This window comes from Haliotis rubra, unplaced genomic scaffold (assembly GCF_003918875.1).
Source record: "Haliotis rubra isolate DU_JTF1 unplaced genomic scaffold, ASM391887v1 Scf644, whole genome shotgun sequence".
Taxonomy (NCBI): domain Eukaryota; kingdom Metazoa; phylum Mollusca; class Gastropoda; order Lepetellida; family Haliotidae; genus Haliotis; species Haliotis rubra.
This window is the reverse complement of record NW_025767351.1, coordinates 82,865-154,953: the sequence shown is the minus strand read 5'-3', so window position 1 is coordinate 154,953 and position 72,089 is coordinate 82,865. Positions and strand designations below refer to the sequence as shown.

General features: G+C 39.7%; 2 protein-coding genes across 2 annotated transcripts; both read left to right on the top strand.

Moving 5' to 3' along the window:
• The first annotated feature begins 20,444 nt into the window (after positions 1-20,444).
• On the top strand, positions 20,445-27,904 carry LOC124256942 (excitatory amino acid transporter 3-like). Its single transcript, XM_046690904.1, has 3 exons — positions 20,445-20,466; positions 27,155-27,352; positions 27,687-27,904. The coding sequence occupies exons 1-3, from the start codon at positions 20,445-20,447 to the stop codon at positions 27,902-27,904; spliced, it is 438 nt and encodes a 145-aa protein (XP_046546860.1).
• Positions 27,905-54,430: 26,526 nt separating this feature from the next.
• Positions 54,431-71,768, top strand: LOC124256941 (excitatory amino acid transporter-like). The gene is made up of 8 exons (XM_046690903.1): positions 54,431-54,549; positions 56,918-57,151; positions 57,959-58,153; positions 59,330-59,477; positions 63,422-63,626; positions 67,351-67,477; positions 68,410-68,604; positions 71,615-71,768. The coding sequence occupies exons 1-8, from the start codon at positions 54,431-54,433 to the stop codon at positions 71,766-71,768; spliced, it is 1,377 nt and encodes a 458-aa protein (XP_046546859.1).
• Positions 71,769-72,089: the final 321 nt, after the last annotated feature.

Genomic DNA, 72,089 nt, shown 5'->3' with positions numbered 1-72,089 from the left:
ATAACACCAGGTGTTCGCAAAAAGAGCAAACATGTCATACAGGTAGCACCAGTCACTAAACTTACTTTGCCTAATATGTTGATGAAACATCTTTCCTTCAGACCCATACAGACCTACCCAATCTGGAATAGACTACGGTTGGTTTTGTTGATGTCAGTGATCATATCGTAGACTACTCAGACCAACAAGCAAATCCAACAGAATGAATTGGTATAACAGAAACCATTGGGGATTATTTTCGAAAGAATGCTATTAGAATTGTAGACATTTTCTATATACAATCACTCGACATTGGAACGTTTAGATTCAGCACTCAATCAGTCTGGAAGTTTGGGAATGAGCAGTAACTGCATTTTGGAAATTAACCAATGTTTGGCAGAAGGTGTTAATACACATTGGAATGTCTGGAAAATAGTAATCTTTCAATTAGGTTGGAGTCAGTGGCCACAGCACATGGGAATGTTTAGAGTTAGCGGCACTTCACATAGGAATGTTTGGAGTACGCGCTCACTCTACATGGGAATGTTTGGAGTACGCGCTCACTCTACATGGGAATGTTTGGAGTAAGTGGTCACTTCACACAGGAATGTTTGGAGTAAGCGGTCACTTCACACAGGAATGTTTGGAGTAAGTGGTCACTTCACACAGGAATGTTTGGAGTAAGCGGTCACTTCACATAGGAATGTTTGGAGTAAGCGGTCACTTCACATAGGAATGTTTGAAATACGCGGTCACTCCACACAGGAATGTTTGGAATACGTCGGCAGGCCACTTAGAATACGTTGTCCTTCCCCATAGGAATGTGTGGAGTAAGCGGTACTCCACATGGGAATGTTTGGAATACGCGGCCACTCCTCAAAGACATGTTTGGAGTAAGCGACACTCCACAGGAATGTTTGGAATAAGTGGTCACTCCACCTAGGATTGTTTGGTGTCAGCATTAATGGATTACGCATCCATTCCACATAGGAATGTTTGGAGTAAGTTGCTCTCCACAAAGGAATGTTTGGATTAAGCATCCACTCCAAGTTCTTGTAATGGGGAGTCTAACTTCTGAATTCTGACACGGGGCACCTCGACATCCCGAATCACTGTCACATGAGACTACACTTGGGATTGTATACAGGACCATTTCCGTGGTTATATCTGCCTACCGCTTAACACGATATCGACAGGGACGCTGTATCGTCTACGTCGATATCTGCTTGTCCCTTACCTCGAAATAGAAGGTAATTTGATCTGGCTGTGTACGTTTAATGTGGCAATATCCTCATACTGTTAGAGACGCTGATTAGCTCACCTGGTACACAGGTCCCTCTTAGTGGCTAGAGTTACAAGAACGAGATATCGATAATTAGAACAGAGTGAGATGGACGTACTACTTCTTGACATGGAGAACCAGCTGTGGGTTGGACAATTGCTGAAGTCGTATATGTAATATGTCCTTCAGTGAGCGATGGTTGGTTGGTTGGTTGGTTGGTTGGTTAGGTGAGTGAGTGAGTGAGTGAGTGAGTGAGTGAGTGAGTGAGTGAGTGAGTGAGTGAGTGAGTGAGTGAGTGAGTGAGTGAGTGAGTGAGTGAGTGAGTGAGTGAGTGAGTGACTTTTACGACGTAGTAAGCAATGGTAATCGGCGGTCACATACGACAAATATGGCGTCTGTCAACTTACTCTGCACGGGTATTACCACACTGGACACAAATGGCGTCTGAAAACATACTCTGGACCGAAAATACCCAGCATAAAATCTGCTACGTCTTAGGCCTTCCCCGTACCGGTAACACCACATGTGACAAGTATTGGATCCAAGAACGTACTCAGTGCCGCAATCACCATGCAGAGCATATATTGGCTCTGAAGACTTTCTCGATGTCACCACATAGGACCAGTATTAGGTCTGAGTACTTAGTACTGGAATCACTACGGAGAACAAGTATTGTTCACCATGGAATCACCATCGAGGACAACAGGGGATCTGCGAACCCACTCTGACCCTGAATCACCACATGGTAATCAACCTGACTTAATCGAGCTCACGGAGCTTTATTGAGAAGACATCAACTTCTTATCTGCCTCTATGGGTCGAAGATGAAAGTGTTATTACCCGAGCTTTGCGATCTCCAGATCGCTAGGTTATCATCTACTCAGCGGTTTAGCTGACCAGAATACCACCGCTAATTGGCGACTTAATGATAAAGTAGAGGGTGTTAAGAAGGGCGCTATGTTTGATATTTATATCCCTATTCTAAGGAATCAAATGTTCATCCAATAAGAAAATACAATTTTGTAAGGTTTCAAAATCTAATCTTGTTCTTGATGAATGTGTAATAGGAACAAACTCATAGATATTAAATGGGAGGGTTCCAATGTATGATGGATTATCAATATTACAGATATATATCAGAAAATGCTTTCAAAGGTTGGAATCCTTCTCCACAGAATAGCATGAAATGTATATGAGAAATTAACTAGATTAAAACAACGCCGCTGACCTGATCATTAACGAAGTAAAACTCTAGAAGCGGGCACGAGGCCACAGAATCAAAGCAAGATCGCAAGACCTGGAATCAAAGGTTCCTGAACCATACCAGTCTATTGCAGCTAATGGATTGGTAGTAGGTGACGTGAATACACGCGTTGTTGTGGCTGGGGATCTGTTAATGGCCTGGCTAACTCTATGGCGGACGTTTAATAAATAACATGACGTTTTATTTCCGATAAGAACTCAGAATGCACAAAATGACAATAACCAGCAACCGCTTCTGTAACGTAACGCTGTAGCTTAAGGGGTCGTAATGTGCAGCAGTATTATACAGAATAGTGTCTGCACCAGCTGGTATGATATTAGGTCAATGGTCCGCGTGCACAAAGCGGTCGTAACTTTACCACTAAGTCAGTGTGTTGAGTGAGTGAGTTTGGTTTTACGCCGCTCTTAGCAATATTCCAGCAATATCACGGCAGGGGACACCAGAAATGGGCTTCACACATTGTAACCATGTGGGGAATCGAACCCGGGTCTTCGGCGTGACGAGCGAACGCTTTAACCACTCGGCTACTCCACCGCCCCAAGTCAGTGTTGAAGCATTAGCGATCTGTGCAACTGATCTTATGTTTTGAAGATACAATCTCTGCAGAGATGTTCAAAATAAAACCCACCCATGCCTGAGTATACCTTTATCTCACAAAAACATCAACAATACACGGACACTCCATCACCGTAGGCTACAGAGTTATGACCTCACCCACGCCTGGATGCACTGCTTGCGGTTGGTTTAACCTGATAGTTGACACTGACTTTGGCACTGGTTTCGTAATAATGTTCAGTGGTAGTTAATCAGATAATGACTCTGATGGTTATGATCCTATGCACTCAAGAAAATGGGAACATATTAAAAATTACACATCGCTCGAACATTACACGGCATTGCATTTGAGTTATAGGGAAAACAAGTAAGTAACACATGGTTCTTTTTGAAACACTTCAGGCTAAAAAGTAACCAGACATGTGACTAAAAAATCCCTGTAAAGGTTACAAAAACTCTTTCACACTTTTTGAACTTGAAATTACTTAAATCAAATTTTCCCAAACAAAAATCTTTGGAAGAGCCCGAGGGACTTCATCTTCGGCCAATTCACCACCATGACATTACAAGTCTTCAAAGAAGAAGTTAAATGCTTTTAAATGTGATTAATAAGTGGTTTAAGAACATAATCACACTTACATTTACCGTTGGGTATACACGTATATGTTCTGATTCCATGTAACGTTTAAGCAAGTCTCATCGCTTCAAGCCCACATTTCACATTAGCTCCACCAAACAGTTTTGTCTGCCCAGGAGATATTACTCCGCATTAAATTCAGTTTGGGAATCAGTCGCCTCCGACGAACCGACAGCTACAGGAGAGTGTTCTTGATATGCTTTACGGGAGAAATGCTGCAATGAATTATATACCACTCAACTTTTTATAGGGATAATCCGAGATGTGCTTCTATTCACACAGACATCTGACCTGATTAAGAGACTCAGTTTTATGGGTTATGGAAAGATCATTAATTTTAGTATCAAAAGTTGGGTAGTATATTTATCAGTTTCGTGAGACAGAACTTCCGCGTGTCGTGACAATGAGCCACGAATCGAATTAAACGTTGCTTGGTCACCCAGATATTTTTATACCCCGGTTATAAAGTGGCAGTCACACACGACATCAGAATGTAAACACCCTTGCTGATTTCTATAGTACTACATAAACCTTGATAAGAGTTACTATACCTCCCTCGGTAGCTGTACCCGTGGAAACAAAAAAACAAAACAAAACCCCAGCACTATTCGTAATTTGATTAATCATATGGGTCTCGAGTGAAGTGCTATGGCTGTCGATACGTTCTTTGGGAGAACATAAATAGTTTCATTTGTTCAGGCTGTTTCCAGGAAGAAAACCGTAGTTTTGTGTATATCTACTCCATAGGACGGAGTTAGCTGGATCTTCTAATTAGTACTGCACGGTATTACCGGTATACCGGTATATCGCTTTTCAAACGATAAGGTATTGCAATATTTTTTCTGAGACAGACTGACTGACTGACTGAGTTTGGTTTTACGCCGCTTTTAGCAATATTCCAGCAACATCACGGCGGGGGACACCAGAAATGGGCTTCACACATTGTACCCATGTGGGGATTCGAACCCGGGTCTTCGGCGTGACGAGCGAACACTTTAACCATTAGGCTACCCCACCGCCCCTTTTTCTGAGAACCGGTATATTAGGTAAAGAACACGTATGAAGTTTTTGTGATTATCTTTATGGTTTAAATTAAGATCTACACAGACTTTCATTCATTCACTCAAACAAATGTTTTCCGTCGTTATTCAATGGTAAAACGGCATACCGAAATACTATTAATTGTATAAAAAGGAAAATAGAATCCCTGACTATGCAACCTAATTTTGAGATTGCTGTTTTCAGAACCACAACATGTATGTTTAGGGACTTATAATGTAGAAAACAGGATTGACATGCACAATTAGTGTCACTCACTGTCAAACACTTAAGTTCCCAATATATCGCAATACGTATTGCAATACGGGTACCTGAACGCAATCTATTGCAATACAATTTATTTGCCAATACACAGCCCTACTTCTTAAACTCTCGTCGTCTCTATGCATCATCCTGAAGAGATTTTTTACCTCAGTGCGTTATATATACATGTACTTACTTATAATTAATGTCACCGTGTCTTTATCAAAGACATATTACTTAATGGCTATCATTGTTTTCTCTGTATCTCATAAGACGCTAAGTTACTCGTCGTTCCTGATAGCTTTACATAATATGCATGACATTGTCACTATAGACAACCCACCTGTACCTACACTACTTTACAGTCACAATATAGACAATCCTTCTGCACCTCCGTCACACTATAGACAATCCTTCTGCACCTCCGTCACACTATAGACAATCCACCTGTACCTACACTACAGCACACTATAGATAACCCACCTGTACCTACACTACAGTCACACTATAGACAATCCTTCTGCACCTCTGTCACACTATATACAATCCTTCTGCACATCTGTCACACTATAGACAATCCTTCTGCACATCCGTCACACTATAGACAATCCTTCTGCACATCCGTCACACCACAGACAATCCTTCTGCACATCAGTCACACTATAGACAATCCTTCTGCACATCAGTCACACTATAGACAATCCTTCTGCACATTAGTCAAACCATAGACAATCCTTCTGCATCTCCGTCCCACTGTAGACAATCCTTCTGCATCTCCGTCACACTGTAGACAATCCTTCTGCATATCAGTCTCACCACAGACAATTCGTCTGCACATCAGCTACACCACAGAGAATTCGCCTGCACATCACTCACAGTATAGACAAGCCATCTGCACATCAGACACACTATATAGAATCATTCTGCACATCAGTCACACGACAGACAATCCTTATGCACATCAGTCACACCATAGACAACCCTTCTGCACCTCCGTTCCACTATAGACACATTATGGACAATCCTTTCTGCACCTCCGTCACACTGTAGACAATCCTGCTCTGCACATCGGTCACACTGTAGACAATCCTTCTGCACATCAGTCACACTACAGACAATCCTTCTGCACATCAGTCACACTATAGACAATCCTTCTAGACATCAGTCCTATCAGCACACCTTCTGCACATCAGTCACACCATAGACAATCCTTCTGCACATCAGTCACACTATAGACAATCCTTCTGCACATCAGTCACACCATAGACAATCCTTCAGCACATCAGTCACACTGTAGACACAACCTCTTCACGCACCTCCGTCACACTATGGACAATCCTTCTGCTCCACTTTAGTCACACCATAGAGAATCCTTCTGCACCAGTCCCACAATAGAAAATCCTTCTGCACATCAGTCACACCATAGACAAACCTTTTGCGTATTAGTCACACCATAGACGATCCTGCAGATTAGTCACACAATGAACAATCCTTCTGCACCTCCGTCACACTGTAGACAATCCTTCTGCACATCGGTCACACTGTAGACAATCATTCTGCACATTAGTCACACTATAGACAATCCTTCTGCACATGAGTCACACTATAGACAATCCTTCTGCACATCAGTCACACTATAGACAATCCTTCTGCACATCAGTCACACTATACACAATCCTTCTGCACCTGAATCACACTACGGACATCTTTCTCCACTTTAGTCACAATGTAGACAGTGCTTCTGCGCACCAGTCCCACAATAGAAAATCCTTCTGCACATCAGTCACACCATAGACAAACCTTTTGCGTATTAGTCACACCATAGGCAATCCTGCACATCAGTCACACAATGGACAATCCTTCTGCACCTCCGTCACACTGTAGACAATCCTTCTGCACATCGGTCACACTGTAGACAATCATTCTGCACATTAGTCACACTATAGACAATCCTTCTGCATATCAGTCACACTATAGACAAACCTTCTGCACTTTAGGCACACTGTAGACAATGCTTCTGCACATCAGTCACAGTAGAGACAATCCTTCTGCACATCAGACGCACTATACAGAATCCATCTGCACATCAGTCACACCACAAACAACCCTTCTGCACATCAGTCACACTATAGACAATCTTTCTGCACATCAATCACACTATAGACCATCCTTCTGCACATTAGTCAAACCATAGACAATCCTTCTGCATCTCCGTCCCACTGTAGACAATCCTTCTGCAGATCAGTCTCACCATAGACAATCCTGCACATCAGTCACACAATGGACATTTTTTCTGGATATAACTCACACCACAGACAATCCTTCTGCACATCAGCTACACCACAGAGAATTCATCTGCACATCAGTCACAGTATAGACAATCTATGTGCACATCAGACACACTATATACAATCCTTCTGCACATCCGTTAGACCATAGACAATCCTTATGCACATCAGTCACACGACAGACAATCCTTCTGCACATCAGTCACACGACAGACAATCCTTATGCACATCAGTCACACCATAGACAACGACCGCCTTCGTGGTGTAGTGGTTAGAGCGTCCGCCCGGAGTGCGGAAGGTCGCGGGTTCGATCCCCGACCGCGTCATACCAAAAGACGTTAAAATATGGTACTTGTTGGTCCCTGTCTGGCGCTCGGCATTAATGGGTACAATAAGGACTGGTCGGCTTGGAGTCAGTATAATGTGTCTGAGTGGGGTATTTCATGCTTCACTGCGGTATGGTATCTCAGTGGGCTAGCACTATAAAACGAGCTTCAGTCTGGGCTACAAGCAGCCGCACATACACATACACACGCATGCACATCGTCATATGAGCGAAATATTCTCAAGCACGACGTTAACCCCAACCCCACCACCACCACCACCATAGAGAACCCTTCCGCACCCCCGTCCCACTATAGACAATCCTCCTGGATATTAGTCACACCATAGACAATCCTTCTGCACCTCCGTCACACTGTAGACAGTCCTTCTTCACATCGGTCACACTGTAGAAAATCCTTCTGCTCATCAGTCAAACCATAGAAAATCCTTCTGCACGCCCGTCACACATAGAAAATCCTTCTGCACATCAGCCACACTGTAGAAAAGGTTATGCACATCACTCACACCACTGTAGACAATCCTTATGCACATCAGTCACACTATAGACAATCATTATGTACATCAGTCACACTATAGACAATCATATTCACATCAGTCACACTATAGACAAACCTTGTGCACATTAGTCACACTATAGACAATCCTTCTGCACATCAGTCACACTATAGACAATCCTTCTGCACATCAGTCATACTAATCAGTCACACTATAGGCAAACCTTCTCCACATCAGTCACACTATAGACAATCCTTCTGCACATCAGGCACACTATAGACAAACCTTCTGCACTTTAGTCATACTGTAGACAATGCTTCTGCACTTTAGCCACACTGTAGACAATCCATCTGCACATCAGTCACACTATAGACAATCCTTCTGCACGTCCGTCACACCATAGACAGTCCTTCTGCACGTCCGCCACACTATAGACAATCCTTCTGCACATCAGTCACACTGTAGACAATCCTTCTGCACATCAGTCACACCATAGGAAATCCTTCTGCACCTCTGTCACACAATAGACAATCCTTCTGCACCGGAGTCACACTATAGACAATCCTTCTGCACTTTAGTCACACAGTAGACAATCCTTATGCACCTCAACAAGACTATTGACAACCTTTCTGCACCGGAGTCACACCATAGACAATCCTTATGCACATCAGTCACACTATAGACAATGCTTCTGCACCTGAGTCACACTATAAACAATCCTTCTGCACAGGAGTCATTCTATGGACAATGCTTCTGCAGATTAGTCACACTGTAGAGAATTCTTCTGCACTTCAGTCACACCATAGACAATCCTTCTGCACCGGAGTCACACTATAGTCAATCCTTCTGCACTTTATTCACACTGTAGAAATCCTTCTGCACTGTAGTCACACTGTAGACAATCCTTCTGCTCCTCAGTTACAGTATAGACAATCTTTCTTCACCGGAGTCACGCCATAGACAATCCTTATGCACATCAATCACACTGTACGAGACAATATCCTTCTGCACCCGAGACAATCTTTCTTCACTGTAGTCACAGTCAATCTTTTACACCGAGTCACACCTTCTACACCGGAGTCAATCCAATTTCTGCACATTTGTCACACTGTAGGCAATCTTTATACACTTCAGTCACCCTATGCACTTTAGTCTGTAGACAGAGTCCTCATGTACTGTTGTGTTCACTATACAGTCACATAGACATCCCTAGAATCCTGTAGCACCACCAGAGTCTCACTAACCGGAGTCACACTATAGACAATCAATCTGTAATACAATCTTGAAGACAAGTCCCTATGACTTCAGTCACACTGTAGACAATCCTTCTGCACCAGAGTCTCACTACAGACAATCCTTCTGCACCGGAGTCACACTATAGACAATCCTTCTACACATTAGTCACACTATAGACAATCCTTATACACTTCAGTCCTGTAGACAACTCATGTACTGATGGAGAATTCAGCACCATAAAAATCAAAACACTTGAAGACAAGGCTTGTACGAGGGTCGGTCAAAAGGTGTAGTCGGCCTCACCTAGAAAATGGTACAAATGCAGCTGTTTTTATGTTCTATGTTTCTACATATTATCTGTCAACCTCAAGCAAGTTGGGTTTGCTACGTTCCAGCCTCATAATCCCCATTTTGTTTGACTTTTTAGCTTGGTGCCCCCAAAACACGCAAAATCTGCAATAAATTCATCACAAACTTCAGGAAACAAAATATGCAAGAAACATTTTGTGTGTTTGGAATTGGTAGAAGTCCGCTAGAATCAAGCTTAGATAATAAGGTGCTCAAAAAAGCTATTTCAACCTACAATCGCTTGTTTAAGTGACAACACCCCCCCACCCACCCCTCTTTCATGTTTACTGAAAGTGCTTGTTTTGGGGACACTACCCATCCCTCTTTCAGATGACGTAATCATAAAGACATAACTTAGTCTAATGTTTTCACTTATTCATACATGATGCCAAGGGTTTAAATTCAATACTGAATGGTCACAAAGTGTCAGCTCTCAGTATATTGTAAACAGTACCAGCTTGAATATCTGGACACAATGTTTTTAAAAGACTAAACTAGGGGTGTCCTTAAAAAACAGCCCCCGTCTAAATCTATATCAAGCAATTCAAATCTTTGACTGTTGATTATGACGGGAAGTCAACCGATACTATATGAACATATTTCATATGATATTATCTGAGGGCATACCATTATCCAAGAGGTACCAAATGACAGATCGTTTTTTATTTTCTGCAATTTAAAAAATTTATTATATCCCAATGTGTTGGGATGACTAATATCTCGTTAACCACATTACCCACATATGTAAAATTTGGTATATGACTTTGCTAATGATTCCTTCAAAATAAAATGGAAGCTTTACACACATTGGACATCGAGAATATAGTTAGGCCGACTATTTTTTGACCGACCCTCGTACCACATTCACACTTGAGACAATCCATGTGCACCACATTCATTCGTTTGACAATAATATATATGTACCACATTTGCACCTCTTACAATCCATCTGTACTGCATTCTATAGATAATACATTTGTACCACATTCACAAAATACATAATGAATCTACCACATTCACAGAATAAGACACTCAATCTGTACCACATTTACAGTACAGACGGTCCATCTTCGCCCGAAACTACACTGTATCATAAACCCTTCCATCAATCAATACCATCTTGATTCCGTGTGTATTCCTTAAAAAACAGCTTCGTGGTGAGAAACCATAAAAATACCTTTGAACTGTTACCACGTTGAAGAACGTGCCTCATGGACTGAGTGGGTGGGTGGTCGTTTATTTTCTCTTCTTTAAGCGATCTTCAAGCAATATCATGACGGATAAAACCACGTTCCAACGGGATTGAATATATGACTTATATCCAAGTCATGATGATATTATAATATATGATATTATAATGACATTACATTATATCATTGAGGAGAAATCGTAAACAGAGAAACATTCTGCATATTGTTATGTGGTAGAGGAGATTGTTGTATATATGTCAGGGTAGAGATTGCGATCGGAGTCTCTACCAGTAGAGAATGCGATCGTAGTCTCTACTGGTAGAATCGGAGATTCTATCAGTACAATTTCCAATTAAATCTCTACTCGGATCAGATTTGAGCTTCTTCTGGTGGAGATTGCGATTGTATAGGTTATTCTATATAATCAGAGTCTCTACCAGTAGAGAATCCGATTGCAGTCTCTGCTAGTAGGATCGAAGATTCTACTAGTAGAGACTCCGATCGCAATCTCCACCAATAGAGACTCCGATCGCAATCTCTGATTCTACAAGATCGCAATCTCTACCCTGACATATAAATTTGCCGTAATTATCAGTGGCAGAAATGAAGCGACAGTTAAATGTTGAGTGTTGCTGGCAATAATTAACGTCAGACGGTGGCCTCGAGTAAAGGTTTATCCATCTTTGTGAAAACTTGAATATAGCATCAGCCTTGATCGTTGGAGAAGTTTCGGGAAGGGCAATATCTGGAATATATATCAGAGAGACACGAGGGCAGTTCGAGGCTCTTTTCGACCACAGGACCTCGTGTCTTTGCGATGATTAAAGATTTTAAAAAATATAAAATGTTTTCAGATGATCCCCGACTCGAAATGCTTCACAGTTCAATATATCATGATTTTTTTAAAGCTTAAATCCTCGCAGAGACACGAGAGCCTGTGCTTTAGAACTCACCATTTAGAACTCACCAGAAATTACAAATGTCCCCTTTATTCAGTTCAGTTGTTAGGTTTCGATCAAATATTCCACTACCCTCACCTATATTCCATCTTGCCCAACATTGGGAGGAGTTAGTGAGTGAGTTTAGTTTTACACCGCACTCAGCAATATTCCAGCTATATGGCGGCGGTCTGTAAATAATCAAATGATCAACAGCATGAGCATCGATCTACGTAATTGGGATACGATGACAGGTGTCAACAAAGTCAGCGAGCCTGACCACCTGATCCCGTTAGTCGCCTCTTACGACAAGCATGGGTTACTGAAGACCAAATCTAACCCGGATGCATTGGGAGGACCCAAACTGGAACTTGTTTCAATAATTAATGAGACTATCACATCAAATGAGATACAATCTGACCGCAGACTCAGTAAAACGGTTTCTACATAATTATCAAACCGTCTAACTAATTTCTATTAACTTAGAGTCGGCCATCATTTTATATGAACTGTATGCCGAGGGCTCTATCGGTGTGCGGTTAACAGTGGAAGTATGTTTGCCAATATCACTACTCTGTTGCTGCCTAGGGCATTGCCAGGGTTAAGTGGCGTCAGTCCAAATACCGCTGTATATATCGTGACATGAACTGCCCCGTCACTGGTCTGGCCACGAGAACAAATCATTACTTACAGGGAATAATTTCAGCTTCATCTCTTTGGATAGCTGAACATAACGCTGTGACGTGTACAAGAACTAGGAACTGTTTGAAATTAAAGCACAAATAAGGAACTGAAAGAATGCCTTCTGTTCCAAAACTTCAGACAGTTTAAAGTTTGATTACCTAACGACATATTATTCACCGGGAGCTTTCTCAAGTGTATTTCACGCACAAGTGCTTGTCGAGTCAAGGCCAAATGCCTTAAATATATCACAGAAAAAAAAAAACGAATATAAGAAGTTAATTGTGGTGTGGGTTTTGATACGTTTGTCAGGTCGAACGTTCCCCTACTGCTGAGATCAATGACAGGGTCGAACTGCCATTGCCACAACAGGCCCAGATTCCATGATGATTTATAAGCTGCCGCTCCAGTACAGTAAAACAGCGTTCACTCGGTAGCTCATGCATAACATTGACAATACCGATTACGTCGAAAGACTACACAATTAATTTTTGTAGGCATTCGTTGTTACGCCAAGGGGGGCGGTGGGCTAGCCTAATGGTTAAAGCGTTGGCTCGTCACGCCGAAGACCCGGGTTCGAATCCCCACATGGGTACAATGTGTGAAGCCCATTTCTGGTGTCCCCCGCCGTGATGTTGCTGGAATATTGCTAAAAGCGGCGTAAAACCAAACTCAGTCAGTCAGTCAGTCAGTGTTACGCGTAGGTTTTGCTAAGGCATTGCCAAAGGTTATTTTATGACACTTCCCCTACTCGGAACAGACGCTTACAGCAAATGGCCCTCAGGAAGCGGTCGTTTTAAATGTCTGAAATGAATTTATTTTCTCCTGACTACAGACCGAGTGTTTTGAAACATTGATCCAAACATATCTTTTAATGTCCCTCGTCAATATCTTTACTTGAATTGACGAATACTATCCCTCAGCTCAAAGCCAAATCAAAGCACGATTCAAATTCAGTGATTGCTGATCAACTTTCACCCCGAACTGATAATTTGAAAGCAGGTACAGTCAAATACCGTGTCGATCTTACAGTTGTGTCAAAGAAAAAGCGGCGGTGGAGTAGCCTAGTGGTTAAAGCGTTGGCTCGTCACGCCGAAGAGCCGGGTTCGATTTCCAAAATGAGTACAATGTGTGAAGCCCATTTCTGTTGTCCTCCGCCGTGATATTGCTGGAATATTGCTAAAAGGTGTAAAAACCCACTCACTTACACGAAGAAAAAACTCGGCCTTTAGTCAGTATTTTGCGTTCGTTTGAACTTCGGATAACTGTAAGTGTTTAAGTAGGTCTCTTCGACACAACCGTACATTGATTGTATGTCTTGTATTTCTTATGTTCGGGAAATACCTATCTATATTCATTAGTGTTGTACTCAATACATCATAACCCGTGAAGATCAGGGTTAGAATTGATCTTCAGTAACCCATGCTTGTCGTAACGGGATCGGATGGTCAGGCTGGTGGTGGTGGTTGGTGGTGGAGTTGACACATGTCATCGAATCCCAATTAAGCAGATCGATGCTCATGCTGTTGTACCCATTAATTGATCGCGATCTGGATTCCCTGGTCCAGACTCGATTATTTACAGACCGCCGCCATATAGCTGGAATATTGCTGAGTGCTTGTGGGAAGCAAATTGATACATTATGTTATTATAAAACATACTCCATAAAGTACATTGGGCAGAGATCTGCTTCCATAATTGATAATTTGGGTTCACCATGTTCCAGTTTTGTCCATCGTTTGTCACCGGGAGTCTGAAAGTCTGTTTATCCACATTTAGTTGTTAGCTCACGAAACATCAGTTACAGTTGACTCAGTGAGTGAGTGAGTGAGTGAGTGAGTGAATGAATGTATCAAGTGTTGTCATCAGTAAAAGACGCAACCGGAGGCTGTGAAACGGGGTCATGCAAACAAGTGGTTGACTCTATGGATTACACCGTCTGGGTTTGAAGATACACACTTTTGCAGGTCAGTCCCAAACATCCAATCCATAGTTTTGCTTACCTATTGTAACCAATACAATGTACTGGGGATGCACTCTCAACAACAATAATAATATAATTATATCTTAAAAAATCAAATATTGACTGAAGCAATTATAAACTGAAATTCTTCGCATTATTTTATAATAATTTATTATAAGTTTCCTTGTGCCATTACATATTAATTCTGGCTTGATCACATCACAGTCGGTAAAGATATTCACATATCAAGCCCCTTGGGTTTGACTTCCATATGGGTACTATTACTCGCATAGTCCATGAACCGCATTATTTCCCTTCTGCCTAGCAATGCTAAAGTCTTAAATAAAGTCTAGATGTCCTCAGGTTCCTCTGAATCTCCCATCTCACTTTTCAATTTGAATTTTAATTGTATGTTTCTATCCAAATTATACATATCCAGAGACAAAGCGTAAGTCTAGGATACAATGTGTGAAGCTTATTTAATACCCTCCGCCCAGCGTTGGCCTGGATTGTAAAGACCGACATGTAACCACACTCATCCAGTAAAACCTTCTGGTTCAGCCTTAACGGTATAAACATTTACTCACTAAAACTATAAAACCCTAACGCTTCAATAAATCTTTCTACTGTCCCAGCTCCATTAAACCCACCCAATGACAGAGATGATCACTAATGTCAGTTTTCTGGTCTGGCATAATCATCATTAAACAGACCCATTCCACATCCTTCTTCCGGTACTCCAGGGCCCTGGCGCGTCTCTTTTCTTTAAACGGTGAGGCTCAGACTAATTACGGCCGGGGACTGAAAGCACAAAAAGAAATAACCGCAAGGTCATGTTTCAGTATTAATCCTCCAGCAAGATGTTGGCTGGATACCCTTGGGAACGGGGTCACTTACGTGTAGCCTCAGCCGTGGTAGTCGGTTTCAGAACGGTCCCCTGGGTTCCACGTTGGCAATGTTTGAGCTGTGATAAATACACTTCTGACGGCGACAGTATGCTAATCTGAGAACAACTGTGAGTGATCCGTCGCCTAACGAAAGTGGATATAGTAGGCCTCGCAGTTCATAGACGCTATTAAGTGAACTGTTTCCCGTATTGTGTCAGTGCATGTCCGTTTGGATGCGGGTTAGTTTAGTTTCTTACCAGAGAGGAACATTCTGCAGAAATAATATTTGTTTTTTAGTTGATCCATCAATAAAGGACCATTAGTTAATAGATGCACAAGGACAATTAATGGCATAAAACGGCTTAAAACAAGTTTATCTCACTCACTAGATATATTTTTTTATTGATGCATCACGGATGATTGTTTTATTATCCCCTCCACGGGTAATGCTGATTTCTAAAGTTTTATATACACTTTTTATCGTTAAAACACCCCTTAACGTGTTTTCCCATTAATCTGCCAATCTTTAACGGTGCTCATGGACAGTTGGAATGACAGACGAACAGACGCACCCCATTTTTGTTTCGAAACCTCTCGCGTAGGTACTCGAGCAAAACGTACATGCAACCTTCTGATTGCATTCTTATGACTCTAAATAAAAGAACACTTATGAGACTACCAAGCTGTTTTAAAAGGTTATCCAGTCTGGGTCTAGTATCAAATTGACACAATTATCTTATTTCGCGAAATGTATGTATATTTAGAAAGATATCTGACTGGTTTCATGGAAAGACGTAGACCACATTTATTGAAAGATGAAAAAAATATGGAGGAAGAAGAATTTCCTATTCATGAGCCACGCCAACATAGTTTTCGAGTTTTTCATCCATCAAACCTTGGCATATTCATTTCACCTGTATCACAACGGGTAGAGCTAGCATTGGGATGTGAATCAGCTTGGGTAACATTTAAAATATGAAAAACTACAAACATGTTGTGTGAAGTCCAGCCCAACTGGTGTATTTCGTAGGTGTGCAACATGTACCTCATGTAGAGCAGAACAAGAGGACGATAGTGAACATAATGGTTGGTTGTTTTTTTGTTTTACGCCGCACTCAGCAACATTACAGCTACGTGGCGGCTGTCTGTAAATAATCGAGTCTGGACCAGACAACCCAGTGATCGACAGCATGAGCACTGAACTACGCAGTTGGGATACGATGACATGTGTCAAGTCAGCGAGTCTAATCACCCAATTGCGGCAGTCGCCTCTTACGACAAGCATGTTTGGTGAAGAAAAATGCTTACCCGTATCTTCACGGGTTCGAGATCTTGTAATGCTTGCACTGGGTATGGATGTATAGGTTTAACATCACTGTATCAGCCGAAGATCATGTTGTTGGCCAAGAGTAGGTTGATCGTGTTGAATGCAACATCAGCAATATAAGCATAGTCAATGGCTCGTATTTCTGAAACTACATTTGTATCGTTCAAAGTTCATTTAGTTTCCAAATATTGGGACCCAGGATTATATAAATGTCATCTGAAAATGTACACATCTTTCGTTTTCATCTTCTCAATAATTAATTCATCCGAGGTCTGGATGGCCGCTGTGGTAGCCTAGTGGTTAAAGTGTTCGCTCGTCACGCCGAAGGCCCGGGTTCGACTCCCCACACGTGAAGCCCATTTCTGCTGTCCCCCATCGTGATGTTGCTGGAATATTGCTAAAGGCGGCGTAAAACCATTCTCACTCACTCGCTCACTGGTGAAGTCTGGTGAAGTGTCAGTTTTTGGCAGTGAATAATGCAAGTCGTCACAACGAGAGAGGATTTCTCTGACGCTTCGCTCAGCTCAAAGGTGAGGTGAGGTGAGGTGAAATTGGGTTTTACGTCGTGCTTGAGAATATTTCGCTCATATGACGACGTGCATGCATGTGTATGTGTATGTGCGGCTGCTTGTACTAGCCCAGACTGAAGCTGGTTTTATAGTGCTAGCCCACTGAGATACCATGCCGCAGTGAAGCATGAATACCCCACTCAGACACATTATACTGACTTCGAGCCGACCAGTCCTTGTTGTACCCATTAATGGCGAGCGCCAGGCAGGGACCAACAAGTACCATATTTTAACGTCTTTTGGTATGACGCGGTCGGGGATCCAACCCGCGACCTTCAACTCTCCGGGCGGACAGCTCAAAGGTAAGATGATCCTACTGCAGGTTTCACCCTTGTCTCGAAGCAGCATTTAATCAGCTCACCACACCCTAGATGCGGTTTAGATAATATAGAGAGGATATTATATGAGTGCCCTTGACATACTATGTTTACGGCACGTGTGCCTAAATTTTGGTATTTCCTGAGCGAGAGAGAGGGATATACCGATATTTAGGCACGAGTGTCGTAAACATAGTATGGTATGGGCACGAATTTAATATTGTTTATTACCGAAGTCGTCAAATTGAGGAAAATAAACCCAAATCTACTTTCAAACATAGGCTGTCTACCCGCCATCGCCGCATGTAGAGCGCAACGTCACAGAAGAAACGTGACGTCATATCACTGTTCATGACGTCACGTCACCATGACAAAGTGATATTTTGCCCTAGGGCATCGTATGAAAATATGAACCCCGATATGTTCGCCCTCATAGGTAATAAGGTCACATATGTTACACTCGGCTCATCACAGGTAGATTTCCATGTAGCTTGGACATATTATATCATATATGTAATACACCGTTCATCACAGCTCCGAGCGGCTGCTTACAAATATAGAAAACACAAGTGACACTCGGCTCGTCATAAACTGGAGTTAAATTATTTACCATATAAGACTAAAAATGAATATAATCTTGCAAAGCGCTTAAATTATGTATATGGCAACGTATGTTACACTTGGCTCGTCATAAAATAAATTAAGCTTATGTTATATGGCCCATCATAAACCCAGAGGCTGCTCAGATAGACGTCCACATATGTTATCCTCGGCTCTTTACAGTCCGAGAGGCAGCTGTAATCGTATTGCCTCATCTTGATTTACCTTCAGCTTAAAACAAGAGAAGCAGTTTAGTTCTGACATATTGTTATGCTACTCACAAATAGCTTTACAAATGCGCTGCATTGTTTCTTTTTAGATGTAGTAGAGGACTATGGCGTGTTAGCAACAGTTGTCAGACTGGGAGAAACGATTAGCCTGGAAATTTCTAGCCCATTCCAGAATATGTCATCTGACACAAAGTGTTACTAGAAGATTTTATACCTCAGTCATCTCACTTTTATGAGTGAGTGAGTGTAGTTTTACGCCGCACTCAGCAATATTCCATCTATATGGCGGCGGTCTGTAAATAATCGAGTCTGGGCCAGACAATCCAGTGATCAACAGCATGAGCATCGATCTGCGCAATTGTGAACCGATGACATGTGTCAACTAAGTCAGCGAGCCTGACCCCCCGATCCCGTTAGTCGCCTTTTACGACAAGCATGGTTATTGAACATCAGTTCTAACCCGGATCTTCACGTTGTGTGAAGATCACCTTTTCACCCTGGAATCTCAGCCAGTTCCAGTGGGGTGAATATTACCATCATTATCATTATTGCTATAATCATTGTTTTTTGTTATATTGTCGTTGTATTTGTACTGCTATTAAATTTGTTTTGCCTCTCTATTTCCCACTGTCATTGCAGTTCGTCTGTAGTGATTTTAAAACATAGTCAATTTCAGAAAACAATTGTTAATTAGACCACGTGTCTTTGCTGCTTGTCTTATGTACAGATTTCTAGATTAACTTCGTAATTCCATTTCGAAAATAACATCTGTATGGACACACAAACGACCCACTCACCACATCTCAGACGCAGATTGCATGGTTTTATATTCATGTGTGACACCTTGCACGCCCATAATCAGATGGAGCTAACATATGATTACAGATGTGACACACTGCTTACATAAATCCCTTGCTGGATATTCATATGTCATTACCGCAACGGGATATATTGACAGACTGTCGGGATGCACGGAATGGTCGACCGAGCGCTGGGAAAAGCCTGCTTTGTTTGTCTGTTTATTCATTGTTGTGAACTGTACACCAGTTACACGTTCAGGGTATCGTTCCTCAAAGCGATATTAGCGCAAAGATGATCGTAGTTTAGCATAGACTTACGACAGTCGTAGCGCACGATCGCATTGTGGAACGGGGTCCTGGGCCCTGTTCCTCAAAGCGATCGTAGCGCTACGACTGTCGTAAGTCTATGTTAAAGTATGGGAGTTACGATCATCTTAGCGCTACGATCGCTTTGGGGAACGGGGCCGAGGGCCCTGTTCCTCAAAGCGATCGTAGCGCTACGACTGTCGTAAGTCTATGTTAAAGTATGGGAGTTACGATCATCTTAGCGCTACGATCGCAATGTGGAACGGGGCCATGGTCAGCAAGTCTTTCCATCAGATCCACGTACATGTGGGCGTCGTGCCCAGTTAACTCCATAATTAACTGATGTGTGATCCTTGTGTTTGCGTGACCTTAGAAGATTTGGTTTTGTTTTGTCGTTGTTATTTAACGCCGCACTCAGCAATATTACAGCTATATGGGAGCGATCTGTAAATAATCGAGTCTGGACCTGACAATCCAGTGATCAGCATCACGGGCATCGATCAGCGCATTTGGGATACGATAACATATGCCAGCTAAGTCAACAAAGCCTGATCTACCGATCCCGTTAGTTGCCTGTTACAAGCATGGGTTGCTGGAGTCCAGTTCTAGCCCGGATCTTCACGGGTTTAAATTTGGAAGGAGTTCTGCAAGAAAGGGCCACTGCTTTCATGCCCAGTGAAATTGCTTTATGACACTTTTAGTAATATTCCACTTTAATATTCCGCTTTAACCACTATGGTCCCTACCGCACATGCGTCATTAAGATTATGCCTTCAGTGTTTGTATGTTTTATACATACATCTTGTGATTGCTCGAATTGCATATATATTGCCAAATTACAAACTGCGAGAACGAACATCACACAGGGCAGTTAGCTGAGATAAACAAGCCGTTTTTCCATATCCATGGCTATTTGGATCGACCAAGGTAAGCCCATAGCATAATGAGTTTAGTTTTCTGCAATTATGAACACTAGAAAGCAATGGGTGAGTGAGTTAAAATTTAAAGTCACATCGGCAGTATTTCAGCCATATCGTGACCATGAAAGTTGTAAATTTACAAATGCATACATGAAATAAACACAAACTTATATACTTACCTGTCTGCGAAGGACAGTAAAATAACTAGTCTATCACAGATTTGTACTTAAAACTAGCACATAACATTAAAAACACTATTTCTAAGTTAATGGTACAATATATAAATGGGCTGTATTGCCAACAACTGAAGGTAGATCACCATACTAGGGACCTAGAAAGCAATGGCATTCTGCGGGCAATGATATATTTATATAAGCAATTGCCAAATGGAAATCCCTGCTGTGTGTAGTTATCATGAAATGATCTCTGTGCAGAACTTGTGATTGTGTGATCTACCTATTTGTGTAGTATTTACTATAGTCGTTCTATTGGCTACTGGTGTAGACTTTGTCGAATGGATTGGTCAAGGTATCCAAGGGCTGCTTATGAAATGAAACAGTTTGATGAACAGGATAAAAAATGTTGGGTTTCTCATATTCGAATATCTGGTGGCTTTTCGTATATATGGATCGCTGAAGATTGCGGTAGTACTAATGTTTTCACAAAGATTTTGGGACATACAATTTCAAAACTGGCATTGTAACATCTCAGGCCATCATTTCTAAAACATTTAAGTGGTTTTAAATCTGTTTTGGGTGTTGAAAGTATATTCTTGAATTGTTTCCCGAAAAGGACCTGCGGATGGTATATTGTAAATTTAGTTGTGCATCTCATAAATTGAAAGTTCGGTTAGATAGATTTAAATGTTATGATAACCCAAATGCATTGTTATGTACTAAATGTCTCCTGGGCTGTATTGAAGACGAATTTCTCTTTTATTTATTTGTTTTTACCTGAATGTTATTATAATAATCCGTCTGCTCCAAAAAAGTACCAATTGCTAGCATCCACAAATACAAAACTTGTATTTAGAAATAAATTTGCCAGTTGATATTATTTTGAATGATAAATGCGCACTGTGTGCAGTTTTTCTATATTGCAATATCGGTCACGTGGTCCCAAATGCAAACGTGTCACTTGTCACTTGTCACATTGCAGAACTTGCAAAACCTAGAAGACTACAAACAAATAAGAGAAAGCTTATGATTAGATAAGTTCTGGCAATGGTAACAGATTTATCTTATCAATTGTTGACTTGAGAATCTGTGTACGTAGCTTTATGACAAAGTTATTAAAATGCGCCAAGAAGAGTAACAAACGTTTACTGAAAGAGAGGTGAAATGTTGGGTGGTGAATATCTATTCCACTTTAAAGACTGTACGTGCGTTTATGAAAAATGTAACTTTGTTTCATATAAAGTTTTAGTATAATGTTTTCTCAAAATACCCAATACATCGTTTAATAGACTTGCAGGAAGACATCTCAACTTCAGGGATGTGATTTACAAGCGCCGTTTGGATTTTCAGGCCCGACGCACACGTCAGATGTTTTAATGTGAACAACACTTAATGATTGTTAAGCTGTCAGAACTTTCAAGGACTTTAAACACTTTTTTGAACCGTAAATTTCATTTACACAATTCAAGGTCTTGTACAAAATCTGCGTCTAGACGCATTCTGTATGCTCCTAAGAGGAATGGCGCAAAACGAAGTTGCTAGATATTCTAATTGTCATCGTATAACAATATCATCCATTTTGAGAGGTTAGCAATAACGTTTCATGGACCGTCGTGGTAATGTCATGTCAATAAGACAACCCTGTTTGGCTGTTGCAATTGCAGTTAACTAACACCTAAAGTGTCTTATGCATTCTCAGCATCACGAAATAACCGCATTTCTCAATAATGGATTTGTTAGATTTTTCTAATGTTTCAGGATTTGCACTCTTACCTTATAACAGTATTAGAAAGGCTCAGCGAAAACCAAATGTAATGTATATACTTAGGATATAGTGCGGATGCACTCTTTGAAGTATTCAGTACGTGTATTCAATACGATTCAATGAATCATCTGAACAATGAATGCATGTTTCGTATTAAAAGGTGTTGCATGTTTCATCATGTATCGAAACTGGTTGCTGTGCATGCGATTTCGTATTCTTTTCCATCAATATACTGGGGGACCTATACGATACATATTTTCACGTATAGTTAGTAGGGCTGTAACGATGCATCGAACTATCGATGGATTGCAATTGGTTTAGTCACCGATAGCAATTAATAAATGGGAGAAACGAAAGTATCGATAGTTTAGTAACTGACTTCCGTTGATAAAGGCGCAGCGCAAAATACAGGAAGTACCAGATTCGTTCACTTTGATTTAGAGTTATCCACCCCTGTTACCTCTTAAACAAAATCCATCTGGGTTTCGCGTTTCTTGTCAGTTATCATCCTCGATAATCTCCAGGGTATACGTTACGTCACGTTACGTAAAGTCACGTACGTTACGTAACGTATACCCTGGAGTTTATCGAGGATGGTCAGTTATTAAAAGAGACTGAAACTGCTTCAGCTTGTTTTATTTCATATAAACTATACATTCATTTGGGACATGACTTCAAATGAGACAATTCTAGGAGGAAAAAACTATTGCAATAGTATTGGAAAAGTCACCCTTAATAGTTAGTATACCATTGAAAAAATAGAACGTTCAGCAGGGGCGGATCCAAAGGGCGGTGCGGGGATGCGGATCCACTTCTCCTGATTTATGTACATAACCCAAAAAAACCTGAATTCAGGATTTGGAATTGCGATTTATTTATTCTTGATTCTTGAATGATAGTCGTTCATTCTACCACATGTGCTATGGCGACTGATGCCGTCACAGTTGTATATTTTTGTCAGTCACCATTAACTCATCTTCGTATATTTGTAAATGTCATGTTAATAGTGTAGCATCTGTTACACACGTGCCATATGATCTGATTTGCACAACAATTAATTGTACCACACTTTACAGCTGGCGTAATGCCCAATGATATGCAGTTTATGTAGACATGTTGGCTAGAATGTTCAAACTCCAAATACGACTGAACACTAAAAATGTCTAAACGTGTCCAAACGCTGAACAGATTCCAAAACATGTTCAGATCTAAAAACAAAAACAAAAATGTTTTTCACAGTGTTTTCACAGAACAACGCCCTGTTTTATTATGGGGATTACACTACGTATTTATACGTTGATAAGAATCAGCTTTTGTTACCTAATTTGTTTCAGCATACAATAATTTACGTAATACATGTGTAATGACGTTGAGGTCTGAGGACCCATCCACGTAAACGGATAAACTGTCGATATTGTAAACACATCCTGACCAGACAAACAAGTGACCAACTTGCCACGTTTTCGGGGGTGCGATGCCATACCATACTAACCGCCCTATACATATACATTTAGTTGTCAAAAGGTGCAGCATTTTGTGAATGGTTAATCGTTGTTATCCAACATGTAACCCCAAGTTAGGCTCGGTTTCGAATATTAACATAAAACATGGTACGTCAAAATTGTTTGGCCGATCTATGAATGTGTGGACAGTTATGCGATTGTGCTTAGAGATAAAGTGCAGTCCCAAATATAACACAAATTACATGTCCTGTACAGGTACCAAATGAATAAACATATACCACGTGCATCTTGATTCATAATTAACAATCGGCATACTTTGGTATATTCATCCCGCATTCACTCTTCGCTACAATTCTTGCTGGGATGATGTGTCAGCCTCACAAGCCGTCGTGATACACCAATCAGCGGATACAGTTTCCTGTACAGCTTTCCCTTCGTATAGTGAAGTTAGGCAGCTTGAATAATCACAGGTAAGGTTGGCACCTTATTTTGCAACACATATCAGTGCATTGAAGCCTTAAACAATTAGTTACTCTTATGATATTTGTGTATCAAAGATATCTCCTCAGTCGATTGTTTTAACGAAAGCGTATTACCTTATTACAAACATGTTCTTGGAGCAGGAATAATTTTCCATCTCTTCAAATTTACTCAGTAACGTTTGTTCATCAGTTTCGTTAAAATCATTAACTGATCCGCGCTGGCTGAGTGGGTAGACGGCTGACTTTGTGTGCTGGAGATTACGTGCCTGACTCTGAAGGTGTGGGTTCGAATCCAGGATGGACTCAACCCAACAAAAGTACTAGAATCTGAAAGTGTAAGCCAAGATGTAACATATATTACATTAACTGATCCGACTTTGGAATAATACTGTTTTCCCACAACTGGAGAGACTGATTTCCAGCCTTGGGATGTAAAACATCCACTTATATGCTCTCTCACTTGCTGCGTCAGTCACCCGTTTCAGTAGTATGTTATGTAAGCCATTCTAAAAAAGAAGAAATATGCTGTCCTTTCTGAATGACCAGGAGGAGGATTTTGCCCTGCACAAAAGGAACTGATACTGATGTATTTCAACTTTATTGTCTTGGGAATATGAAAGGATAGTGTACAATGAGATGAAACGTAGACTGACAGGATCGGGTGGTCAGATTTGCTTATTGATCATCTCGATTGCATAGATCGATGTTCATGGTGTCAATTACTGTATGATTGCTACCTGGCTCCACTATTTACAGACCTCCACGATTCCGATTTCCGAAGTAGAAGCATACTTATCAGTTTAAAAGCATTTGCTTATTATGAAATTATTTATAAAAATGTGTTTTCTAATGAAACGATGTTTCACTGATCCTCAAGAACATCGAGTTAACATCATTTTTAAAATAGTTTAGATAAATGTTTTCTAAACTTACAAAGCAGTGAAACGTGTTTTAATAAACAGCTTGAAATATTGATTTGCCTGATCTGAACAACAGTTATGTCCTACAGAAGCACCACGATCAGAATCACTATTGGAATAAGCAACACATGAATTCTATTTTTCACATTGAATGTTGATTTGACAGCGCTATCATACTCAACCATACCGGAACACACTACCTACAGCTTAAACGGCATGTGTCAATCAGTCGTATAGGCGGAGAACATTCTTGTACAAGACTTGTGGTTTTAATTCGAGGAGCAAAATCAACGCTTATAAAGCATCGACAAATCACACGTCGACCACTTCGTGCAACAAGCGATGTTTTCACGTCTCAAGAGACTTGGGACAACAATTACTGATACTTTATGATGCTAATGTCTGGTTATTCTAATGCGAGGTGAGTACCAGAATGCCTCACCAGAACCAAATGTGCTTTATACATTGTCAAAAATGGACACACGTGTATGGTATGCTTTCGTATTTGCACAACTACAACCCGTCGTCCGTAAGTTTCAGCAATTATATGCTGAAGTAAATCATGCTTCATAATTATTTGAAACGTACATACATACGTATGTTGATTTCGCTTCCGTCAGTAATCCGCTGTATACTTTTGTCATTATATAATGAAATCTGCGATATACTATATGGAGACGGTCTGTTAAATAATCGAGTCTGAACCAGACAATGCAGTGGTCAACAGCATGAGCATCGATATACGCAGTTGGGATACAATGACATCAACCAAGTGTCAACCAAGTCAGCGCGCCTGACCATCCGATCCCGTTAGTCACATCTTACTTTCACCAAGGACACGGGGTCACCCCAGATATATACTACCCATCAAAGGTTTAGACTCACTAGTGTAAATGTAGCCACTTACTTCAGTCACCTGTTCTAAACTAGATTTTGCAAAATATTCCATACTGTTTAAAGGTACTGTTTACATATGAACTGATGTATCGTAAAACAAATTTGTAACGTTGAAATGATTATTGTCATGGGTTCACTAAATGATAAAAATCAGTGAAAATTGGCGATTTCTTAACAAAACTTTACACCAAAACGCAGCTGTTCACATGCACGATATCTGCACATGCTTTTCAGCAATTTCATACATGATCCTCTTGCAATTCATCCGCATAAGGTTTGCAGGTGGTTCCCCCAAGTTAATGGAGAAATTCACCTTCGATGTAACATATATACATACATACATACATACATACATACATACATACATACATACATACATACATACATACATACATACATACATACATACATACATACATACATACATACATACATACATACATACATACATACATACATACATACATACATACATACATACATACATACATTTAAGTACATTATCTATGTACAATATTTTCATTTCAGGGTAGACAAGTGGAGATTTTTGAAACCTGTGTAAAACGTTGTTCCCACCATTTTAGGAACGCGAGCGCTATCTAATCTTTGAGACCAAAGAATAAGGATAATGAAGGTATGTTTTATATCATATATTAGGAACAATGAAAAAGTTAACTGGGTGAATGAGTATGGCTTTACGCCGCTTTTACCTATATTCTAGCAATATCACAGCGGGGGACACCAGAAATGGGCTTCACACATTGAACATTGTCGGGGAATCGAACCCGTAACGAGCAAACACTTTAACCATTAGGCTACCCCGCCGTCCCAATAGCGACTGGGAAGGGCCATGGGGAATGATATGAAATAAGACTAGTTCAGCTTTCATGAACCGCGATGAATCTACACGCCACTTCTTGTATTTCCATGTCCTGTCTCTATTATTCATGAAACTACATTCACATATCTAAATGTAGATGTGTTGTTCGCAGCCCTGGTTTGTCTTCGCAAACACATGTTGCTTTTTGCTACCGTCATCGCTGTGGTTCTCGGATTTACGATCGGACTGCTCTGCCGTCAGTTGAAACCTTCCCCAAAGGTCATCATCCTCATCTCATTCCCAGGGGAGATATTTCTACGGCTGATGAAGATGCTGATTCTGCCCTTGATAGTTTCCAGCATCATTACTGGTAAAGTGACTGAGTGAGGGAGAGTTTCGTTTTGCACCGCTTTTAGCAATATTATTCAAATATCACGGCGGGGGACACCGGAAATAGGCTTATAGTGGGCAATAGAACCAGGGTCTTCGGCGTGACGAGCGAACGCTTTAACATTTAAGCTACCCCACTGCCCAATATCTGGTAAATAGAAACATTTGAGGCTACCACCGTTACGAGTGCAGCGTTAAACAACAAAGTAAAATTGATTAAACACGTATGAAATATAACATACATATGTGGAATGAAATGCATTAAACAATTCAGAAGATATTAACATATGTTTATGTACATGTCTCTATTGCAGGTCTTGCTAACCTCAATAATAAATCAGCCAGTAAGATTGGCTTATATACCATTGTCTACTACATCAGTACCACAGTATTGGCAACAATCATTGGCCTCATCCTCGTTCTCACCATCAGACCAGGGGACGTTGCCAACAACAACGTCATGTCTGTCAGGTCATCAGGGGGTGCCCCATCAGCTTCAGCTCTAGACGTGTTCCTGGATTTAGTCAGGTAAATTTCATTGAAGGTTACTATGGTACTTGAAGCCTAATTCAACGTTGTTGTATTTTCAAATCCTTGGTGTTGAAGATATTTGCAGTAGCTTTCTGAAACACACTTGGCTCTTAGAGTTTAATTCAGGTAATTGCACGCAGGAACCTTTTCCCCGAGAACATTGTTCAAGCAAGCTTGCAGACAAGTGGTACCGTTTACGTAAAGGAACAGGTAGAGGTTTCTCGGCAACAGAACTCTACAGTTTTAACCAGTCCAGACGTCAATGACACCTCATCAGTTCCAAACAAAGGTGACACACATGTATGGGCCCCAAAGTCTGTCTACAAACCAGGAATGAACACAATAGGTATGTTCACGTTGGTATTAAAATGGGGAGGTGCAGTTACTGTGAATTGTACTGTTCCTCTCCTGTTATACACATATTATATACCGTTTGTATATATAGGACCAGTATTTCAACTGTTTACATTCATGAAGAATCATGATAATGACAAGAGTTTACTGCTCATTTTCTGTCAAATCCTTGGCATTAATATTCTCGGGACCTAAACCCTAATCCGGATTTTACGCCATTGCAACAAGTGGATATGCTGCCCGATATGAACTAACTCTGGGTGTTCAGTTTGTTTGGAGCTCCACCTTCGAAACACATGCTTACCATGCATTGCCGTGCGCACAAGCACCTCATAAACTGCTATGAGGGAATTTGCAGACATTTGCATGCAAGAATTCAAAAGTTGATACATCCGTAAATACTCGAGGATTTCAAACACATTCCTGCTTAAATTTCTGACTCCTTCCTAAGTTTATTAGGGTTTGAAATATTGATATTTCAGTACGCTGGGAAACATTAATTAATTTGCAATTTGTTTCAAATAGCGTCATGTCTTATAAGATCCGGGTTAGAATATTGATCTTCAGCAACCCATGCTTGTCGTAAGAGGCGGCTAACGGAACCGGGTGGTCAGGCTCGCTGACTTGGTTGACACATGTCATAGTATCCCAATTACGTAGATCGAAACCCATGCAGTTGATCACTGGATTGTCTGGTCCAGACTGGAGTATTTACAGACCGCCGCCATATTGCTGGAATATTGCCCATTGTTGCGTCAAACAACAAACTAACAAACACAGAATGTCCCCATCACTTTAAAATAGCCAACACACTTTCGTTTCATGTTAGAAAGCAATTTGTCCAACACTACAAATCTGTGCCGCTGTATAAAGTGGTATTTGCAGTGAGGTGATCTTAACTCCTTTAGCTCAACACAGATTTGCGACATTCCTACCGCTACGCTTGTTTTGTACAACGGTACCCAGTTTATTGACAAAGGGATGTTCTTTCATCTTCAGGAATAATCTGCTACTTCGTGTTCTTTGGTGTAATCCTTGGTCGCCTTGGCAACAAGGGGAAAGTGGTGCTGCGTTTCTTTACGGTTGTTAATGACATTACCATCAAAACCTTACTGATGTTTTTGTGGTGAGTGTGATGACAGCAAACTTTTTGGGAAGAATGTTTTGGATTTTTTTAAGAATATGAATCAACCTGGACACATTTTGCTCAGACCCCTGCTCACGGAGGTAATTCAGTAATTTAGTTTTACTCATGATCGTGATGGATAGATGTCCTGTACAAAATATTGTCTTTTACATAACTCCACTGGTAAATTGTTGTTAGGATTTTGTACTTAAATGAAATCTGTCACTCTTGTTTGGTTTTCTTGTGACCGACGTCTTTTCCTATCAGTGTCCCTAAATTATTCTCATTTTCAGGTATTCTCCAATTGGGATAATGTCCTTGATAATGGGGAACATTTTAGAAGTCAAGAACCTCACTGATTCCTCAAAACAGCTTGCCGTCTACACAATAACAAATTTGATTGGTCTTGGAATCCACCTCCTAATTGTCCTTCCTCTGCTGTATCTGGCCTTGACGAGAAAGAATCCTTACAGAATCGTCAAAGGGGTACCACAGGCTGCTTTACTGGCGATTGCAACTGCTTCGAGGTGATATAGGATGTAGACGTGTCTATTGCCTTCATCCATTTAATTGTTATTACATACGTTCTGTATTCATAAATGAATTCAACACAATTGGAGTAAAAGGATATTTGATATAAAATTTATCATTGCATCCCATAACTTTAAGGTGTAAGATATGACGGATTATTTCAACATTGGAAGATTATTTTGTCCTTCAGTTCTGCAACTCTCCCTTTCACCATTCGATGTTGTGAAGAAAGGTTGAAGATTAACACTGCCATCACTCGCTTTGTGCTGCCGATAGGGGCAACCATCAACATGGACGGTACCGCCATCTTCCAGGTCATATCGGCCGTTTACATTGCCCAGATACGTCGTATACCTCTACGCTTCATCGAAGTCACGATACTGAGGTCAGGTGAACTGCATGCGTTTTCTCGAGGTTAACATATATACAGTGTTAAACCTGGACTAGTTTATGATCCGACATGACCAGACACACCAGTTCTTGATAACAACTCTCAAACAACAGTAGGGCCATCATCAAAAGGTCAGCACGTCATTATGCAGTCGCTTTCCTCAAACATTACTCTGTAGAGTACCAGTGACTTAATAATAATAAACACAGTCGGAATCTATTTTTCTACACCATCCATTGTATTTCATTCGTCATCCATTGTATACCAATCTGTATGTGTTCCAGTTTATGTTCAGTCTTGGGCAGTGTGGGCGCACCTGGAGTGCCAAACTCGTCTGTCATTGTACTGATGGTGATTCTGTCCTCAGTAGGTATTCCTCCAGAAGACGTCTCCATCCTGATGGCTGTCGACTGGTTCTTGTAAGCATTGAAAAATCTTTAAAAGGCCCGTAAGTAGGTCACAACACTTCACTAGACCTTATGTTGTTTAGTACTTCCGGTACATACCTTTTCGAATGATCTCATGTTTGTCAGTTGTCAGTAAGGAACCGATAATCCTTGCAGGAATAAAACTTTCGGATCTAACCATCCCCAAATTATCCAACTATTACGACCGTCAACAGCTGTGACAGACATGCATGGTTGTACACTTGGCCCGGTCTAGTAAAGTCATATTTGGCGGTCGCGCAAGTTGGAACCAGAGCTGGTTCTTGAATATGCGCTTGTAACCGGAAATCCTGTGCCGGAAGTAGCGCCTCGTGAGACTTACGGGCCCTATTGTGATTACATTTGAAAAGCTGCACATGTGCATACCCGTGGATGGCAAGTTATTTATTCGTGACCTTTAATTAACGACGTTGGCCCGGTTAAAGTCGTACGACATCTGCAACATGACATTTGCGTAACGTCGACTAGGTAACGTCGTCTCGATAAGTTACTTTTGATAACGTCGTCTTCGTAACGTCATTTTTGTGTTTATGAATAACTATCAAATTGTGAAACCCGTCACATACACGTGCAAATGTTAAGAAGATTTTCCCTTCCGAAACTTGTCGTCCCACGTACATGTGTGATTTCCGATTGTATGTCTTTTCGTGTTTTATTTTTAATCTATTGACTTAGTATGTTGGGACAATTCATCCCTAGGCTCTATTTCACCAAGGACCAACCTTGCTTTACCTCACAGGCAAATATAGATGTTTATGCAATCCTTGCACCTAAAAGTGGTATTAATTTTTCAATTATTCTATGTAATTATTCTTCCAACCCTCTACTGTGAATCTGAATTGTGTGATCATTCTTGTATTCCTCAACCCTGAAAATATCCAAATTAAAATATGTACGTGGTACTGAAACGTTGCTACAAATGTAAACAATATTATGACTCTTGGTAAAGGTCGGAGATGACCAGTATAGTTCATTAATATATCAAAGAAACTTAAATTTTGGAGTGGTATGTATGTATGTGCGTGCGTGCGTGCATGCATGCATGCATGCATGCATGTATGTATGTATGTATGTATGAATTTATCTGTGTATGTATGTATCTATGCATGTATGTATGTATCTATGTATGCATGTATGTATCTATGTATGTAATGTATCTATGCATGTATGTATCTATGTATGCATGTATGTATGTATGTATGTATGTATGTATGTATGTATGTATGTATGTATGTATGTATGTATGTATGTATGTATGTATGTATGTATGTATGTATGTATGTATGTATGTATGTATGTATGTATGTATCTATGTATGTATGTATCTATGTATGTATCTATGTATGTGATATTGATTGGTAAAAAATGACATTGTCCAGACAAGTACTGTATTTCTAAAGTAGGTAACATCTAGTTTTAATATGCATTACGATGTCGTAGAACGTGAACACATATCTTGTATCGGCAGGAGTCGGATGCAGTGTGTGGTGAATATAACTGGTGACTGTTTCGTAGCGTCCATGCTGGATCATTTCTTTCCGCATACACCCAGAGAACAGAAAGCGGAAGTCTCTGAAGACCAAACCTTCACGGACGTATGAGAATTTTACAAAGACATCTTTTACTCCTTGCTATTTAATCGGTGTATAAAAGAAACTGATTTTGTTATATCCAGCATATGTATAGAATCTGTACAACTTGTACAATAAAATGAACACATACATGTTGTAAGAAATATTATGATGAAATATTGTATATTGCACATGACTATGAAAACGAGAAGTGATTCACTGCTTTGGGAACAGTATCGAACAAGAATATAAACAGATGTCTGGAGGTGAGGGGAAATTGGGTTTAACGTCGTGCTTGAGAATATTTCGCTGCATGCGTGTGTATGTGTATGTGTATGTGCGGCTGCTTGTACTAGCCCAGACTTAAGCTGGTTTTTATAGTGCTAGCCCACTGAGATACCATGCCGCAGTGAAGCATGAATAGTGAGTGAGTTAAGATTTAACGTCACATCGAAGCATGAATACCCAACTCAGACACATTATACTGACTCCGATCCGACCAGTCCTTGTTGTACCCATTAATGCCGAGCGCCAGACATGGACCAAGAAGTACCATATTTTAACGTCTTTTGGTATGACGCGGTCGGGGATCGAACCCGCGACCTTCCGCTCTTCGGGCGGACGCTCTAACCACTACACCACGGAGGCGGTCTACAGATGCTTGGAAACGCTAAAGCAATACAAAGGCACTTTTTAATATGAATAACTAAACAAATGTACATTTAAAGAGTGTTATTTTCTTATCATCTGGATACCGACAGCAAGTAACAAGAAACACATAAAACAATAAGAAAACGCATGAAATAACATCGAACATGACTTTGATTCATATTACAATGCAATATACAAAAGAAACAACTCGATACATGTCAACTGGACGGTTCTCATATAATAAGGATTTCACATATTTGTCAAAGCGTTTTTGTTTTGATTATTTGTAGAATATTCATTAATAGTTTCAACAGGTCCTATCAGCACGATAACTGAAAACTCTTGATTAGAAACCCCTCACGCTTAGAATTCGGACCTCGAATTGATCAGTTACTGTTGAACACTATCAATAATTATAACGGTTATTTGCGTATTTGCACAACTTGTTTGATTCAGAGCCGCAATAAGACCACTAAAACATCAAATAGGACACTACTACGTTGGGGCAAATGGACAGGATCCGGTTGTATCATTGCTTCATTAACTATTGTCAACATTAAACCCTAATGATACATTAAATCCTTAATGCATCATTAGTTAATGGCAACGTTAAAAACGGTTGTATCAAACACTTATTAGCGTATCATTATCTAATGACGTCCTAATGTAAATATTTTCATTAAATTCGGGGATTCCCCTAAATATTTCCCACAATTCCGCGACATAAACACGCAAGCGTTACTCTCTGTCGTCTGTCAAAATGGCATCTTTACGGCTAAACCTCGAAAAGTAAACAAAGCGAAATGAGATTTTATACTGGGCAGCATTTTCTCAAGTTTTGGACATAAGTTTCTCTATTCGTAGCATGCATTAGCTCAATAATTTTAGAATATACACGGAAAGAGTATCGTAGCAAGAACTAGAAAATTATAAACAGATACAATACAAAAATTTGATATATTCATGTGCAGCGATACGCCATGCCAGACGCAAAATCATGGAGAACGACATAGGCAATTATCGGCATTTCTGACTTTTTCAATGAAAACAATAAAAACAAATAACCATTCGCAGAGAGTCAGAATGTTTTCGATTACTTACATCATACATTTATGGGCAACGGTTTTCTCTCGCAAAATCGTGGGCACATATATCCACAAAGCTGCCATTTTATGAGGTCGGTTGAATAAGAATAAACACACTGTCCTGCGGATTACACTTTCACATGTTTCAGTATTATGTATACTTTGCGTATCGTTCACATATGGTTTCATGAAACTAATTTCACTATCAACATTTAGTAGTTTAAACCTAAGTAAAACTGACATAATAAATAAAAATGATTTATTTATTTCATGAAATGTATATATGCACACGTTTTTAAAGGATATGTCTTGTTCATTGAATTTGTTTATGTTGTGTTATAAACAAAACAATGGCGTATAATCATTGGCCAGGTGCGCGTTTGTCACAAATACTTTGAGTATAATTGTTTTCTATAATTCCGTGAACAAAACATCACGAACATGTAGTGTCTTTATTCACAGAAATTCTCTCCAAGTGATCTGAGTTACAATGACTTAGTATTAAGCATAGCAGGGTGATGCCCCCTTATCTTTATAAGCGTATGACCTTTTTGTAGCCATTTGACGCCATAGGGGAAAATCCATTTTCAACACATATTGCGAGTCATTTTTAAGATTGAGTGTATAACGTTATACATAAGCACACAAACTAATTTAATACATACCTATGTCATTCAGGTATCAGGCAGAATTTTGTTCGCTCACACTTTCCGTAAAGATGCCAAATTGAAAATATAGTAGCAAAGTACTTTTATCGGTGCACGATAAAAAGCAGAGAAATTTACTGTTTTTAACGCACAACAAAATTAGGGGTAACATTTAGCAGTGTCTACTTTTCAAACTGAGTTTATACCATGAGATAGGACATTTAATACTCTACATTTCTGTGTAATTTCATAGCTGTAGGTAGATCCAGTGCTGCGCAAACGAAATTCTGGCCGATGTTATCTTTTCCAGGAAGTTTAATGACGCTCTAATGATACCCCAGGACCTTCATTAAGTTAATGAGGCGCTAATGACAACACGACGTCATTAAAACCTTAGTACAACAGAATTTAATGATACATTAGTTAATGAACGTTTAATGGCACGTTAATGCTTCATTAAACTTTGATACAACGGGTCCAAAAGTATTAGGTTCTGTGGTGTGAACGTGGGAAGTGAAGGTGGGAATAAAATGGGCATACAAGTGTCAATAAAAACCAATAGTCATAACCAGTGTCATATATGTCATATGTGTACATGTGCACATGTGCACATGTGCACATACCACTTTTGCCTAGCAACCATTGTTTCAGTATTTCATCGTTTGTGAGTGAGTGAGTTCAAATTTAACGTCACACCGGCAATATTTCAGCCATATAGTGACGAGAACAAAGTTAGTATGTATGATAAATATCTGTTACGAAGGGCAGTAAAACATTAGCAACGTACCACAGAATTCAAGTCTAAAAATTAATTATTTCCAATTCGTTAACTCGTTATGACATATATTAACATTAAAACACGGGCTATGGACCACCAACAACCAAAGCTAAGCCACCTTACTGGGGTTCATGGGGACTTACAGTACTTCAGCTTCCTGCATGAATCCCCAGCATGATTTAAACCATCACTTCCGCCACTGGTAGTTGTAAACAATGCTAGCCATGAATTAAAACAATACAATTGAAGCAATACAACTCCGGTTGTCTGCAGCTTACTATAATACCATTATGCAATCATCAGGGGTCAACCTTTTTACGATGCTTCAACTCCATGAAATAGCAATATAATAATAGTTTTTGATTACATCACCCTCAGTTAAAACACATCCATTAAAAATTACTGAACAATCCTATCTCTTTTAAAAACCCGTAATTAAATGAGAATTGATTGTGTTGAAAAGATTCCTTAAATGTGAAACTTTGTAATAAATATCCCTTGTGAGAGAAAATTCTACACAGTCAAGCAAAACGTACTTGACTGTGATCATCGTCTGTGACGTCATTGAAAAATTGAACGTGACGTCAATGAACAGGGCAGTCACACTAGCTTACCGTGTTTTACTGCACAAATGTACATGAATAAAATGGATAATAAAATAATTATTACACTCGCAAGTGTGCCACACAATGTATACGATACTCGTGCAAAATTGTGTATTATACCAAATTTCACACTTGTTTCGTATAAATAGTATGACACACTTGCTTGTGTAATAATCGCTACATCTGAGGTAACTGAGCAAGTTTATTTTGGCCAGACATGCAGTGGATTTGTTCATGTCAGCATGACCCTGACTTCAGGCGCTATTTCCAATGAAATTGTTCCAAGCATTGTCATTACTTTCTGGATTTAACTTAGCGCCGGGAACAAATAAAGAGTTATTGTAGTTTGCTGTGTTAGTTCCGATGACAACGCAATTGTTCCAAGCATTGTCATTTCTTTCTGGATTTAACTTAGCGCCGGGAACAAATAAAGAGTTAAAGGGAGTTAAGTTCATGTTTTGGTTCCGTGACAATCTGCAAATGCCAAGCATTGTCATTTCCTTTCTGGATTTAACTTAGCGCCGGAAAGAGTTATTGTGTTCAGTTTGCTGTGTTGGTTCCGGTTTCCATGAAGACAAGAGTCATCAGAAGATGACATATACCCCGGCCCCCACATATTTGAAAGAACAAATCATATGACAGTTACTTAAAGTCCAGCTTGATTTTAGACTAAGTTCAAATCGTTTCCATGGAAATCATGAAAACATAAATGACAAAATCTGCAAATAGCAAAAGGCACCACTTCAAGATCTGCCTAACATATCTGCCAAGTTCTGTTGAAAGATATTGAACGGTTTTCAAGTTGTGCTCCGGAAACGAAAAACAACCCCTTCCTTTTGAGACTAAGTCCAAATCGTTTCCATGGAAACCGAGAAAAATAAAAATGACAAAAATCTGTAAATAGCAAAATGCACCACCTTAGGTTCTGTTTAATATATCTACCAATTTATGCTGAAAAATATTGAATGGTCTTGGAGTGAACGGTCCGGAAACAAAATGATTACGGACGGACGGACGGACGGACGAGGTGACGACTATATCCCCCGCATTACATGCCGGGGGGATAAAAAGATTAGTGTGCATTTTACAATATGAATATCGTGTGATTGATTAGATTCACTGAACCTGAGGCGGTGAATGAGAGATAACCACTTCAGATTTTAATAACGCTTCATATCGTGTTGGAATAATTTGCAACCATCTGTAGTGTCACGTCGGGTGGTTTAGCCTGTCTCTCAAACATAAAAGATGACGTCTTTCAGTGTACACAAATGCTCACTTCTTCATCACTAAAGCATTACAGACTTTACAACTTTCACAATTATTAAATCACCCTTTCTAGCGTTACATTAATAGGCAATTGCTGAATACAGAATACGTGTACTAATGTCTGACTCAACCTAACAAAAGTACTAGAATATGTGCTGTACTGAGAAAATATATTCCAATATATTACATGATACATCATGATACACTTTCTAAATGGGACTGTGTAGTTATGTTCAACTACATGTCCATTGGTGTATCCAATTCCCAGTGTATTATCACTTGAAATAAACTAATCCCAAGGACTTCAAGCTTGTATTTTTCTCGATATGAATAACAGGGTATATTTCTTATTTGAACTTTGTCAATTCCAAAATGACTTTGTATTTCAGGTGCATTTGATTTGAACAATATAGACATGGAATTTTTCAGTTATCTTGTTGCAAGAAGTCTCGCCATAATGGTCCGTACCACTGCGACTCATAGACACCGGAGTAAAAGACATTCCGACTGCATCACTGCACTAAATGAGTACGCAAGAAAATTAGTTTGTTCTTAATAAAAATGCAGTTTACTCATGGTACAGAGGAGATATTGTGAGAGTTAAAAACACTCGACAACATTTATGTTGGATCTTCATTGATAAGAACAGAGGACAACCTTTTCAAGTGCCCAGTTCGAATGGTTATAATATTTGTTCATTTAAACTGTTGAGTGTTTGGGAGTTATAACAACATTTAATTCATGGAAAAGACTTGGATCAGTAAAAACATTATAACACCATCTGGTTTTTGACAGTATGGCTTCGGTTGTCAGGACAAAGACAAGGGATATGTTCGATCTTTGAGGGCCATTTAGAAATTGGAGCAGTAAGGAAGGATAACACTATATGTCGCTTGATAACGGTGGTGGGATCACATCGAAACGTGAATTGTGGAATAAATACGTGTAGATTCTTGAATGCCCCTTGATTCCTTCGGCATTGTTGAAGCTGCACAGTTCTTTTTCCAGTTAACTTGTGGTTTCAACTTGGCTGCCGACACATACAATACACATTTACAAGCTGAAGTGCAGCATTCTCTGGCAATGCTTGTACCATTGTAGTCGATTGATTCGGAATGTATGATAAGCATACATCAAAGCACACATCAATACGATCTATCCCGCCTGTCTACAATTGGCATGCACGCATGTGTTCCCTCACACAAATTCACCAATTACGATAAACAAAGGTTGGCGGGGGGTCAGAAACTCATCAAATTGTAACATTTATTGGGCAATCTGTAAGATGGCATATTTAAGATTTTTTACCAACATTTTACTTCTTTCATTTTGGATTCAACAAATAATAGAAATCTACCACATTCACCATAAACTATTATGTTTGAAGTAGTATCTTTCACACCGATGAATCTTTAAATTGCATACAAATGTACTTTTTCTAGTGTATCAAATGTTTGGAGTCCCCAAATCTCCGAACCATATAGAAGTATGGGACTAAGCTTAGCATCAAAGATTCTAAAAAGTGATTTGTGTGAAAGTCACCTAAAATATAAATATATCTAATAATACCAATTAATATTTTCTTTGCTTGCCTCGATGCATTTCTGACATGTAAGGACCACGATAGGTGGTTTGTAAAGTAAGCTCCTAAGTATTTGTAAGACGTAGTTGTTTCTATCATTTCACCTTGATAATACCATTTCTCTTTTGCAGCAAGTTTACCTCCATTCTTGAACACAATTATTTTAGTTTTATCTCTATTTACGGTTAGTTTCCAGTATGTTTCTAATTCATTTATTTCTGCTTGTAATCCGCAAATAGTGCCAGAGAGAAGTATGATATCATCAGCAAATAATAGAAGAAATAGCTGTACTATATCTGGATGTAACTGAATACCATTTGAACAGTTTTCATGAATCTGTATTGCTAGTTCATTGATAAAGAAAAAAAATGTGCTCAGGATACAACCTTGTCTTACTCCTATTTGGCTCTCAAAAGTTTCAGATTTTTCATTATTGTTTCTCACACACATCTTTACATGTACGTTATCATAAATATTTCATAAAAGTTCATTTTACTGCTTAAGGAATGATTATCTAGACGTTTCCATAACTTTTCTCTGTGAACAGAGTCGAAAGCCCTTGGAAAATCTACAAAGAGAACATAGAATGTGGTACCTTTCTTATTTAAGTATTTCTGTATAAGTGAATGTAAAACATATATGTTGTCAGTAGTAGTATATCCTTTTCTAAAACCAGCTTGGGATTCGCTTATCTTATCAAAGGATTCTGCCCAGAATACTAGACGTTTATTTATGATGGCAGTGAATATTTTCCTGAAGAATATTTTCCTCAGTATGATTTTTATCACCATGCTTATGAATAGGTACTATGCTACCCATCGACCATGAATGTGGAAAAAAAACATTTTCAAGAATGACATTAAACAATAATTCAAGATATGGGAGTAGAATATCTGATGAGTGTTTGAAAACTTCGGAGATAGCATCATCTGTTCCTGGTGATTTGTTCAGCTTCAATTGTCTAATACTATTTAAGATTTCTTCTCGACTTATTGGAGCGTCAGGTATGTCATTTGTCATTGAGTTATTTATATCACATCTTTGATAATTATTTTTATCGACCTGGCTGGCTGTATAGTTAATCATGGCATCATTAATTTCAGATGTAGAAAACAATTCTTTAAAATAAGAGTACCATTCGTTGATCTCAATGTCATTTGTTTGTATGGCCTTCCCATTCAATTTTTTAGGGAAGACCTGTTTAGAATTGTTAACACTAATTTCTAATTGTTGTTGCTTCAATTTCAAATATTCACTTCCTTTTTGTTAACAAACTGCATTATACGTATTTCTAATGCAATGGTAATCCTCTTAAGCTCGAGCATCCTTAGATTTACGAAACTTTTTTAAATATTTGCATATTTCTTTTTTCAGTTTATCACACTCTGCTTCATGGCAAGTTTGAACTCTGTTTCCTCTCTTACCAGTTCGTTTTTTTTCATATCTGAGGCAGCTGTACAAAGTGCTTTACAATAAGATCTATGCTCCTATCAATATTTGTAAATACGAAATCTGCTGACTGGCTTAGTAACTCTTGAATACTTTCTAAGAACATAGTTTGTGTAAAGAGCTCAAATTTATCATTATGCCAAACAAATCTATACGACTGTTTCTCAGTTGTTGTGAAGCGCACGTAACATCGTCGTAAGAGGAAGACGGTCGGATTCTGTGCGGGAAGGGATTGCAAAGTCAAGCACACTATCAAAAAATGATGTTGAACTTATTATATAGTCTACTACACTCGTTCCGTTATGACCAATAAACGTAGGCTCGCCTATTTCTGAATCGGATCCACGTCGTCCATTCAATATATGAATGTTGAGAACTGAGCACAGGTCTAACAAGCCCTTGCCATGCGCATTTACAATTTCGTGAGATGAAAATCTTTTTAGGATAAAATAATCTAATAAGAAATCCCTCTCTGCTTTTTTATTGTATATTTCATAGCCTGGGAATGTATCTCCTAAGTCAATACCAGACGTCCATGTTTCACATAAACCAATAATATCAAATTTCTAATTATAGCTGACAAAATCATTGTCACTTAACTTACTGTAAATACCTGCTATATTCCAATATACAAAGTCAACAAATTCACTTGTTATACTCGAGTGTCAGTGTCAGTGTCAGTGTCAGTGTCAGTGTCTCTGGGCTGAGGCGTAAAATCACTGAGACCCTGGTCGGCTACCTATCTGGTCTGTCCCCTATCTGTTATGGGAGTGAGAGCTAGACCTGAGCACACTCTCTCTCCGATCTCCAGATGGTGATTTTCTTGAATCTGGGTTCCTGGTTCTACCCGCCGGGGTCGAATCTTCTTTTGGCTCTTCAAGAATCTTGCTATCTTTGTAGTAGTATCTTATACTTGGGTTTTCTGTTGGGGGAAGGTTCTTGGATTCTCTATCACTGTTTAGAATATCCAAGACTTTACTTTTACTCTCTGTATAGGTCTCCTTTGGTGTCTCCAGTATTCCATACATTACCATATTGTTCCGTCGGTTTCGCTGTTCTTGATCTTCTGTTCTCGACTCTAAGTCCTTGAAGCGAGTTTCCATATCAGACGTCTTGTCCACTAGATTCCTTATATCGAGCCTCATTTCCTCTTGTTCCTCTTTAGCGGTCTTGATGTCTGCTCATAATTCACTTAACTCATCTTTTATTGATTTTACGTACTCTTTAACAGTATGTATATCGCTTGATAATCTTTTCTCTGACTCCTTAATTTCCATAATGATAGATTTCCTCATCTCTTCGAGTTCCCTAGTTCCAGGTCCAGGGTTAAGCTCAACGTCACCAGCTCTATGAATCATATATGGGACATATGTGGTCAGAGACAACATACACCTTTCATAATTGTCCGGTTTTCGTACTGTCAACAACACCACATATGTGGTCCGAGACAACATACACCTTTCATAACTGTCCGGTTTTCGCACTGTCAACAACACCATGTTGGTGAAAATTATCACAAATTTCACCTGGGGCACACAGGGTGGTTGGCGGAATCATGTCGAATGCTTTAAGTTCTATCCAAGCTGCTGTAAGGGTACCTAGAGAGGTTACCGTTAGAAGCAAAATCCCGGTCGGTTAGTCGGCGTCCAGTCTGACTGGGAGTGTAGTGTCGAAGATTTTCCACCTGCCTACAACCCCTCGGATGCATGAAAGTCCCTATTCTCGCCCTCCAGACTTCAGTGGGGATCCCCATTGTGTTTGTATAATAGTTTTGTTTACAGTATACAAGTAACAGCATATCAAATTTCTTTCATTTACATCAGAGATCAAATTGACACGTCTCTACCTGCCAAGTGAGATCATCCATCCATTTGTCAATAACCGACCATATTCATATTTAGTATCTACAATATTCAGTCGACATATACATGACTTTAGCGTGAACTCCCATTTATTCATGGTATGTATACTTATGGCATTCATTTTAATCTCCAGAAACATTGTTCCTGAGAGCATAGTTATAGTCAGCCATTCAGGAGTGTAGTGACAGGACGGCGACAATGAGACTAGACTTACACTAACTAACTACATCATACCCGAGGTGTCAGATTACTTCCACGCTTGTATTTCACCCTGACAAGAGGAAAGCCGTACGCAAATTATCACAAGGCAATACAAGCTCTGCTGACAGCCTGTGCAATATGCTCCAGGTAAATATCTTCACAGTTCCATTTATCTCCTTTCATACCATTAGCACCTCGCCATTATACACGTCATAGTCGTCAGGGCAATGTAGTCACAAACAAAAGAGACAGGCACCGCAATCTCTACTTGCTCCAAGATATTCTGTTGTGCACATGCACCAAGCACGAGCTTGACCATTAGTCATGGACAAAAGAGATTGACGTTGCCGTGGCCTCAAATTCCAGTTACGTGTAGTTTGACACTGAGCTAGTGGTGCTGTTTTGTTCTAAGATAACAACGTAGACAACAATGTAGAGGTACAAACATGTGCAGTGATTGACATTCTACAAAACGTAGTTGTAGAACGGAGAGCAAACGTGAATATACGGAAAAGTGACTGAAACGTCGGATTTTCTCTCCCTATTACACATTTGTACATCTGTAATGCATGTACGAGATGGATATAGTCGAACATATTAAACGTGAGAAATGTAGTGGGGACGAAATGTGAAATTTAAGATATTTTTATTGTCTATACACGTCTCTGTTTATAGGGTTTACTGGCTATGTAATACTCCACTTGACGTGTTAACTTATTTTATATTAAATAAATAAAAAAACTGCAAATTTGTATGTCATAGTAAAACAAGTATTATTTTAACATTGCTGTTGTGACTCCCTCTGCCATTATGTATCCAGTTGAAGGTTTTCTGGTACCTGTGTCCCAGTCTGTACATTGGGAACAGCTGTTCACTGGCGCAACCTATAGGTGTCAAGACAATATGCGCAATAAATAGTATTGTTTTCTGTGATCATTTTTGTTCTCCGTGATTAGAACTCCTAAAACAAAGTTGGACCATACCTCTTTGAAGCTGGTTATGTGATCAATGTGACTTAATGGCTTATAGTGCAGTCAGATGGTCATTGTTAGTGATCATTTTTACATCCTCAACAACGTATTTGTTTACAATGAAGAGAACGGTGTGCCTGTAAATGGTATTTAACAGCATGCTCAGTTATCAAGACGCAAAGTTATGCTTAATTCTGTTGCTGAATGGTATAATGGTATTACGCAAGGAAAATGAAGAAATGAAGAGGAGTGGTTTAACTAAAACGGCTCTATTGTGCACAGATGAATCATATCACAGCTGCGGTTGACCAGGCCAAAGGGAAATGCTTCATAGATAATGTATAGTGCTGAACAGTGCAGCAGGAATTAAGGATATTCATCGAGTATTAGATAAGGTTCTTTTCAGGAAAGAGGGAATCAACATTCGTCACTGAGAGAACACAGCAATGGGAGGCAGCCAAGAGGGTACGAGAACTCATATTTCTGATGATTTTACTCTCTTTTATTCTCCTCCGACCACCAGTTTATGCATACACAAACCTGTCTTTCTCACATCTGCGTGTGAATCAGAAGTACATTAACAATTCAATGGAGTCCGTTTTTCCAGTTAAACTCTATGCCCTTGACGCTGTGCCTACTTGGTTCCTGAAAGATTGCTTGTAATCTGCTGTTCCTATTTTAATCCAGAGGTACTATAGAACTATTGACATGTATCAAACATTTCCTTCATATTAATGGTTCTCGAACGCGTTGCCGCGCAAAGTGTGAAGGACCATTTGGAATGTAGCTGTTTGTGTGAGGTCATGCATATATTATATGGAATATACTGTGATTTGTTTAGTGGTATGTTAACATTAGTTTCATGATAAATGTTTACAGGTGTTACAGCTGTTGTGAGCAGCATAGACTGCTGTGTTCCATGCGCTGGATTTGCTGTGCTGCTGCTTGTCCTACAATCTATTGGTCTCCCGGATCGAGGCAGCGTCTCTTTCTTCGTCACTGTTGACTGGCTAATGTAAGTTTTCCTTATTGGAATATGTTAATTTGTGGCTTAATTATGCGGTTACATATAGTGATATGCAATGCGAAGATGAGACTATATGTAATACAATGTTATCAAAGGTCACCATCTGCGTTATACACGGACAAGAAATGACATTCGCTCTCCACACTGTTATATATCAAAATGTAAACGATTTTAGATTGTCTGAAATTTTATTTCAAAAGAGGATGATTCGAGCTGAATGCCAGCCATGTTCATAAGTCCAATTCAAACGGGTTACGAATACACAAATAAACAATTGGAATGTCAATTGAAAGAGACGCTGCCTCGATCCGGGAGACCAATAGATTGTAGGACAAGCAGCTGCACAGCAAATTGACTTGTTCATATTATCGGGAAAATATTATTTGTACAAATGCAAGCTGAATTCTGTTTTGCCAAATATTGCTCAGTTCAGAAGTGAGTTGAGATTGAGATATAGTATTGAAAAATGTATTTTCTTTAACAAAAGGTGTAACGCCGAATTTTATTCGAAATTGCTCTTATATCATGGCTTATTCAAAGACGACTTAATTAATTATATTATTAATATGTTTGATAATTAAAAATAATCTTGTACTTGTGTGAATGGTGAGAAAATGGATTGTCTTGTTTCGTAAAAAATTCCACCTGTATCCCATTACATTACCGTATATCTTCAGACTGAGCTGTCCCCTGGCTGCTTAGTTTTGACTGTAACTGGGATTCATTCATTCATTCATACATACATACATACATACATACATACATACATACATACATACATACATACATACATACATACATACATACATACATACATACATACATACATACATACATACATACACACATACATACACACACACACACACACACACACACTTGTATAGCGCCAATATCCGTAATCCGCTCAAAGGCGCTCTGGCTCTAAGATGGTCTAGATATCACATAGAGTTCAAATGCTTCAGCAAAGAGACACGTCTTCAGATTTGATTTAAAAACAGCTAAGTCTGGTTGTGTTCTGAGGTGAGATGGAAGATTGTTCCAGAGATGAGGGCCAGTCGTCTCGAGTGACCTGTCACCATATGTTTTTGTCCTAGTCACAGGAATTGTCAAAAGACACTGGTCATTTGATCGGAGGGAACGTACAGGAGTATAACGGTGGAACAGAGCACAGAGGTACTGAGGTGCTAGACCATGTAAACTTTTGAAAACAAGGAGTAGAGTTTTATATTTTATGCGGTAGTGGACGGGAAGTGAGTGTAGAACGGGAGTAATGTGGTCTGATTTCTTTGACAGAGAGACCACTCTGGCTGCAGTATTCTGCACCTTCTGAAGCTTGTGTATAAGATAATTTGGGAGGCCCACAAGAAGCGCATTACAGTAGTCAAGACGAGATGTTACATATGCCTGAATAAGAGATGCTGTAGTCTTGACGTCGAGGTATCGTCGAATCATGCCGATGTTGCGAATGTTGTAGTACGCCCTTCTACAGATGTTATTGATGTGTGGCTCCATGGACAGTGAAGAATCAAAAATAACTCCCAAGTTTCGCACTTCATGGTTTGGCTGAATCTCACACTGACCGATGCTGAATTTAGGAAGAGAGATACTGGGTTGGAGACGCTTAGGGTGGAAAACTATCAGTTCAGTTTTATGAGGAAGCTGATGAGGAAAGTAAGGGTTTGAATGATATGTAAATTTGAGTGTCGTCAGCATATAAATGCAGTCCAAGGTTGAAGGATCTGACGATATCACCTAGAGGAGAAGTATAAATAGTGAAAAGTAGAGGTCCAAGAACCGATCCCTGGGGCACGCCATAAGCAAGATCCTTAGGACTGGAGATGTGACCATCAATGATCACCGATTGATGTCTATCTGCTATGTATGACTCAAACCACTGAAGAGCAGTTCCTCTAACACCCATCCTGGTCTCAAGTGTATGCATCAGAATAGTATGGTCGATAGTATCGAAGGCACTACTCAAATCAAGTAGAACCAATACTGCAGCACCATCTTTGTCTACGGCTCTCAGTATGCCATTGTGCACTTTAACGAGTGCGGTCTCCGTGGAGTGGAAATTCCGGTATGCTGATTGCATGACTTCGAAACACCCATTTAAGGTCATGTGTTCCTTGAGTCTTGTGACCACACGCTCAATCACTTTTGAGGTGAATGGTAAATTTGTGACTGGCCGATAATTTTTTAGAGCTCTTGATCTAAACCTTTCTTCTTCAGGAGTGGAGTTACAACTCCATTTTTCAATGTATCCGGTATCATACCTTCCTGAAGAGATTTATTGACAACAGAGGTCAATCTAGGGGCAAAGGTATCCAGAGGGTTCTTAAGAAGCCATAAAATAAAATATAAAATTACAAAAAAAAGAATTGAGGCACAACCAGTATTTAGGAAGCCTGTTTCTTCCCTTGAAAATGGGGTTAATTATACTGACAAATTATGCCGGAACATACCCTGTTATACAGCATCAACGCAAATAAGAGTATTGAAGAACTTCACACTGATAATTACAATACTTTAATTAAAAAATGAATATGGAACTGACATTGAAATTATGCTGTAAGATGATTTCAGTGCACGTACTGGTTGCAACGAGGGCTTCAGTGACGATGACGAGTCAGATGTTGTTGACCTACTCCAGCTCAATGACATGTACGTGACTGACAATTTTCAGGACTGTGAAACAAATCGATTTGGCATGTGTCTGTTGGACGTATGTAGAGTGTGGTGTATTTCACATTATTAACATTGTCAGTCTATACATGATTTCAGAAGCAAATCCGATCAGCTCCCTGTCAAGAAAATAACCTTCATTTGTATTCTGTGAAGAATGTTGATGGCGCGAGGCGTGCATGTGAATTAATAACAGTACCAATTGTAATATATCGATGGAATGTCCATCAAGAGTAGATGTATTTGGATTGACTTAAGACACGTGTAGCTGATCATTTGTTTACGAGTCGTTTGTACCGACGTTCACATTGCTGTTGATAAGTTATTGCGCTTTTGTAGTTTGCAGGTGACCTAAAAACATGTCCATTTCTCTCTTGTACTGATTCCAAAGCTACATACAAATCCGTACAAAGAGAGATATATGTACCAACAAATCCTGTCTCAAAGGTTAACCCTTATCCCTAATACCAGCAAAGAAGGACGTTCACAACATTCACAGAAAGTATTTGAGACAAGCGGAATCCATGTGGATTCTCAGAAACTCAAAGGATTTGCTTACATAATATATTTTCAGACACGGGCCGAGTTCCGTTCTGTCAAAACAACGTCTCTCATCGTTGTTTACTACTGCCCCACATGACACATATACATACGTATCTATCTTCCAATCTCCGTGGTGTAGTGGTTAGAGCGTCCGCCCGGAGAGCGGAAGGTCGCGGGTTCGATCCCCGACCGCGTCATATGAAAGACGTGTGGTTAGTCTTAAGCGGAACACCAAATTCATTCTTAATAAATCTTGTGCTTAATTAATACCGAGCGATTAAAAGTTGCCAAAAAGTCGTCTGCTTCACTCTAGCCCGCCAACGAAACCACAGACAGGTTAGGTAACTCGACAGCGAACCGGAAGTGAAGTGATGTGAGGAAGAATTTTCAGTTATTTGTATATTTAGTGTGTAGCAAGCTGATTTTGCTGAAAATATGTATATGATTGATGACCAAAAACGATTTTGCATGACACAACTTGTAACATAACGATTTCTTCCTCGGAAGAAGCGAGGTTGTGGTCGAAGTGGCAATAATATTATAAGTAGCATTATATTGACACCCACCTCGCTTCCAAGAGAGAAATTGTTATGTTATAAGCTATGTCATGCAAAATCCGATTGGCCATCAATCAAATACATATTTTACTACAAATAGAAAGTAGTTTTGGTTTTGTAACTCGGTCAAGAGAAACCTAAATAGCAGCGTATGAAATAAGCCCAAAACACAGCCAGACATCAGGGCTCGTAACTTCAACATGTTACCAGTACGAAAAGAATTTAACCAGACCAGACACCAAGATATATGGTGAGTTTACTCAGCTGTGTGGAACATCTAAAATCTTTACCAGACCATCGGACTGGCTAGCTGTAAATTTAGACCGTCCGTCAGAAATCTAGCCCGTCTCGGGCTGTCGGATGGGCTTTATTTTATACACTGTTTTAAATAACATTTATTGTTCGTGACAGGGCGCCACCATTTTTAAAAGTCGTGACGTCATGAGCTCAAGTCTGTTCGAGAATCAATGAGATTGTATTGTGTTTTGATCAACTTAGAAAATTAAAACTGCTTTCTACTCGTAGTTAAATGTGTATTTGAATCACGACCTAAAGGATTTTGCATGACTCAACTTGTAACATATCGATTTCTTCAAAAGAAGCGAGGTGGGGGTCGAGGTGACAATATTTAGGAGATAAACGTACTGTGTTTGGAAATTTGATGAATGTTAGACCGAATTGATAGTCTCTAAATTTTATTTGAAGCCGAACGCGTAGCGTGAGGTTTCAAATGATTAATTTAGAGACTGTCAATTCGGTCTAACATTCATCTAATTTCAAAACAGAGTATGTTTATCTCCATTCTACCATAACCGATTTAACATCGAACTTCCTCGTCCTGCGGAAGACACTGCGTAATCCGGCATGGGACGAGAGGCGAATTGAACTCGTCTGTGAAGGGAGTGGTAGGTTCCGTTCGTATCATTTTTAACATTGCAACATAAAAACTATTCTGTCCAAAGAAAACAAACTACTGTTTATTCAATGCAATAATGTAACACCTAAGAGCTTGATGTTTATAATCATAACTCCACACGACCGAAACCAGCCTATTATTTTGTGTGCCGTGTTGCTGTACCCCCCTGGTCATACTATAATGGAATCGTCTGACCTATTTATTTTATTGGAAGTAGACAGTTACGCAACAGTTTGAAATGGCGGACGAGCCAGTGTTTACATTTTGCGAAAGGTTGAAACTCGGTGTGACGGTGGAAAATACTTGACTGACTGTCGAACCTGAACCCTGCAGAATCGAAGAATAGATCATTTTTTGATCGACTTATGACCTGTAACTCATCAAAGACTGTTGATTTTTATGACCGGCGAGTGTCGATCATGATTTCACGTACGTGCCTCCACCCCGGCATGAGACGAAAGAGTGACAGTGCTGCTTTGTGTACATGCGACTAACTTGGGATTCCTTGGAACATTGTTCTCATCATTTGGGACTGGGTTGTGGCCAAGCTTTTCAAAGTGTACGAAGATAGCAGTGACAGCCTTGCGGGGAAGGTGGCAGAGAGCGGAATTCTCATGGTTCAATTTTTGACATTTTGAACGATGCAACGGGACATGATGCAGTATGAGTGGCAAATTTTGTGTTTCGCCTGACCGTTATCTTGCGAATTTCCCATTCTTAACGGAAACATATATACCTTTTACCAAGTAGGTAAATGTTTACAAACGTTTTGCCGCACAAATAGGGATAGGTAGGGATGTATTTTTACAAGGTTTTCTGATTCATATGTTAGATATTGTTTGTTTATGTTTGGGTCTGTGTATTGTAATTGAGTTTGAATATTTTTATAATAGAAAGTAATAATTATGATAGTGAGGTTCCCTGATAATTGTGGAGGAGAAGTCGTATAATTGTATTTTTAGAGTTTTAATAAATGTTTCATCAGCATTTCCATGACGTCTGTTGTGTTGATATTAGTCATGTTGGTGGCCAAGCCGAAGTAGTGCGGCAGTGCTGTATACGTGCGCAGTGAAGCGCCGTGAAATCAGACGCATTTTCAATCCAAATTGATACCGTCTGATTTTATTGATTGACCAATCAAATTCGAGCATTTCACGTAGCCATGGTAGAATGCGCGATAAATTTATTGCTACATTCACGTGGTTAACGTCCACTCATCAGCATGTAGATACAAGTCGGTCTTCTTCCTGTAACTGTGATGAGCGAGGCTGATCATCGTTTTCACTATCACTAGCGCCTGCCTTGAACAAATAAGGCCGATCGACAACAAACGATTTTGACAGAATCGTCTATGAAAACAATTAGTTGTAACTCTGAAGCTAGGCAAAGCAGGTGACAAGATTGCATGACAGTAGACTGTGAAAACATAATGCTTTCACTTTTCACAATTGTCACGATTTCAGGTTTAGACAAACCTGTAAACAAGATAATTTAACCCCGGAAATGTACAGGAATTCTGAAGCGCCCCTCGTATGTATACCTCACATTACGTCATTGGTTGAAATTTCGTTCGCGGGGGAGAATTGTACACTGTTGTCAAAAAGGTCGATTTAAGTTAATTAAATGTCGAAATGAGTAATTTTAATGACGAGGTTTTTATTTATAACGATACCAATAAACGATTTATGTATTTGTACCCCTCTAAAGTATATGTGATCTTTAAACGATTGTGGTAAGTCGTCAGGTGCAGATGGAGTAATTCCTGAATTTATTAAAAAGGCATCACCATTTTGGAATTTTATTCAGTGTTGTGGTGTTTTCCCAGAGAGTTGGAATACTGGTACGATAATTACTTTGTTAAAGAAAGGTAAGCCATCTGATCTCAATACTTACCGAGGCATGTCTCTCTTGAATATTTAGGGTAAGGTTTTTACATCTCTTTTTGAAGTCAGAATTAGAACTTGGATGGAACATTGTATAATGCATGGTTATTGGTATAGTCGCTACATACGTTATTGGTATAGTCGCTACATACGTTATTGGTATAGTCGCTGCATACGTTATTGGTATAGTCGCTACATACGTTATTGGTATATACGTTACATACGTTATTGGTATAGTCGCTGCATAGGTTATTGGTATAGTCGCTGAATAGGTTATTGGTATAGTCGCAGCATAGGTTATTGATATAGTCGCTGCATAGTTTATTGGTATAGTCCCTGCATAGTTTTTGGGTATAGTCACTACAAAGGTTATTGATATAATCGCTGCATAGGTTATTGGCATAGTCGCTGCATAGGTTATTGGTGGAGACCTCTTCTTGTGGAAAGTTCTTGATATCCGATGGTGTGATATGTTACGGATTCATGATGATAATGGTAAAATAAATTGGGTTTCTCATATTCGTAACTGTAACTGCAAATACACTTGTCATGTGTCACTGAATTACATTATGCTCTTATGGTTTCATACATACAAATGTATTATATTAGGGGCGGTGGGGTAGCCTAGTGGTTAAAGCGTTGGCTCGTCACGCCGAATTCGAAGACCCGGGTTCGAATCCCCACATGGGTACAATGTGTGAAGCCCATTTCTGGTGTCACCCGCCGTGATGTTGCTGGACTATTGCTAACAGCGGCGTAAATCCAAACTCAGTCAGTATTATACCATGCACCGTTCACCTCACTCAAATGCAATAGGGCGGTGGGGGTAGCCTAGTGGTTAAAGCTGAAGACCCGGGTTCGATTCCCCACATGGGTACAATGTGTGAAGCCCATCCCCGCCGTGATATTGCTGGAATATTGCTAAAAGCGGCGTAAACTAAAACTCACTCACTCATTCAAATGCAATAAGCATACTTCCAGAAATACAATCTATATATAAGTAAACTTCTGCATATTTTTCAACATAGACTTACAACTCTCATGTCTGACGACAGATGACGTTTCGTCAGTTTCTCCGACACAACATCCTCCTAATCGCTACAATTCTCGCCGCTGTACTCGGAATTGTTGCTGGGATCATATGCCGGTCTCTTAAGCCGTCATCTGACGCTATTCAGATGGTGCAGTTCCCTGGAGAGCTTTTCCTTCGTATGCTGAAGATGCTGATGCTGCCTCTGATAGTCGCCAGTATCATTACAGGTGACCATTCCAAGTCCTTCTTATACAAATACGAGTATTGAAATTGCACCATAATTGAAAACAGACAACCCATATTATGATTTTCTACAAATTCCCGTGTCATTCATATTATGATGAAATCCCGGGTGTTACACATTCTATTTCTCACCATGTTGCACTGGTTGACTTGGCGAAATCATTATCACAATGTTCAACATGGCGTGTAATATTTAGTTGAAGGTGCCCATAGCAAACATTACAAGTTCAACAAATGTACATGCCCTTGATGGAAACGCGAAACTGATAGAACTTAATATTGCCTCATTGCTTTAGGACGGAAACTGCTGCCATATGAATGCTATACTGCACGACACGTTCATCTGAAGACTCCGTAATGTATTAATTTTGCATCCACATACGAAACCGTTGTAATTGTCTAAACTTCGCAAATATCCAATAAATAAATATTCATAATATGTAAGAATATTTGCACTTTTTTCACGTGAAACTAATAAATGTTGTCTGAAAGGTCTGGGGAATATGAAAGGAGCATCTGCCGGAAGGATAGGAGTCCTATCGTTGGTTTATTATGCAAGTACATCCTTGGCTGCAACACTGCTTGGCTTGGCACTAGTCCTGACCATCAAACCTGGAGCATATTCAGACTCGTCAACAACCGATATATCACAAAATAATGTCATGACGTCAGCAACGGATATCTTTCTGGATTTGTTGAGGTAAATTGCTCTTTGTTAATTTGTTGTTTAACGCCACACTAAAAATATCCAACTTATGAGACAGTAGTCTGTATGTATCTGGACCAGACACTCAAGTGACAGCATTAGCATCCGTCGGAATATGAACGTTTTTTGTAGTTTAGTGCATGTTGTATGAATTAATCTACTCTTCGTTTCGGTTACCCTAATGCGCCTATTTCCGTCAATTACAAGCATAATGCTACAGAATTGTGACTGTAATTGTTTTAAATGGTATTATTTGTGACGTTTACGTCCACAAATTTTAATTATATTAAGTTAGTTGTGTTTTTGACTTATCCAATCAGGGATCTCTCATGACATATTCGATAATATCTACCCTTCGTTTCGACCCTTCCATGTGTTTTTGTCGCTCAACTTCAGATATTGGCAAGACTTGCACTGGTGACTTGTTATACTGATGCAGATTTGCATCTATGACATTTTGGCTCATTGGAATCGATTTCGTCTGATAATCAAGACTGGTTGTTTTCTTGGGTTTACGTTATATTTCTGATTATGTACTGAAGGTTTTGGCTGTGTATCTTACATGACGAAATTATCTTAAACTTCGTAACCTCATTCATTCATATACCGTTTCAGAAACATAGTGCCAGACAACATAGTTGCTGCAACAGTCCAACATTCAAGAACTGAGACTAGGACAGAGGATGGTGGCAGCTCCAGTTCTGATTCCATGAATAATACTGGAAATTCTACAGAAGTCAACATGGTGAATGAGCCATCGTCAACAACAAACACGACTGGTTGATGGTGCAAATATCTTAGGTATCTTTAGTGCTCAAGCAACATGCATGTGAACAAAGCAGTCCTCATGGTAATTGGTGTATTCAGCACAGACATGACTGTGTGAGGGATACCAAAGCGTGAGCGCTATCTAGATGTCCTTCTTGGTACCTGACATGCCAAGTGTCTCCTTCTCCAGTTCGCATTCAAATGTCATGAACAAATACAAGTTTCACAGTTCTAACCATTCCAAATCAGCAAATCACTGACCTTTAAGCATTCCAGCATGAAGTGAAGACCCTACTATTCCAAAGAGCCTATGAGGGCGGTGGGGTAGCCTAGTGGTTAAAGCGTTCGCTCGTCACGCCGAAGACCCGGGTTCGATTCCCCACATGGGTACTATGTGTGAAGCCCATTTCTGGTGTCCCCCGCCGTGATATTGCTGGACTATTGCTAAAAGCAGCGTAAAATTGAACTCACTCACCCAAAGAGCCTATGACCTGTGCCTTTGAGCAACATTTGGATTTTAGGTGCCATATAGATTTGAAAACCTCGCAGTTCTTAAATCATTAACTGTTTGTTTGTCAGCTGATGTCATGGGTATGTTGTGTGATTGTCTGTAATTCCCCCAAATTACACTTCTAGGTGTACTGATGTACTGCATTGTTTTCGGGGTGACTCTCAGCCATCTTGGTCGTCGTGGAGCCGTGGTGATAGAGTTCTTCATGGTCATCAACACTGTCACCCAAAACATGATCAAACTGGTGATGTGGTGAGCAGACACAAATTCAATTGTCATCTCAACATCATGTGCACACCCAGTGTTTTCTTCTTACGTTAGTATCATTTAAATCATTTTCGATTTATGTGAAAAAAAGCAGTACCAGCATATTTTTAAATTGGTCTCAGGATATGTAATATTATACAAACTTCACAAAGATAGTGACCAACGTCACCATCATATCATCACCCTTAAAAGTATCCAACTAGCTAAGTAATGAATAGACATGACTTCGACTTTTATATGAACATTAATAGTATATGCATAAAGTTTTCTTTACGCACATATGTATCATTGAAACGTTATAGGATATTTTTTTAATATTATATTTTCACCATGTGTAACATCAACATTACAAAACCAAATTAGACGTGGCCAGTCAAGAGTCAAATAGGTTGATTGTACATACACAAGAGTGTTAGACATATAAATATAATCATAACTGACACACATGTTACATACACAATGTTTAAACAGCTCATTTCTTGATGCTAATATTTGAATCTTCTCCAAAGAGTCACAACATTGAATATCCCCACACTTCCGCGCCATATCATAAAATTGGTTGTATCTGAGTATTGTTTTACACCGCTTTTAGCAATACCACGGCGGGGGACACCAGGGGCTCCTTTCACGAAGCTACCTTTAGTAAGGTTAACCGTAACTCCCTTTCTTTAACATTGCACTAAGGTTACCTTAGTGACTTACGATCACCTTAGTGACTTACGATCACCTTAGTGCTTTGTGAAAGGAGGTCCAGAAGTATCTCATGACATCAGCTGTGTTTCTACATTCATGGAAATGTCTAAACAGAGATTTTATGACTGCTTCACTCAACCTGGCATGCATCACTTGTTTCGTCATCCAAATGTGACTACTATTAACAATTTAAATCATTTTTCAGCGTCGAACCAAATTAACCAGTGAACTGCTACCAAATCAACGTAAAATCATAACTCCGTTTCGGCGCTGTAACTTTAGACTCGCAGTGGAATGTCGCCGCCATACAAACATCCCGTTATAATGAACGCCTCTGCCTCTTTTGTCATACTGCTGGCCTTGATGACATCGAAGATGAAATTCATATTTTATTAACCATTCCCAACAAAAAAACTGACTGTTTACCAAATCATCGGACTCAACCACCGACAACGCAAACCTTCACCCAACTCATGTCATCGGACAATATCCATATCTGAAAATCATTTCTTTCACAAGTTCGCCGTATAAGGAATGAGAAAATGTAACACTGATTAATACTAAACTAACACTGATTAATACTAAACTATAACTTTACTCAGCATATATATTTCTATACTCTATCTATACTGCAAAATATAGGTATTATGGGCCTAGGGCCTAAATTACCGAAAATATATGTCTGTCTGTCTTAAACGTATCCAACTAGCGATATAGTAAATATACATCATAACTGTTACGCACGGGAAAGTACACATTGTTTAAACAGTTCATTTCTTAGATGCTAACATTTGAACCTTCTCCAACGAGTCATAACGTTAACTATTCCACACCTCCGAGCCATATCATAAAATGTGAGTATTGTTTTACACCGCTCTTGTCAATATTCAAGCAATATTACAGCAGGGGTCCCCAGAAATGGGCATCACACATTGTACCCATGTGGGGAATCGAACCCGAGACTTCGGCGAACGCTTTAACCACTGGGCTACCCCACCAGAATCAAAGACCTGAAAGAAAATTATATTAGGCGGCATAGTTCCAAGTTTGAGGACAATAGACATTACTCTTACTGACGCTTTCTTGGCACGTAATGAAACATCTTGGTTACATTTTTCCAAGTTTATTGTGTGTGAGAATCAGATTCTTAAATGTGTATAATGATGTACTACATGGACAAACTGGCCGTCAAATAACCGTCTTTCTTTCAGCGCTATTGGAGCAAGTGCATCTTTCCTAAAGATCTGAATTTTAGTTAATGGCCATTTTCTGTACATGTATTTAGAATATTAAGTTGTCTGTTAACCAACAAAACAATCTGACGCTAACATAACATTGTCTGCTAAAATAACATCAAAACTTCTATTAAACATAGAAGAATGCTTTCATCTCTATAATGTCTTTTTGATTAGTGCATAAAGTGTAAGTGTAGACCTGAGGTAGAATAATTCTTTCTAAAGCCAGCTTGAACTTCAGGACGTGACGTCAGATCACTCGAAGTTCCAAGCCCTTTGTTCTTTGAATGTGGGTAGCGATTTTAAGGCAGAGATTTATTCGGTCATAGTTTATCATTAGTTCGATGATGATCGGAATTGCCAATGTGTCAGCAATAAATATTGTTGTACAAGGCAGTAATACAAGCAACCTTGATGTGTTCCAGGTATTCACCACTTGGCATCCTGTTTCTCATCACTGGCCAGATAATGTCCACAAGTGACATGACGGAGACTGGGCAAACACTGGCTATCTACATTGCAACTGAAATGGCCGGATTGGCAATCCATTCATTGGTGGTCCTTCCATTCTTGTATTTCATCCTGACCAGAAAGAACCCATATACAATATACCTCAAGGCAATACAAGCTCTACTGACAGCCTTTGCAACAAGCTCCAGGTATATACTTCCTCAGTTTCTCCTTAACTCACTGAACCTTTCAGCAAAATGTTGAAATGATTTTATCAGACTTGTACTGCCAACACAGACACTGACTCTCGATATGGTTCACATGGCTTAACGGCTAACGGCTTAACGGCTATGAACATAAGAGGATAAGTTGTCGAGAGGACATACCCCGAGAATATCAGCGGTCAAATTCAAGCAGTACAAAGATCATTTCTCAAAAACTGTGTCACCACACTGTGCACAAACCTTTCACTAGATGTGACTTTGTGGTTGGTCAAGGTTAGACTAAAGTCAACTTAGAAGACAGTGGATTCGCCATCGTCAGTTAGGGAAACAAGGTTAACTCAATCTGTATGAAACATACTATATCGAATGTAAGTAGCATTTGCATTTGCATAAGCATTAAATGGTACCCTCCCATGTCAGTAGAGGTTGCAACTGAACTTATATTCTGTAGACTTGACATCAGTTCATTTTTCAGTCTTGAAGTAATATTATCGCACTGTGATCGTGTCGAGGTTTGTTTATCACGATGAATATGTATATGACATACATTGTGGTGCTATTTTGTGTTAATTTCCATCGTTAAATGGAAAAGGCTAAGCATCCCCTGCAATATCGGTATCGGACGTCTGAGTCTCATGTGCATGGTAACCTTTTATCCAGTGCCGCTACACAGCCCGATGCAGTTTGATTCGATCCAAACCGTGTCCTAGCGGAAGACCGTGTCCTGAAAAAGACAAAATTTGTTTTGAATGCGAGTTCCAGATGTGGTGATCATAATAACTGTGTTTCCAGTGCTGCCACGCTGCCAGTGACGATGCAGTGTGTGGAGCAGCGGATGAAGATGGACACACGGATTTCCCGTTTCATCCTCCCAGTGGGGGCCACAGTCAACATGGACGGCGGTGCTGTGTTTGCTGCCATTGCTCCGATGTTCATAGCCCAGTACAATGGAATCAGCCTATCATTTGGAGATGTCATCATTGTAGGGTATGTTGATGGCCATGGAAGACTTCAAAAGTTTTAATTGTATCTTATTTACCAAAAGTCATTTAGATATCATGGCGCTAATCTATAAAAAAGCAGCCATATAGCACGCTAAGGAACACTGCCACGAAAGCTCAAAATCACAAGCTAAAACTAGCACCATCTTATCCAGTTTAACAGCTGCTCCTGCCAGTGTTCAAGCTGTTGTACCTGTTACCGATTTTGTTCTTCATAAAACATCCGTATGCCACATCACTAGACCTATAACTCCCAAATAAAAAAACGCAACTCGTATATTTAACCATATCTATTCCAGTTTAACCGCTATTTTGAGCAGTGTTGGAGCCGCTGCTGTTCCTGGTGCTGGTTTTGCTGTTCTGCTGCTTGTCCTAAGATCTGTCGGACTTCCAGATCGGGGCATCGCTTACTTGGTCACCGTTGACTGGTTGATGTAAGCTTTCGCCATTAAGTCTTCTGGCTGCCAAAATTTCAACTGGTCTTTATAAAAATGTACAAAGTGAAGTGAGGTGAGGTGAAATAGGGTTTAACGTCGTGCTTGAGAATATTTCGTTCATATGACGACGTGCATGCGTGTGTATGTGTAAGTGCGGCTGCTTGTACTAGAACAGTCTGAAGCTGGGTTTATAGTGCTAGCCCACTGAGATACCATGCCGCAGTGAAGCATGAATACCCCACTCAGACACATTATACTGACTCCGAGCCGACCAGTCCTTGTTGTACCCATTAATGCCGGGCGCAAGGCAGGGACCAACAAGTACCATATTTTAACGTCTTTTGGTATGACGCGGTCGGGGATCGAACCCACGACCTTCCGCTCTCCGGGCGGACGCTCTAACCACTACACCACGGAGGCGGTCTCAAAGTGAAGTGAATAGAGGGTGAAAGGGTACTGGTTCCTACCGGTGGTTTTATATATTTTCCTGCAGTGTATGTTTGATATGGTATAACGTGAAGCAAAACAGTTAATACTTTGATTTTGAAACTGAGTAGTTTTGTCGATAGTTCTCAGAGGTTGTGTGTTATGTTTAAGGATTGCATTGATTACATATTTCAAATGTTATTGTGATGCTCCTTACAGACTTACCAACTCAACACTCAAAGACTTCGTTTACAAAGCTGAAATACTATCGACTACAATCCTACATTCTCTCTTTCCAGAGACCGTTTTCGCACAATGGTAAATGTGGTTAGCGATTGTCTGGTCGTAGGAGTTGTCTCCCATTACACGAAGCTCCCGCCACGTGACACATCGGAGACACAAAGTGAACCCCTGCGGGAGGAACGGGAGATGCTGGAGCATGACCTGGTGTGAAGTCCAACCATCAAGTTTCCTACCATACTTGACAGATTGTATTTTGTAATTTTCAAATGCATGTAACTGCTTTGGATTTTTGACAGTTACACTTCATTAAGTTATGTTTAATCATGCATTGCCTGCTGTCACAAAAACAGTTTCCATTTTCCAAATTATTCCATTTACAAAGATGAGACTTCCGCCTACTTTGTGTTTAAAAGTCAGTTTTGTTTTTCAGTAACAACAATATGTGAAAACTTTTTCGGCATATATTAATAAATTAGATGGAATATGACGCAAGGTTGTTTTGCATGGATTTTATGTTCACAAGTGCATTTACTTCAATTAACATGTACCATGGCAGCATTTTAAAGAAAATCAATTTAATTCATGACAGTAAATATCGGATTAATGTCCAACTTCATATCAATGCAAAATCGGTATCCATATATTGTATCCCTATTTCTAACAACAACCCATCTACCAAACAGAGAAATGTATCGTTTTGGGGCCACTGGAAATGCATCATTTACTTCCTTCTTCAGTGCTAACATGATTGAGTATCTTCCTCAGGTTGAAATGGGCGAATTTCATTTGTCATGAATTTACAAATTTTCAAATAGTTAAAACAGCTTTTTTGAAAACTAAATCCGACTTTGGACACATTTAACCTTACCCACGCATTAAGTCTTGCGTCTTCTTACGGCGAAAATCAGAGGGCCAGCTGAGGGCCAATCTTCCTGTCTGGATATTGAAGCGACTATAACCTCGCATGAGTAATGAGTGAGTGAGTTAAAATTATAGTCACACCAGCAACAGTTCAGCCATATCGTGACTAAAACAATTCATTTACTTATAAGTTAAAGTTACATTATAAAATTTGTCGACAAAGAACAGTAAAATTACTACATTATCATAGATAGAGAATTAGAAGTAGCATGGAACTTTAAAATTAAACCTCCATTATGGACAACACAATACATAAACGGGCTGGACATCACCAGCAACTGAAGAAAGATCACTATGCTAAGGACCATTGGGACTTACAGTACTAGATTTATATCATCCTTTAACTGACGATTGTAGTCAAATATAGCCATAAATCAAAATTACAAAAAATACTACGTTTAAAAAATCTGGTAAGTTTAACTTGTTGAGTGCTGCCATAGGAGCAAAATCAGCGATCGTGTTGCCTGAAATACCAGCATGGCTGGCTAACCAACAGATGACGATGTCGTATTGGGCAGTAGCAAGATCATTATACAATTCAATTATTTCAATTAAACGTGGATGTTTATAAGAGATATTTTAATAGCCTGATGGCACGAGAGCGAGTCTGAATAAATGATATATTGTTTATATTTAGTTTTAAAAAATATATTTAAGCGCTGTTGACATGGCATCTGCCTCGGCTGTGACAATAGAGCTATCGCCTTGTAATCTAGAATATATTGTTCTGGATCCAATGACACTGGCACAAGCGCAATCATCCTTGGATCCATCTGTAAATAAGGATTTGTATATATCATATTTACTTTTTAATTGATTAAATGTTTGTTCATATTGTAATTCACTAGTTTCGGATTGTTTAAACGTTGTCAGTGTTTGGTCAATCTGTGGCCTCACTAATAGCAAAGGAGGAGAAGAACTCAATGCCAGCAGCAGAAAGGAAAGGTTTTACTCTTATTCCTGGAGGCGGAATAAGAGAGGACTTCTTGTTATACAGATCCTCACGAAGAAGAATTAAAATACAGTTATAGTCCGTTTGACTTCATTTCTGACCGATGAACACAAACACAAAATCTAATAATTACAACCAAACCAAATTTTGCACAGTCACATGAAATTGACACATCAACTCTCTGATGATTTGTCTCATAATGTTGGACACCCGAATAAAAAGATGTTTAACAAACGATCATTATTTTTCGCTATCTCTTACGAGGGAGGACCACCTGCTAGTAGAACAGCCAGGTAATCAACAAGCGCGTGCAGTGAAATTTTAATTTCACACGTACAAGTCGCACACCTGGCTGTCTTCACCACCGTCTTCTTGCATAGGACTCCTGGCAAACATATATAGTATAATATGAAATACAAATATTCATTAATGATTCAGAAATGCACAATAATGTACAAGAATTGCCATGAGCATGGCACATGGCATGGCATGACAGCCGATTAACAGAACCGGGCCAATTCTGCCACCCGCCTTGGTGAAGTTGATGTCAAAGTGGAGTGTTGGGCAATAGGAACACGGTTTCTGGGTCCTATGCCCTCAACCACCAGAATCCCTTCCTTCACCGACACATGGGCGCAACCCATTGCAAACATTCGGTCGCCTCTTACGACCAGCAATGGAGTACTGTGGACACATTCTACCCTGGGTCCTTGCGGGGGAAGAGCTGTTTGCGTAACCCAGTACTCACCACGAGGAGGTTGTTCTTCACGAGTGCCGACTGCATGAGTGAGTCAGTGAGTTTAGTAAATGGCTGAAGCCATCGAGGCACAGTGCCACACAACATGAACGAGGTCACAAGCGTGCAGTGTATCCACCCTGTCGATTTATGTTAAAATTACATTGCTCTCAGTGATGAACGGTATGATTTATTCTTTCATATAAATCGTTCGTGAGTGAACTTGGTGAGTATCTGTGCTTTGGGTCTGTATATGTGTCATCACGTGACTGTCTGTTTCCTTGTGGTCATATGATGTAGCATGCTCATAAAATGTTAATTACCCTCTGCAACGAAGAAACTGAACCTGTGACAGATCATTAAAGGCACACCACATCTGTGAAATCTCAAAATCAGGAGCCCATCACAACACATTCCTACAAGCGACACAACGAAACCGTGCACGCATAGCTGACTGTTTATGGGATATTTACGTATCAATGCTGAAGTCGATACATATTATGACAGACCCGTGAAGATCCGGGGTAGAATAGGTCTTCAGCAACCCATGCTTGCCACAAAAGGCGACTATGCTTGTCGTAAGAGGCGACTAACGCGATCGGGTGGTCAGGCTCGCTGACTTGGTTGACAGATGTCATCGGTTCCCAATTGCGCAGATCGATGCTCATGCTGTTGATCACTGGATTGTCAGGTCCAGACTCGATTATTTACAGACCGCCACCATATAGCTAGAATATTGCTGAGTGCAGCGCAAAACTAAACTCACTCACTCACATATTATGAAAGAACAAAAACATGAGTTGAGCTACGCCAATATATTTTTTGTCGGTAAGCTGTCTCGATTATGGGAAGAAACAGATTATTACGAACTGAAAAGGACCACTAATTTGTGTTCATTAATAGCGTAGATCGCCTAAACATACAGAAATTGTCCGGGGCAAAAGTTTGTTATGTCTCATTTATATATAATCTTGTGTGTGCATAATGACAAAATAGCAAGAATGGATCACAGAAAAGTGGCATAAAACATGACAATAAGGACAATAAAAACATATTCACAAAGTCTCTTGTTAAGTAAATATGATAAATTATTGTTAATATGTTAAACTCCATTGAATCCCCGCTTACACCTTTAAACGTTTCCAGTGAAAACACAAACCTAAATATCTGTGACCAGAAAGAGTTCATGATGTGAAAACAAATCGTTTGTGTAGATATATTTCCTCTCATAATTCATACGTTGTGGACACTCTGCTGACTCTACAAATGTGTATGGAACGATGAAGTTTTGGCATTGTGGCAAAACCAAGGGTAAGTACACTGTGCAAATTAATCTTAAATTCAAAGACAGCCTCAGTTGAAGATATGTACTCTTCAATATTTTGTTTTGTTCAAACCCTCAAAACAAACATTTTCGTAACTGTTTCCGTGCATCTATTTTTTCGGTTTAACTTTTAAAACGCAACAGGCATAATTACCAGAAATAATAATGTGTGTCCAGATCAATCTGTGTACAATAACTGTACTATTCTAATGCAGATGAAGTTCCTTAAGTTTCTCCGACACAGCATCCTCCTCGTCTCTACAATTCTCGCCGTGGTACTGGGAATTGTTGCCGGGATTTTGTGTCGGTCTCTCAAGCCGTCCTCTGAGGCTATTCACTTGGTGCAGTTTCCCGGAGAGCTTTTCCTTCGTATGCTGAAGTTACTGATGCTGCCACTGATAGTCGCCAGTATCATTACAGGTAAAGTTACCACCTTCTTGTTGCACAAATTTGGTTATTAAAGTTGTACCATAAACCATACAAAACATGTCTTTGTCTATTTGTTGCTGTAAAAATATAAAATTAATGACATCTCAGCTGTCACAGTATATTTTTTGTTCTCATTATCTTACGTTATATTACAATTCTCACATTACACTTATACTGATGTAGCTATGACAACTGCTACGATTATATGGATTGAGACTTAAACCCTGCCTGATATTGAAAGCGATCGTATCTACTTTACCCTCGTTTCAATGTCTCAGAGTTATGCATGCTGGATCTCGACGATGGTGGGCTCCAGTACCTTATTCGCAAATGATTGTATATCACTTGCTTGTCCTCACGATTGCCAAAAGATGGGAAAAGGAAAACGAAAGGCATTCTAAAGGCATTACTCCCGCATGTATAAACGCACACTGGTACATTTGCATGAGTATTGAAAGCATTGACAACTCACTCACTTACTTACTCTTGCCCTTGCCCTTGGAAGAGGAAAAGTCAAACTGAAATGTGTGAAAATGTTTAACCACGTTTTAATTTAATAGAAACGACACACCCTTTCCACATCTTGTAAGATATACTCATGGGAACGAATAAGGGAACTAATGAAAGTACAAGTGTTCCTTAACTCTTTTCAAGGTTTCTGCACAAGCCTTGCTTTGCACTGTGGGTTGAATTCTGGACTTGCAGTGAAAATTAAAGAAGCGACCTTTCCTTTCCTTTACAAGCAACCACCTTTGTCAAAATGTGCTCACATGAAGGCAAACCAGAGTTATAATTTGTTTGTCCATCAATACGATATGTAAGTCTTGGTCATATTTCCTTGCTGGAACCTTTAGTAACCGTCACACGTTTAATAAACTCAGAACTTGTTTGAAACGTCGCTTTGCTAGAATGTGATCTATAAGCAGTAAGACTGGAACTGATTTATGTGATATGAACTTGCCATGTCGTGTGACTGGTATATATATATCAGAAGAAGTTTCTGAAATAATCACACGACACGGAAGTTCTCCAACATGTTTCACTTTTATCTTCAGGGAGAAGTGTTGGAGAAGATCCGTGTCGTGTGTGATTATTTCAGAAACTATATATATATATACTACACGCTCGGTATTCTCATCACTTTCTCTATATATATAGACTTGAATCTTGAAGGCTTGCAGCTTTCTGTGTCTATTTAATATGATTGCTTTTAAAGGAAAACAAAAAGGAAAAGCTCGCTTCTTTAATTTTCACTGCATGTGAAACGTGCACATTGGTTTTTGTTCCATTTTATGAACTTGACTTGCATTTCTTTTGTGATTATTATATATCAGATTGGTACTTTATAATATGAAGCTAATACCTGTTGTCTAAAAGGTCTTGGGAATATGAAAGGATCATCTGCCGGAAAGATAGGTGCATTGTCTATGGTTTACTATGCAAGTACCTCTGTTGCTGCAACACTGGTAGGCTTGACATTAGTCCTGACAATCAAACCAGGAGCATATTCAGGCTCGTCAACAAGTGATGTATCACACAACACCGCCATAACATCAACAGTGGATATGTTCTTGGACATATTAAGGTAAGGCATACTGTTTAGATTTTGGAGTCTGTACCAGACAATCGACTAAATGATTAACGCAACTTGGGGTGCTAACTCTGTTCATGAAGGCGATGTAAGGCATTAACGTGGAAATGATATAATGACACTATATGTACTAACAAAGCTATGTGTGTTATTTCAGACATGTATACACATATCTTTGCAGTGTTACTTCGTGAAAAGAAAGAACATATTTATTCCAAATACATAATGTATTACTCTAGGCTTTTATTACGTTACTCACGTTATTCTCTGGCACTGACGTTATATATCTCAAATATGTGTTGGAGGTTCTTAGTTTGGCTTTTGACATCATTATTTCATTATTCTACAGTTTGAGATCAATTTGTACCTTCGTTCACTGATATTATTGTTCTATAGAAACATAGTGCCAGACAATATAATGGCTGCCACAATGCAACACACAAGCACTGAGACAAGGACAGAGGAGGGTGGCAGTTCAAGTTCCGAATTCGGGAATAATACTGGAAATTCTACACAAGTCAACATGATAAACCAGCCAGCTTCGACAAGGCAAACGCGGGTCGTTGATGGTGCAAATATCTTAGGTATACTAAAACTCAAACAATATGCATATGTATGACGAGTCAAATATCCAATCTTGGAACGTATTTCGTGTATAAGTGCTAGTCTGTCTCACAGTCACTGAACCACATTATTTCCCCTACTACGTATACCTAGCCCTCCCTACAGTGCTAAAGCCCTAAATGAAGCCCTTTACTCAGGTAAAGGCATTGCCTGTTTTGCAAATTAAATGGTGTCTTCATTGTTGAAGATGAATGGCATGTGTTTTATATCTGTGATGCATATTCTCATATCAGAAATAAGTACATATCAAAATATTTTAGTAAATGTCCATCAATTATTAATTTTATATCTATATTACAGAGTAAAAATGTTAATATCATCAAGGATGTATGTCTATTTTTATACTTTGTTGACAAGAAACACAAATTTAAATGAAATACATTATATGTGCTCTAATTATTCATCAATTTATGAATATGTATTTTGGGCCGGAGGCCTGTTACTGAAATAAAATTCTGTTCTGTTCTGTTCTAAAGCCCTAAATGAAGCAAATTTAGTTTTACTCTGGTTCAGGATCTCCCATCTCACTTGGGCTCCTTTTCCATGGGTTTATCTGTTACTGTCAAAATTATATATTCAGAGACTAAGCGTTAGTCTAGTACAAGTGCATAATGACGAATATCATGAAACACTGTGTGCCACTATTGTCTCTTCCATTTACCTCTACGAAACGAAACTTTGATAACTATTTGAAACATACATAATTCATATCAAGATCTAAGTTTACAAAGAGTATTTCAAAACCTATGTATTGGAAAATCTTATTTGAAACATATATAATTCAAAACCTCGATATTGTGTTCTGCAGTATGTCATATTCTCATCACACCGTCGGTATGGAAAGTGAGTGAGTGAGTAAATATTTAACGTCACATCGGCAATATCTCAGCCATATCGTGACGAAAACAACTTATACAATAAAAAGTAAAAATGCTTTGAAGATTAAAACCTGTCGACGATGGACAGTAAAAATACCAGAGAATCACAGCTATGAATATAAAACTAGCGAGCAAAGCTAAAACATTCCAATTAAAGAAGACAATACAGTATAAAAGACGGGCTATAGATCGCCAACAACTGAAGGTAGATCACCATACTAGGAACCATGGGGACTTACATTAATTTTGCTACCTGCATGGACCCTAGCTGGATTTACACCATACCTTCAGCCGCTGGCGATTGAAGGAAAACTTAGCCTGCAGTTAAAAGAACAAATATACTACGTTTAAAATATGGTAAATTTACATTTTACTTTGAAAGGTTTGGGACTTACGTACCCACTCAGGAGGCGGTATGGAAAGCTTGATCGAAATACATGGATGTTATACTGTTGCACAATGAGTGTAGCAGGGACCTAAGCCATGTTATTGTTATTCAAAGACTTTACCATCCCAAACAAAACCTCAGAGTTATTTAGTCTTCTGAATCTTTGAAGAACTGAATTGCTGCATTTTGCTAGCTATTGTCTTGGGCGTTATGTTACGATTATATTTCTTTCAGGTTTACTTATGTACTGCATTGTTTTCGGTGTGACTCTGGGGCAGTTAGGCCGTCACGGAGCACTGGTGACAGAGTTTTTTGCTGTCATCAACGCAGTCACACTAAGAATGATCAGACTTGTCATGTGGTGAGTCAACACAGCTTCAAAGTCATCTCAGGATCAGATGTATACATAATACGTTCTGACATCAAAGCACCATGCGAACGTTTTCGGATTAATATATAAATATTCTGTTCCAGCATATTTATCAATGTTATCCATGCAAACTGAAGACATGGTGATGGTTAAGTAGGGACCGTTCATAATTTATGGCTAGGGGGTGGTGCATGGTTGATGATTTTTCAAGGGGTCACCCACTTTGTTCGATATTCTTGGGTGTGTTCCAGCAATTTTGTACATCACAATATATGGGAAGGTGGGGTGGGGCATTGAATCTGTACATGGCATGCAGGAGGGGTCACTTATTTTGTATTATCCTACAATCTCCAGCGGCTGAAGGGATGGTGTATATCCAGCTAGGGTCCATGCAGGTAGCGAAAATAATGTAATGATTATTTAAGTCCCCATGGATCCTAGTATGGTGATCTGCCTTCAGTTGTTGGCGATCTATAGCCCGTGTTTTCCTTGATGTAAATTCTGGTATTTGTATACCATGAGAAGACTTAGTGGTACCATTCTGTTATGGTTTCGGAGTAATCGCATGAATGCCTCAACTATCAGTTTAGTGTGTTTGTATCACTAGGAATATGTATGCAGCAAGTGTTGTGGTGCCATGTTCCTGTACTCAATTTTCCTTTGTATTCATTACAGTGGGCCTTAAGTGACCTTACATCATTTGCATGCAGAAAATATTTAGATTTACTCGGAACCTCTAGAATGCTGTCTCGGGTACATGACCACAGTATCCCCCATGTCCAACCGGACAGCTTTGTTGTGAAAGACAAATCTGTATAAGGATACAGTGAGATTCGTGTGAAGGTAGTCCATTGTCAAGAAAACGACAACGCCTGTATCGAATGTAAATCTCAGCCTTATGAACTTCATAAATTTGTTTCCAGTGCTGCCACGCTGCCAGTGACGATGCAGTGTGTCGAGGAGCGGATGAAGGTGGACACTCGGATTTCCCGCTTCGTCCTCCCAGTGGGAGCCACAGTCAACATGGACGGCGGTGCTGTCTATGCTGCCATTGCTCCCATGTTCATTGCTCAGTACAATGGAATCAGCCTATCATTTGGCAATGTGATCATTGTAAGGTATGTTGCTGATCCTGTTTGACTGGAACACGTTTTAACCCTCAAACGTATACCCTGGGTCTTTGAGGCCCACCTTGGTGTTTTCATGTATACAAAAACTTTAATATTATAAGCACGATAATTTCGCTGCATGTATTCCTCCAAAAGGTCAAAATCTTAATTCTTCAAAAACTATTGGGAGTAGATGTAAAAAGTTTTAAAATTATTTAACAACAGATTTGCTTGGTAACACTGAGGTATACCTTGGGCTTGGGAGGCCCAGGTAAATGGCTTTTTGCTAACTACGGACTGTGAAACGGTCCATGTGCCAGATGATGTAATTGCGTCAGTAGCACTTCACAATGAGCAAAAGGGGGAGATCAGGGGAAAGTGTCGTTGAGGAAAGTGATATTTTACTTTCTGACGACAGTTCTTCCGAATGTGATTTTGTTCCTTTGGACTTTTCCGATGAATACTCGACAGATTATGAATCTACAGAAACATCTGGTGATGAGTCAATGCGTTCGTCTCATTCAGAAGACCAAGTGTTATCTTGGAAAAGACAGAGGAAAACTCCCCCTGGATCTAGTCGTACTCCTCAACGACATATCATCCATGGTCGAATCCAAAGAGTAATCAATGCTGACAACGTTGTCCATGAAGAAAACACGTATACAAAATATATTACAGGAAACATGGTGGACACCATTGTGAAACTTACTGACATTCAAGGAAAGAAAGTAATAGCAGATAAGGGGACAGTCGATACAGAATGAGAAAGATACAGACAAGACAGTAATATTGACATTCATAGGAATTCTACTGAAATGTGGACATCTGAAACAAAACATGGTGGACAGCAATGTCTTATGGGATAAAAAGTATGGAGTTCCTATTGTGAGAGATATCTTGTCTCAAAACACATTCAAGTCTCTGATGAGTAAATTGAGGGTTGGTGACAAGGAAACAAGAGGTTTCAGACACGCAAAAGACAAATTGGCGGAGACAGAGATGTCTGGGATGAGTTTGAAAATGCTCTGAGAAAACATTATGTTCCGGGTGAAACCCTCACTGTAGACGAGCAGCTTGTACCGTTCTGTGGTCGGTGCTCGTTCATCCAGTACATGCAGCAAAACCAGACGGCTTTATGATTTTCTGGATTGTAGATTCTGACAACAGCTACCCCCTCAAAGGACTAGAACTGTTGTCAAAAGGATTCACTATGGTTCGGACATTCTGTCAGAATAAGCAGCACCTCTTTCACACACATCCAGAGTTCCGAACAAAGAAACGAACAGGTCCACCAACACGACATCAATCTTTGGATTCCAGGGCACGACATACACATCCACCACACACGACATACACGTCCACCACACACGACATACACCACACCACGACAGATACACACCACACACATCCACCACACGACATACACCACACACGACATGTCCACCACACACGACATACACATCCACCACACCACACACACATCCACCACACATCCACGACGACACACGTCCACCACACGACGACATACACATCCACCACACGACATCCACCACACACGACACACACATCCACTCACACACAAACACACACGTCCACCACACACGACATACACGTCCACCACACACGACATACACATCCACCACACAATACACCCACATCGACTACACACGACACGACATACACACATCCACACACTACACAATACACCCACATCGGACAAACACATCCACCACACACACGACACAGACATTCACCACACAATAATACTTCCACTACACAATAAACCCACCACACACGACACACATCCAACACACACAGCACACACAAACATGTCCACCGATGTATAGTCGAAATTGCTAGACATCGGACACATGCACCCACCACGAAATACACACACGACACACACATCCACAACACAATACACCCAGTGCACAATACACCATCATCCACGACACACACATCCACCACACAATACACCCACCACACACGACACACACATCCAACACACACAGCACACACAAACATGTCCACCGATGTATAGTCGAAATTGCTAGACACGATATGCTTACGTTATGCAGTCTCTCACCACTCATACAATATCGGTGATATAGCCTAAAACATTTTCGATTTAAGTATGACAATGACAAATTACACATCAAGATAACAATTACCCATAGTGTTACATACCCTTTGGACACAACCATTTGTTCATGACGCTCCATGATTATGTTGCCAAAGTGCAAGTGCATCACACTATATAAAGAATACTAGAATGTAAACTTTCCTGAAGTATGGTATGACTGGTCCTTTGAGGTCCATGGTGTATGGAATACGATGTTAAAAAGGGTATACGTTTGAGGGTTAATTGCATTACATTTACCAAAAGTTTTAACGTTCTCTAAAACATGGTAAAACTTCATATCGTGATCCAGAGGACACGCTGGACAACATTGCTTCCATTCCTAAAATACAACTTTCAAACCACAATCTAAAATAATATATTGTATTCCAGTTTAACAGCTATTCTAAGCAGTGTTGGAACTGCCGGCGTTCCTGGTGCTGCTTTGGCTGTGCTGCTGCTTGTCCTGAGATCTGTTGGACTCCCGGATCGGGGTATCTCTTTCTTGGTCACTGTTGAATGGTTGATGTAAGCTGTCTTTACTACAGAATTTCCCATCTCCCTATACTTACTTTTGGTCAACTTGCAAAAGTGTACATAGTGATGTTTATAGAAGTGAACAGTGGCAGGTCTTCTTTACGATAACTGACATTAAGATATCAAGATACGTTGAGGAGGAACAGTTATATATTTTCTCTAACACAATTTCGATAGTTCTCAGGAGATTATAAGTAATCTTAATTTAAGTGTTCAAGGTTCATACTGTATACCTGATCTTTAATATTCTCTGGCTAGTCTCATTAACATCCTAAACACTGGATTTCCTCGTTGAGCATTGAATATACATGTGCACATCCTGTTAAAAAGGCTGTTGACAAACCTTTTCATTCTATTTTCCAGGGATCGTTTCCGCACAACGGTAAATGTGGCAAGTGATTGTCTGGTTGTTGGAGTTGTCTCCCATTACACGAAGCTCCCGCCACGTGACACATCAGAGACACAAACTGAGCCTCTACAGGAGGATCAGGTGATGCTGGAGAATGACCTGGTGTGAAGCAGAAATCATCTCTTTGCTCCTTCAATATTTTATGTTTTATCAAATAATGCTTTCTGTCACAAAATCTGTCCAGGTAATCAAACATTTGAACAGTTCTTCAGTAAAATCGTTTGAAAAACATAACTGACTGTAAATATCACTTACTGTATATAATAATGAACACAAGACACAAACCCATCCCAGTGTCATTTCTGTCTCTATCATTAAACCCTGAAAATATCCAGTTGCACACAGATTTAACTCCGTCAATTTTTCTTAACACTTGCAACACGATAGTTAGAACATAGTTTAAAAAAGATCGATATCGGAAATATCGAT

What these genes read in the sequence shown, in the direction of transcription:
- LOC124256942 (XM_046690904.1), top strand. Translation starts at nt 20,445, where the DNA reads ATGGCTATTTGGATCGACCAAG. An exon ending in GGCTATTTGGATCGACCAAG is followed by an intron (nt 20,467 to 27,154) that starts GTAAGCCCATAG and finishes TGTTGTTCGCAG; the next exon opens with CCCTGGTTTGTCTTCGCAAA. An exon ending in AGTTTCCAGCATCATTACTG is followed by an intron (nt 27,353 to 27,686) that starts GTAAAGTGACTG and finishes TCTCTATTGCAG; the next exon opens with GTCTTGCTAACCTCAATAAT.
- LOC124256941 (XM_046690903.1), top strand. Translation starts at nt 54,431, where the DNA reads ATGTACTGCATTGTTTTCGGGGTGACTCTCAGCCATCTTGGTCGTCGT. An exon ending in GCCTTTGCAACAAGCTCCAG is followed by an intron (nt 57,152 to 57,958) that starts GTATATACTTCC and finishes CTGTGTTTCCAG; the next exon opens with TGCTGCCACGCTGCCAGTGA. An exon ending in AGTCGCCAGTATCATTACAG is followed by an intron (nt 63,627 to 67,350) that starts GTAAAGTTACCA and finishes TATTTCTTTCAG; the next exon opens with GTTTACTTATGTACTGCATT.